General features: G+C 42.2%; 2 protein-coding genes across 4 annotated transcripts in view; one reads left to right on the top strand and one right to left on the bottom strand.

Annotated features, from left to right (window-relative positions):
- Positions 1–4,154, top strand: part of AGT (angiotensinogen) — a 12,419-nt gene extending 8,265 nt beyond the window's left edge. For both annotated transcript variants that reach the window (XM_003893781.3, XM_009197802.1), the window contains exons 3-5: positions 105–372; positions 1,987–2,131; positions 3,354–4,154. In XM_003893781.3, coding sequence (XP_003893830.1) covers positions 105–372; positions 1,987–2,131; positions 3,354–3,542 — 602 coding nt within the window. In that variant the 3' untranslated portion in view covers positions 3,543–4,154. The remainder of the gene's footprint in view (positions 1–104; positions 373–1,986; positions 2,132–3,353) is intronic.
- An 8,554-nt stretch (positions 4,155–12,708) lies between these two features.
- COG2 (component of oligomeric golgi complex 2) lies at positions 12,709–64,265 on the bottom strand. 2 transcript variants are annotated; one of them, XM_031659213.1, is made up of 19 exons: positions 64,048–64,253; positions 62,571–62,678; positions 47,239–47,400; positions 46,050–46,115; positions 43,707–43,787; positions 42,358–42,461; positions 38,233–38,341; positions 37,484–37,663; positions 35,345–35,469; positions 31,875–32,001; positions 27,901–28,040; positions 22,989–23,050; positions 21,365–21,516; positions 19,483–19,680; positions 18,477–18,549; positions 18,048–18,190; positions 16,426–16,565; positions 15,106–15,286; positions 12,709–13,404 (listed from the first exon to the last, which is right to left on the bottom strand). In XM_031659213.1, exons 3-19 carry the CDS (start codon positions 47,293–47,295, stop codon positions 13,303–13,305), a joined length of 2,040 nt encoding a protein of 679 aa, XP_031515073.1. In that variant the 5' UTR covers positions 47,296–47,400; positions 62,571–62,678; positions 64,048–64,253; the 3' UTR covers positions 12,709–13,302. The 2 variants fall into 2 exon arrangements, with proteins under 2 accessions (XP_031515073.1, XP_003893831.2); XM_003893782.3 differs by lacking the exon at positions 62,571–62,678 and having other exon boundaries at positions 64,048–64,265.
- Between the last annotated feature and the right edge of the window lie 7,824 nt (positions 64,266–72,089).

The following is a 72,089-nucleotide window of genomic DNA, read 5'->3' as shown; positions in this document are numbered from 1 at the left end:
TGGCAGGGAGAGGGGCAGGATCTGGGCCTTCGGTGTCTGCCAGCCCTCGTCCCTGCCCCTGTCCCGGCTGACTCTTCCCTCCCCGTCTCCTGTCTGGATTTCAGGGAAGATGAAGGACTTCTCCCTGCTGGCTGAGCCCCAGGAGTTCTGGGTGGACAACAGCACCTCAGTGTCTGTCCCCATGCTGTCTGGCGTGGGCACCTTCCAGCACTGGAGCGACGCCCAGGACAACTTCTCAGTGACTCAAGTGCCCTTTACTGAGAGCGCCTGCTTGCTGCTGATCCAGCCTCACTACGCCTCTGACCTGGACAAGGTGGAGGGTCTCACTTTCCAGCAAAACTCCCTCAACTGGATGAAGAAACTGTCTTCCCGGTAGGAGCCTCCTGGTCTCCCCTGGAATGTGGGAGCCGAGCTGTCCTTCTGCCCCCACTGGGGGTGGGGTGGGGAGTAGACACACATGAACTGAGCCTTGGGTGCAGAGCAGGGCAGGGCCGCAGTGGCATGGGCTGGGCAGGCGGCCTGTGTGTCTATCCACCAGCTCTCCATCCACCCAGCACCCAGCTCTCCATCCACCCAGCACCCAGCTCTCCATCCACCGTCTGTCTTTCAGGTGCAGGCAAGGTAAAGGAGGGGAGGAAGAATGCTGCTTCTGTGCTTACATTTGCTTGGTGGTTTTGGAGGGAAAGAACACATTGCAATCCGCCCTCTGAGAGAGGAACAGTTTGGCCCCACACCTGACACACAGCACATCTGTGGCATCCAAGAGCTTCTTGGAACTGACTTGCCAGGAGGGTTTGGACTCCATGTGAGCGGGGGTGGAGCCTTCTCAGGGAGCATGCCTTGACTCCAGAACGTCCTTGCTGGCGGCTGGCGGCTGGCGGCTGGGCGGGGACAGGTGTCGTTAGCACCTCTTTCCTGCTGCAATTCCCTTCCATAGAGCCTTGGATTCAACCTACACATCCCCCCAGATCATCAAGGCCTGGAAATCTGATCCCAGAGGCAGGCATTGAGTGACACGATGGCTTCTTGACATCAGCTCTGGATGCTTTTTATGTTTTAAAAATTATGGTGATAAAATATACATAACAAAATTTGCCATCGTAACCATTTTCGAGTGCACAGTTCAGTGGCACTAGGCACATTCACACTGTTGTGCAGCCATCACCGCCATCCATCTCCATTTACCTTCTCATCTTCCCAGACCGAAGCTCTGCCCTGCTGAAACACTAACTCTCCATTTTCCCTTCCCCTGGGCTCCTGGCAAGCACCACGATGTCCTCGAGGTCTACCCATGTTGTAGCACGTGTCAGAATGTCCTTCCTTTTGAAGGCTGAATAATATTCCCTTGCATGTGGTTACCACCTTTTGTCTATCCACTCGTCCATCGATGGACACGTGGGTTGCTTTCACCTTTGAGATGCTGTGACTAGTGCAGTGTACATTGTAAACATGGATGTACTGTCAGCTCTTATAAGTGCTTGATATATCACTGGAAATGTCCATGGGCTCTGAAGGATGCCAGAAGATGGAAGAGGCTCTTACAAAGATCAATTGAGTTGACATAGCAACGTGTCCAGCACGAGTTGACACTGTACCCTCCTGTCTCCCTCCTTTTCATGGGTGTCTTGTCATCAAGAACACTGCTGTTGCAGTAGTAAAACACAGTGCATTATTTAGAGAATAGCATTTTAAAATTACCCAAGTAACACACCTTCAGTGCAGCCAATCTAAAAACAGAATGCACCAAAGGACAACCATTCCTAGGTCCTCATCGGTCAATGTCATAGTATTTCAAATGACGTGAACGTTTTTTATTGTAGGTTTTGCTGAAATTTTCCCCAAGGGGGAGGATGACCTAGTTGGGTGGGAGGGGGGCAAACATCCCTGTCGTCAGGGTTGGGTACAATGAGCATATGCCCGCCTGGCCTCTGGGAGAGCCCTCTCTGTGTGGCCTGGAGCCTTCCTAACTGTGCCTCATCTCCCCAGGGCCATCCACCTGACCATGCCCCGACTGGTGCTGCGAGGATCTTATGACCTGCAGGACCTGCTTGCCCAGGCTGAGCTGCCCGCCATTCTGGGCACCGAGCTGAACCTGCAAAAATTGAGCAATGACAACCTCAGGGTGGGGAAGGTATGCGCGAGCCTGTGTCTGTGCCTGACCTGGGTTCCGAGTGTTCACAGGGTGGGGGGCATGGATGAAAGGGACACAGAGGAGGCTGTGGGTGGGGCCAGCAGGGCAAGAGGGAGAGGAGAGTAGGGCCAAAGGTGGGAGAGAAGTGGCCAGAGCATTGTGAGGCTTTCTAGGTGCACAGCAGCAAATCCCTCCCCTGCTCCGCCTCCTCCTGCTGGGGTGTGTTCATGGTCCTGCTCCGCCTCCTCCTGCTGGGGGTGTGTTCCATGGTCTTGTCTGCTCCACCTCCTCCTGCTGGGGTGTGTTCCATGGTCCTGCTCCACCTCCTGCCTGGGGCAAAGGGGCAGAGGTTCATGGTCCTGCCCGGCCTCCTCCCACATGTGTGTTCATGGTCCTGCCCCGCCTCCCTCCTGCTGGGGGTGTTCATGGTCCTGTCTGCCTCCCCTCCTCCTGCTGGGGTGTCTCCATGGTCCTGCCTCCATGGTCCTGCTCCGCCTCCTCCTGCTGGCGGTGTGTTCCATGGTCCTGCTCCGCCTCCTCCTGCTGGCGGTGTGTTCCATGGTCCTGCTCCGCCTCCTCCTGCTGGCGGTGTGTTCCATGGTCCTGCTCGGCCTTGCCTTGCCTCAGGGTCCTCCAGGGATACTACAGTGGAGTTGAAACCGGGATGAAGAGAGTGAGCACCCTTGGACCTGGTGCCCTGGGTCCAGCCCCTTCTTCAGGGAAATGCTGAGCGCAGACAGAATGTCCCCTGCCATGCGGCACCATGCACATCTGTGGCTACCAAGGATGCCCCTGGATGCTCTGGGCCCTGTGCTCCGTGCTGGGGAGAAAGTGGGAGTTCCTACAGGGGCCAGTGGGATGAGCCCTCTGTGCTAAGTTAGCTAAGTCCTGGCACTGGTGGGCCATGGCCAAGGGAGCCAGGAATTCTGACCAGAACAGCCGGGCGGAACGTGAAGATGGGAGGACTTGAGGGGCGTGGTAGGGAGGAGCCGGTACGTGAGTTTGGCCACTGTGGCCGAGTAAGGGTCATCTACACAGACACACCCTTGCCTACACTGAGGAGCAGGCATACACTGTGCATCCTCCTGGCAGACTGGACAATGTCTCCCTCCAGGACAGTGCACATCACAGAGGTCCTGAGCCCTCCCCGGCCCTCTAGCCCTCAGCACCCTGGGTCACCCAGTGCGCCCTCAGAATGACCCTGATGTCTGCCGCTTTGCAGGTGCTGAACAGCATTTTTTTTGAACTCGAAGCGGATGAGAGAGAGCCCACAGAGTCTACCCGACAGCTGAACAGGCCTGAGTTCTTGGAGGTGACCCTGGACCGCCCATTCCTGTTTGCTGTGTATGATCAAAGTGCCACTGCCCTGCACTTCCTGGGCCGTGTGGCCAACCCGCTGAGCCCAGCATGAGGTCAGGGCCCCAGAACACAGCGCCTGGCAAGGCCTCTGCCCCTGGCCTTTGAGGCGAAGGCCAGCAGCAGAGAGTAACTCTGGACAAACCAGCGATTTGTCACCCCCAGTCTCCCACCTTTTCTTCTAATGAGTCAACTTCGAGCTGGAAAGCAGTCGTTTCTCCTTGGTCTAAGTGGTGCTGCGTGGAGTGAGCAGTAAGAAACCTGTGGCAGCACAAATGCGCCTCCCAGGTTGCTGGGTTTATTTTAGAGAATGGGGGTGGGGAGGCAAGAACCAGTGTTTAGCGCGGGACCACCGTTCCAAAAAGAATTCCAACCGACCAGCTTGTTTGTGAAACAAAAAAGTGTTCCCTTTTCAAGTTGAGAACAAAAATTGGGTTTTAAAATTAAAGTATACATTTTTGCATTGCCTTCGGTTTGTATTTAGTGTCTTGAATGTAAGAACATGACCTCCGTGTAGTGTCTACAGTAGCTTAGTTTTTTCCACAGATGCTTGTGATTTTTTTGAACAACACGTGAAAGATGCAAGCATCTGAATTTCTGTTTGAATGTGGAAACCATAGCTGGTTATTTCTCCTTTGTGTTAGTAATAAACGTCTTGCAACAATAAGCCTCCCAAAATTCTTTCATTTAGCAGCCAAACAGATGTATACAATTTAGCAGATAGACTGTGCAAACCAAAGTGCTTTCCTGGACTTTGGATGGAATTTCCACTGGAAGCCTGAGCCAGTACTTAGCAGTCCTTTGAAGTTTTAGGTGATGCTTTTCTCTGGACACTTCCATTGGTAAGCAGTGGTGGCCATCTGTGTGATGGACAGGGGGTGGGAAGAGGGTGACAGGGAAGGCCCCATACCCCACATGGCACCTGGGAAAGGAACCAGGCAGACAGGACTTCTTCCATCCTGGTGACACAGGGCCAGACTGCTGTTGGTATTGTGCCCCGGGAGTGGAAGGTAGAGAAATAAATCTTCACAAATAAATATTTGCAATTTTTCCCCATCTGTTGAGTGCCTCCGCCTGCTCCTCCTCGATGGGATTAGGCCCACAGTTTGGACTCTTGGGGAGAGCCAAGGAGGCAGTAGGCACCCAGCAGGCCCGTGGCCGTCAGCTGATAGCAATGGTGATCCTGTCTTACCTATGTGTGTAAGGCACTCAATCTTCCTCCCTTCCATACATATTGCAATAAATAAGCAAGCCGTACCATGTGTTAGCTATTGATCAGAACGAAAGTGAAATCTGCCACGGGGATTACAAATCTTGGCTTCTCCCCTCACATTTCCGAGAGTCTTCCCCTGATTTTGAACACATCTCCCTAGCTCGATGTCAAGATGAGGGGATTCTGTCGGTGACAGCAGTGCCCTTAGTTGCTTCGTTGTAACTCCCCGTCACCAGTTTTATTCAGTTACCCTCCAGTCCCACTCTCAGCGCTTCCTGGCTTGTTCTGCCCTCAAAGTGGGTAGAGCTGGCACACATGGACTCTCCGAAACAGCTGCAGGACGCCAAGTTTCTCGGGAGAACTGGAAGTACAGAGAGCAGAAGTGCCTTAAGGTCTCACTATTCAAAGTGTGGCGCTTGGCCCTGCAGTGGCAGCAGCTGCCCTGGGAGCTTGTTAGAAGGCAGCTTCTCACGCCCCTCCTGGACCTACAGAGTCAGAATCTGCAATTTTACGGGAGGTCCAGGCTTGGAAGTTGCTTGTAATGACCTGAGACAGCGCAGCCAAGTGCTGGAAAAATAGAGCATTTAAGTTTGTGACTTTATTTTAAAAGGCAGCTGGCAGTCGACGAACCAAATTTCTTCTACTTAGTGGCGGCTTCGGCTTCTGGAAGTCGCTAGGAGTATGAAGTTGCCAACCAGCACTGTTCTCCTGCTGTTCTCTGTGCACTTGTAAATGGGAAGCTGGGTCAGGATAGATCTCTCAGCTATTAGAAAGATACAAAATACTAACATTTTGCAGGTTACTTAACACACACACACACAAAATTCATTCCACAGGTCAGTTTCTCTGAAACATTTTTTCACTGAATTCTAAGTGTTCCTGGAGTTGCAAGTGCCTGTCTCCTAGACTAGGCAATTACTCAGCAACTACAATCACTGTCAATGCGAGATTTCAGCTGCGCATGAGACCATGGTCAGGGGATGCTTTGAACAGTCTCTGAAGAAATTAGTTTGAAAAATGGAAAGTTTTTTTACGCACTTGGCAGTAAAACCTGATGGGGACAGACATCAGGCTCTTTAAGATCCTCAGAAGAAAAAATTGATAGTGTGAATATTCCTCAATTTGCTGCACAAAGATGTACGTGTGATTATAAGGTGTTATTCCGGAAGCCCCTGGGGGTGTTATGGGATATACACTATATGGGCCACTTTACCTTCCTAAAATCTGAAAAATTCCAACTACTGAAACATGGACTGAAGGTTTTGAATCGTGTATGGTGAATTTGAATACCATTCCACGTGATTTTTTTTTCTAGCAGACTTTAGTTTTTTAGAGCAGTTTTAAGCCCACACCAAAACGGAGAGGAAGACACAGCAATTTCCCATATACCCTCTACTCCCTTCCAGTCTCCCCACCTATTGACATCCCCCCCGCAGAGTGGTCCATTTCTTACAACCCACGAACCTACACTGACACATCATTATTACTCAATGTCCATAGTTTACATTAGGGTTGGCTCTTGGTGTTGTACATTCTCTGGGTTTAGACAATTTTCAGGAGTTTCACTGCCCTGAAAATCCTCTGTGTCCCTCCTATTCATCCCTCCTTCCCTCCTAACCACTGGTAACCACCGATCCTGTTCCCATCTTCTCCATAGCTTTGCCTTTCCCACCCAGGATGTCATACAGTGGAATCATTCAGTATGTGGCTGTTCCAGACTAGCTTCTTTCACTTTAGTAATATGCATTTAAGGTTCCTCCATGTCTTTTCATGATAGTTCATTTCTTTTTTATTGCTAAATAATATGCCACTGTCTTGATGTGTCACAGTTTATTTATTCACCTACTGAAGGACATCTCGGTTGTTTCCAAGTTTGGGCAATTGTTAATAAAGCTGCTATAGACACCCATGTGTGGGTTTTTGTGTGGACATGTTTACCCCACATAATTTTTAAAGTTGCACAATGATCAGAGATGTTCTGAGTGACTCTGATGGACCCATAAACATGTCAGTGACTGTATCACTTCAAGAGAGTAGGGGTCTCAGGGCCCACACCCCTGAACTTCAGTAGTCTCATTCTTCTGTTAAGTTAGCTGGATCCAGGCGAGGAGTTTATGACTAAGTCCTCAAAAGCCAACACAACAGAAACAAAAATTGACAACCGGTACTAAGTAAACTGAAGAGCTTCTGCAGAGCAAAAGAAACTACCAACAGAGGAAACAGATGAACTAAAGAACGGGAGAAAATATTAGTAACTATGCATCCAACAAAGGTCTAAGATCTAGAATCCACAAGGAACTTAAACAAATCAACAAAACAACCCCATTAAAAAGTGGGCAAAGGACATGAATAGACACCTCTCAAAAGAAGACACACAAGCGGCCAACAAATATGAAAAAATGTTCAACATCACTAATGATCAGAGAGATGAAAACCAAAACCACAATGAGATACCATCTCACACCAGTCAGAATGGCTACTATTAAAAAATCGAAAGAACAGAAGATGCTGGTGAGGCTGAGAAAAGGGAACACACACACATGGTTGCTGGGATTGTAAATTAGTTCAGCCCCTGTAGAAAGCAGTTTGGAGATTTCTCAAAGAACAAAAAAATAGCATTACTATTGACCCAGCAATCCCATTACTGCATATACACCCTGAGGAGAATAAACCATTGTACAAAAAAGACACATGCACTGATGTTTACCACAGCACTACTCACAATAGCAAAGACATGGAATCAATCTAGGTGTCTATCAGTGGTGGACTGGATAAAGAAAATGTACATATACACCATGGAATACTATGCAGCTATAAAAAAGAATGAAATCATGTCATTTGCAGCAACATGGATACAGCCAGAGGCCATTACCCTAAATGAATTAATGCAGGAACAGAAAACTGAACACCACGTGTTCTCACTTATAAGGGGGAGCTAAACACTAGGTACACATTGGGCCATAAATATGGGAACAGCAGATCCTGGAGACTCTAAAAAGGGGAGGAAAAGAGAAGGTCAAGGGTTGGAAAACTATCTACTCACTACTATGTTCACTATTTGGGTGACGAGTTCCACTGAAGCCCAAATCTCAGCATCACACAATATATTCATGTAACAAACCTGCACATGTACACCCTGCAGCTAAAATTAAAAACAGGAAGTTAGGTGGAGAGAGTGTCATCCTTCGAGGCTTGTATCTATGTTTTGTGAGGTGGCTTCAGGGCAGCCCTTTACATCAGGTAAATTTGGCTCCACTGCTGGGGCCAAACCCCCACCCTCCACGTCTTTCCACTCTGGACACACTTTTCTCAGGCCCGTTTTGTTCTGGGGCTTTTTTCTACCTGCTCCTTTCTGGGGATTCCTTCCTTGGCCTTGACAACCTCTTTACACAGGCAGGCTGGTCAATACCCAGCTCCAAAAGCAAAGTGACGCTCCAGAGACCTCGCTCCTCTCCATTACTCTGCAACCCCAGTTCCAGCCTCTTCAGTGTCCCCAAACTCCACACTGCCTCCTCTCAGGGAGTCGGCTGGGCTCTGAATGTTCCTGTGCATCCAGAGACCCCCCATGCGAGACCCTGGGCCATCGCAGGACCCCCTACCTGCCCCTTCTCTCTAGGACCCTGCACTGCCGGCATCCAACACTGGGCGGCGCTGTTTCACAGTGTCGATTTTCAGTTGTTTAGCATAGGAGGGTCAATCAGGTCCCAACATGCCATCAAGCTGGATTACACAAGAGTTAATTTAAAAGGTCAGAATGCCACTCTGAAGATTAATAATCCCCCCCCCTTTTTTTTTTTTTGAGATGGAATCTTGCTCTGTTGTCCAGGCTGGAGTGCAATGGTGAGATCTCTGCTCACTGCAATCTCCACCTACCGGATGCAAGCGATCCTCCTGCCTCAGCCTCCCAAGTAGCTGGGAATACAAGTGCCTGCCACCATGCCCAGCTAATTTTTGTATTTTTAGTAGAGACAGGGTTTCGCCATATTGGCCAGGCTGGTCTCGGAACTCCTGACCTGAGGTAATCTGCCCACCTTGGCCTTCCAAAGTGCTGGGATTACAGGTATGAGCCACCACACCCGGCCAATAATATATTTTAGTTCAAGATTAGTGAGAGCTAAGGAAAAATGAGAATGCTGATTGTTCTGAAATTCAGTCTCCACACGAAAACCAGCTGAGGGTTGAGTGGAAAATGGAGAAACTTTCGCAATCAAATGAAGGTAACCCTTCCTTCACTGAACAATTCACAGATGTTCACAGCCATCCAACACGAAGCTTAGTGGCTGATCAAAAGTAGCAGGATATTTTCAGGGCAAACACTGAGACTCGCAGGCAGCACCAGGACTGTTTGCACATCTCAAAAGACAAGCAGCGTTTCCCTGAGGGCGCTGAGGCTGAGGTCTTACATGGAGAGAGGACTGCCAACTGGCAAAGGCCTGCTTTTCACAAACTGCTGGAACCAACTGGATTGTCTGGCTGCTGATAGGGAGGGAAAGATCCACCAGATGTATTCAGATGCCGTGAACAGAGAAAATAACACTGCCTTCAAACGTGGACCCCTAACAGATCTTGTTTAAGAATCTAACAGTTCAGCATCTGCAGTTGATCACTGCTTTTGAGTTCTGAGACATCAAGATACTATGGAGATGTCCACGTCGTCAATGACTCAGCCATGCTGGCTCCAATTACTACACCACCAGAGCTGTTGCTGCTGTTGGAGTGACATCTAGACCCGAGTACCAGAGAGCTTCATGGTTATTTCAAAAGGGCCCCGCAAAGGAAAATCAGCCCTTACCTCCTGCACTACAGTTCCTGAGTGACCCTGCTTTTATTCCATCGCTGGGATCATTAAGCCATGGGCAGCACTGTTTGGTGACGGTGGGGTTCCCATATGGGCAACTCTATATAGCAGTTCTAGGGACCCGTGAGGATTACCTTTATTGATCCCAGATCAGAGATTGGGGAGTTTGTCTGCAGAAGTTCCAAATCCTTTTTTTCTTTCTCTCCTTTCTGGACACGCAACTAAAACTACAGTTCCTGGCCCCACATGCCTGAGCTCCACACACTGGAGTGAGGGGAAGGATTTTGTGCTCATCCAAACTGGGGCCACAGCCACACCCTGGGCGTCCCCGTCACACTCCTTTCTCTTTCTGGTAGGCTGCAGTGGAGGGAGAGTAGGCTGAACGGTGGCCTCCAAAAAGATATGTCCACCTCCCACCCCCGGAGCCTGTGAATGTGAACATATTTGGAAAAGGGTCCTTACAGATGTAATTAAGCATGGGATCTCAAGATGCGATCATCCTGGATTAACCGGGTGGGTCCTGAATCTGATGACAGTGTCCCTATCCGTCAGAACGGGAGGAGGCCACGTGAAGACAGAGGCAGAGACTGGGGTGATGCTGCCGTAACCAAGGAACCTCGAGCCACAGGACGCTGGAGGAGGCCAGGAATCTCCCCTAGAGCCTGCGGCGGGAGCACGGCCCGGCTGACACCATGAGCTTAGACTTCTGCCTCCAAAACTGAGAGAATGCGCTTCTGTTGTTTTAAGCCACCACACTTGTGGTAATTTGTTACAGCAGCCCTGGAAATGAACGCAGGAGGTTTCCCCAGGGTGAACTTGGGAGCCATAGGATGGAGATGGTTGACTTCCAGTCAGCCTGGGTCCCCGAATGGCCTACTCACGGCCTCCCCAGCAGTGTTATAGTAGAACGAAAAAACTTCTCCTGTGGCTGGCACCCTCTTTTAAGTCTATATGTTAGAAAAATTGAAACTAATTACAGGTTTATAGTATATAAGTATTATTCCATCTTTAAGCTTTATTCAATAGTAATTTCTCCAAAGCAAAGCAAATAAAACACGTATCAAAGAAAGGAGAGACGTTCTGGGGGAGCCACGGACAAAGGCTCTGAAGCCTTTTGCTTTTTTCCCAAAGATTCTTGTTTCTTTTTCTTTTTGTTTTTTGAGACGGAGTCTCACACTGTTGCCCAGGCTGGGTGCAGTGGCACGATCTTGGCTCACTGCAACCTCCGCCTCCCGGGTTCAAGTGATTCTCCTGCCTTAGCCTCCTGAGTAGCTGGGACTACAGGTACGTGCTGCCATGCCCAGCTAATTTTTTATTTTTAGTAGAGACGGGGTTTCACCATGTTGGCCAGGCTGGTCTTGAACGTCTGACCTCAGGTGATCCACCCACCTCGACCTCCCAAAGTTCTGGGATTACAGGCATGTTTCCTAGAAGCAGGAGTTATGGCATCAAGGCTGTCATTGAGAAAGGCAGTGTGCTGAGTCCAGGGCCAGCGTGGGGCTTGACAGGGTCAAAGAAATCAACAACTTACATTCCAATTCTTGACTGTCAACTTCTTTATTGTAGTGCTGATTTTAGGGATGGAGAATTACCTAACAATTAGTAAACCAGGCTCTGGAATTATCTTGCTTGGGTTTCAACCCTACTTATTAGTTATCCTGATGACCTAAGCTCCGTTTCCTCATCTGTAAAATGCGAATAATAATGCTGGAGTTGGAGGGGATGTTAAGTCATAACCCTCTCCTTCTATGTTCTAAAACAAATGGGAAGGGCAGAGCACTCAGGGAGATGGGGACAAACATTTGGGGTCTATCAATGAAGGCTGGGGTGGAGGAAGTAGCTTACCTCCATGTGGTTACTGAGGTAGCTTTGCACTGGATCGGCTTAGCTAGGCTGGACCTGTGTTCCCCATGACTCCCCTCCTGGATGGTTTGAGGTTGGCCTTGGTCACAGGAAACAGCTGCAGGTGGTGGGGTGGGGTGGCTGCATGCTCACACGCAGCAGGCTGCTGCAGCCTGGGCTCCACTGCAGCTCCCACACGGTGACCCAGAGCTGCAGGCTCTCCTGCTGGCTTGGGGCAGAAGGCAGGCATGCAACTCCTCCAGCTCCTGTTGAGTCTCTTCCTTCAGCTTCCCCGAATCCTGGGCCAAGTGCATGTGCAGCTTCCTCTGCATGTCACCCCATCACTGAACTGGGGAGACCAGGAGGCAGCAAGAGCCAGATGCGGGCTCCATTTATCCTCACAGGTTCCAGTTCATTCTCACTCCCCCACTGCAAGCCCGTCTTTCCTTCCGATGGCGCCCTGCTGATGGTACCCCACCATACCACAGCCCTGCCAGGTGAGCCGGCTCCCACACCAGGGAGGTCAAGCCCTGAGAAGAAATCCCTTCTTTGTCTCTGTCCCATGGTTCTGTCACTGACCAAATTTCCCAACACTGAACTCTAGAACTGGACACATCCCCCTCCAGGGGCAGGGCCTCCAGCGCTAAGCCCAAAGCAGATGCTCTCTACACAGGGGGCCACTGTCCAAGGTCTGTTACCTGCAAACAGAAAGGGGAAGCCACTCTTTGTGGTGGGCTGGGGGCCGCGTGGAAGCCCCTGGGGCTCCACACACACCTGGCTCTTGGTGCTTTCATCACTGGAATTTCCTCTGACTTCTCTAGCCCTCCTCATCCCGGTCTGTGCTAAAAAAGTCAAGCCTGCTAACTACAGGACCTGCTCTCATTCCCTACCATTTACTTCCTCTCCCTACGGCGAACCTTTGAACAAAGAAGGGACTGAGATGCACGGGAATGCAAGACTAAGGACTTAACATAGCTGCTTCCAGCTCCTCATCAGGCTGGGAGGGCTGAAGCCACAGCTCGGCAGGGGCTACACAGTGCTCCATGCTGCCTATGTGAGTTCGAACCAACAAACCAGTCTTGGAGTGCCTCTCCCCGGTGCTTCCAGCTCTTCTCAGGGCAGTCTTCCTTCCTTCTATCCACATCAGCTTGCCAGGAAGGGCGGGGCCTGCTGACTCCGAAGGAAGGTGTGTTACCCCTCCAAGGAAAGGAACTCCCACACATTGAAAGAAAGGGCTGGTGCTGGCCAGGACCCTTCCCACTGGTGCTAAGACGGGCATCTGCCTGGAAGGGAACACATGTCATTACAGGCACGAGTGATGAGGAGTGCTTTCCTGGTGCGGAATTCCCAAAGAAAAGGCGCACACACTCCCGGGAGACACGTCTTTTATTTAGGAAGGAGGTCTTTCCTACTGGTGCCGGCCCCTGCCAGAGGCTGCGGTGACAGCAGGATCAGAAGCACTGCTCCCACACACAGTGCGAGTGGAGGACGGCCTCCGGCAGCCTCTTTAGAAAGCCCAGGAGTTCTCTTTATTTCAGAGAAGGGCGTTTCTATACAGGACATCACTCCACTACAGTCGTCACTTCCAACTGCAGGCTCAGGGAGACAACTCCTGACATTCATAGGTATATATTTACTTTAATCATATTTTAGAAATCAGCTCTTCCACACTAAGATTTACAATAAAAATAAAATAATTTGTTCTGTAAACTATAGTAGAAAGTTTCAAATGTCTTAAAAACTATCTTCCATACAATGGAAAAAGGCTTTTGTGTTCTTTTTGGGCAAAGGAAGACCCAAATACGCTGAGAGAAGACGCATGGGCGTGTCGCTGGAGCGATGCTGGAAGCACTTCTTCGCTATGGACGGTAGCTAAGAGAACAGAGTCACTTTCTCCCCTTCAGCCTGGAAGTCCAACTCTTCTCTTGCTTAAGAATCTAACCTCGAGATCTTCCAAGATGCTTAAGGCTGCTCTGCTGTTGCCTGGTCCTTGGCAGCAGCAACAAGCTCTGCGAGAGCTGGGAAGCTTTTTATGTCACTTGCTTGCAGTCCCAGCTTTTGTATCTGCAAAGGCCATGAGAATGAATTATGTTACTGCAATTCAAGCTGAATGTGGAGGGGGGGGAGAAAGAAAATCTTCATCCTCTACTAAACCAGACGACAGTTCCCTGAAGACTTGTAGGATATTTTTTCCTCTAGAGCAAAGGGTTTACTTCTTGTAAAATGTGAGGTTTTTGGGGTCAAACACTTACCATTCTAAGAAGCCAGTAGGTTAATTTATCTTAGTCCAATAAATCAGACAGAATAAGAGCCCCTTTTGTGGGCCTAAAAAACACTAGAAAAGAAAATCCACACTAGGGAAATAAAAAAGTGAACTATTTTTTAAGTAGAGAATTTTCAAAAAAGTACTGGCCTGTGCTCTTAGTTTCTTAACATATTGCCAAAAACCTTTTAGAATCAGATGAGTTGAAAACACTTTGCTTGGCACAGCAACTACCGTGGATTATTTTGGTCACTGAGACATGGCACACTATGTTCCCACTTTTGTTTAAAAACGACAATAACAACACACATACACGTATACATCCATACACATACACACACGCAGAGAAAGATCCGGAAAGATACACACCAAGTGTCTGTCAGCATTCTGTGGTTTGTTCTGGGGACCAGGACTGCGGAGGCACCTTTTCTTTCCCTTCTCTTTCCTTTTAGTTCCCTATCCCACTCTCCTTCCTTCCTTCCCTTTCTTTTGCTCATTGGCTCTTCACGTTTCTATAATATACTTTCTTGCTTGTAAAAAGTCTTTAGGTTTTTTTTCCAAATAAAGCAACATGGCAGTTGACTTTTACCAGGATGTATCTCTAAATTCATCTCAAAGCAGAAAACAGTTGAATTTTCAGTGATGATCATGACGTGTAAAAGAAATTCCTTAGTAAGCTAGAAAATCAAGGGTCTTGTTTTGACTGCTTTTATTTTTTGCTTTTTCTATTAACATTGTCTCAGTTCTCCAAATCAAGACCAAGTGTCCTCTTATGGAAACTTTATAATTTCAATTTTTTTCCCTCTGGAAAGGCCTCCTTTGAGGACCTACTACTGTGTGGGATGACACTTCAACAGTTTAGAAGGCCAGTTTCTGAACATCTAGAGGTTTTATGAACTATCCTCACAGTATCACAACATTTCATTTTATGATGAAATTTCATTTTCACCTCATTCATTACATGTTATCCATATCTTAAGTGATAATATCCACATTACCATTCAGCCACATGCCATGATTCTAAAATTTGTGTTTTATAGGAAACCTACAAAAGCCAACCAGGGAAGCAGAGGAGTTGTGCTCAGAGGATTTCCTACGCACCATAGAGGGGTAAATGCTTTCAGTTATTTTAAGCTAAACCAGCAAGGATTTCAAAAGCCTGGGGTTAGCACCAATTAAGTATCAGGCACTCGACCAAAAAGTCCCACTGTAGTGAGCTCTGTGAGCCTGGGCACTGGGGAAACCAGCAGATGGCAACAGCACCAGAGAGCACGCCACTGGACTTCAAAACGGGAATTCTCCATTTTCTTCTACCTTTTCCTTCTCATACTGCCTAGAGGCAAAATAATTTGGGAGCCCCGACTCCTAGTCGTTAACACTTGGGAAGCAATTCCCTAGCCACTGCAACAGCATCTCTGGGATCACGTGAGCCACCAAGTAACTGCCCGGCTCTCAGAATTTGGTTTCAGGCTCACTGGAGCTGCTGGCGGCTGATGGGTTACCTGCTCTCCTAAGTACTCAACATCCAGGGCCAACTGCAGCCTGATTTTGTCGTCATCACTCATGCCACCACTGGGACCGACGGGGTTGGTGGGAGTGGTTTTTCTGGCTTGTTTCAGCCTTTTCAGGCTCTCTTCCATTTTCTTCACAGAGTTCAATACATCTGACACGGTTTCGTAGTACCTTGAGCAGAAGACACGTTTATTGGTGAAAAGAGGCATTTGTGTGTAACACCAAATACAGTGACTGGCTTTGTGGACCAAAAAAAGAGATTTTTAAGATACGAATTCGTTTCCAACGAAAATTCAGCCATGGTATGTAATTTTCTTAAAATCATTTTTTAATATATATACACACACATATATGCAGATACATATGTGTATATATAGTCTTAAGTGTCTAACACAGCATTCCCTCAGAATTTAAGAAGTATGTATTTGCATGGATTTTGTTTAAAATTTAATCGAGGGTGGACATCTGTAGCTCATGCCCCAGATCAAGTAACAAGTTCATTTCCAATCAGTTCTAGGAACAGTTCATCTTTTAGAGTATAAAAGCATTTCAGAATTTTCAATAAAGTTCATTGTCTTTAAAATACTCTCAATATAATTTTGAAATTATAAATAAGTTATATTTCAAAGCTTTGTCTACAAGCTGGTTACTTGGCATTTGAAACACATTTGCCCACAAAAACTGTATTAGACATTATTTTTATGTTCTAAATTAACCCATAAATGGCCACTTAAATCTTAATAAAATACTACTGCAAAATTAATATTTATTAAACAAAATCAGTAACAAAATTGAATAGCATACTTGTTGATTTAGGAAAATAATATTTCATTAGAAAAAGACATTCATGTGTTTTAGAGGTTTTAGGAATCGAGTCCTTGTCAGCTGTAATTACTTTTAAATGTATGTTTTCTCTTCCTTGATTACCAACCTAAGTTCTTTGATTATCTGTTATGATTAGAGCCACTCTGGACTGACAGGGCTGAGCAAAGAAAGGGCCTCCAAGAAGAATGTGGCTGGACCTCGGAGAATGGCACCTGCAGGGAACGTAGGCAGGGCCAGGAGATGCAGGGGCACTGTGCACATGGCCAGTGAGGCTGCGGCCCAGTCAGAGGAAGCCGGCCCACGGGCCGTCCACGGGGGTGTGGGGAGGGAGGTAGCAAACTGCGGGACCACACTCTGACTAATCCAGTGAAGAAGCGCTAGGCAGTCTCACTGCTTTATTCATACGCAGTGCTTGATGGCCTCGGGGGTTTCTGCCGCAGACTCTTCTAAGCAAGGCCCACAAGGTCTACTTTTAATTTACTTACTTATGAGTGCTTTCACTGAGAGCGCCTTCTAGCCACTGCTGAATTATTGCTTGTTTGAGCTTATCCTTGTGTCCGTTCTGAAGCTGGAATAAGGGCTTCAGAGCACTGTCCACATAGGAGGAAGCTGTGGTTGGGACCTCCTGGAATGATGTTGGTAGGAGATAAAGATGCACAGGAAAGAAACAGAAAAGAAACAGAGTAAGTTACCCAGACCTCAAGTCCAAAAGGATACTATTAATGTTCTAGTTTTGAGACATGAACAACTTCCATCCCTCCCAAAGGTAACACTGGGGTCCACAGAGAGCTGCCTGGAGAACACGAGGGAATAAGAAGAGCCAGCACAAGAAGGTGACGTCTGGAGCCAGGCTGGGTTCAGGTGCTGGCTGGCACAGCCACCCACGGCTCAGGGCATCGAAACTAGGGCACTGCTTCCCGTAGCTTCATGTCCACATCAATCACCTGGCAATCTCGTAAAACTCAGGTTCTAATTCTGTTGGGGGCAGAAAACTCAGGTTCTAATTCTGTTGGTGGAAGGGTTGAGTTCTGGGACTGTGCTTTTCTAGTGAGCTCCCACCCGCCAGAGGATGTGAATGCTGCTGATCATCAGACCACCGTTTGAGAAACAAGGATCCAGGCTCAGGAATGTAACTTTTCTTAGCTCTGGTTTCTTCATCTGCAAATGACAATACTAGCACCCACTTCGTAGGAGGATAGTAAGACTATGTAAAGTGTCTAGCACAGGGTCTGACCCTAACACAGACACTCAGGAAATATATTACTGTAGCAACCTATTGACTAGAAAGGGAGAGTTGGTAGATTACTGAAGAAAAACAACATATTTGGCAACATAAAATAGGTCTCTCTCTCTCCCACTTCCGAGAGGCAGCTTCAAATCAGACAATAAGGAGCAAATATAAAATGGCATCATATTTGCATAAAACCTATGCACACCCTTCAGTATAGTCTAAATCATCTTTAGAGTACTAACATTTGTATTTTTTTTTTAATAAAAACTTTTTTTATGTGTGGAGACTGGATGTCACTACTTTGCCCAGGCTGGTCTCACACTCCTAGGTTTAAGCAATTCTCCTGCCTCGGCTTCCCAAAGTGCTGGGATTTTGGTGTGAGCCACTACATCTGGCCTATATTATTTTTTATTGTTGTAGTTTTTCTTTTCCCTGAATATTTTCGATCCACAGTTGGCTCTGTGGATGCAGAACCTGGGGACACAGGGGCCAACTATATTTCCAGTAACAACAAAGAGGGAACAAGATATAAAGTGTGGAATACCAGATATGGAGACAAAAATGTATAGGACTTTAAAATGTTATTAAAATGCTTTTTCTGAAAAACATACTTTTCCGCAAGACCAAAAGGAAACTGAGTACATCCTTAAATACTTTTAGGATAGGATGGGAAAGGTCTAACTATTTCAGTTTGTGGCCCAGAGCCCCTGCTCACCCCTGCCGAACCTCCCTCTCTTCATCAATACCATTCTCAGAATGGGATGAGCTCAGTCTGTCTCAGGCTACCCTGGGAATCCGCTGCTTCCTTCCTTCCTCTTTGGCTTTCCTAATACACACTTCCCCACCTCAGAATTCTCTCCCATGAATGGCGCTGACCTTATTGGTTCTTCGGTAAAGCCTGGGAACCTCCAGTGCGCTTTTTAGGAAACTGAAGCAAGAGTCACTTAAATCCTGGATGATCTTGCTACTCAAGGAGGGCACACAGGCTGACAAAGAGCTCTGGGAGTCCTCCAGGGCTGCTGTTGAGATTAAAGACTGGATTTAATCATCATGCTCAGGCCCAGATGTGAACTTCATTTGAAATACTGTCACAGCATTTACAGTGTGTACTATAATAAATCAGATCAAATGAATTAAACAAAACATCTTATTTAGGGAAGTTATAATACAGAACAGAATAGAGAAACAACCAAGGATTTACAACTACAGAAGAAAATGTTAAATTAAATAGACCCTACAGTCTCTGAAATTTTATTTTAAATCATTTCTTATTCAAAGATTTGCTTAGTCAAGATTCATTTTTACCTGTGATAGAAGAAAAATTCTTAAAGCCAATCATTTCAAGTTTTGGCTTGATTATTTCCAAGAGTTCTGGAAGCTGAAATAAATATGCACTTTATATATTCAGTTACTTTTTATAAATCAAAGGAAGAGGCGATTCTATTTGCATCTACAAACGCTAGGATTTGCTAATGAATGGTGAATCTAAAATCAGGAATTTCGGTAATTTTCATCAAAAGAAAGAAACAGTTTTAATGCTTTTACTATAAAAAGATTCCAACAACATGAGAAGTCACGTGGTTTAATGGCTACTAACAGGCGCAGAAAATAAGCAAAAACATTTTCTACTCTACGGCTCTCCATAATACGAAAATAGACACAGTAAAGACCATATTCTTACTGAAAACATACACATTTTAAAATTCAAAACGGTATTTATTCAAGCACCACAAAATATCTAACGTTGAGGAAAGCAGAACTGTGTATCAGAGGACTTAACCACTACATTCACCCCAGAGTTAACGTTACAAGCAAAAACATATGGATCTATGCAGAGAAAACAGAGGAAGAAGTTTTAATATTTTAGCACTTTCAAGGTATAGCTGAAGATTAAACATCAACAGAAAATACTGGGGTAAATTAATGTAAAGTAACTGAAATCCAGCCCACTAAAGATCATGCCTGAGCAGAATAAGGTGAGCTAATGGAAAAAAAAAAAGGCGGGGGGGAAGCATGGCTGCTCCAGCTTGTCCCATCACTACTGAGAAGGAAGCAGGGTGGAGGTGAATACAATACAGAATGCACTCCACGCAGAAGAAGTGCACACCCTTAGAAACCCTATATGGACATAATCTGTCAGCGGAAGCTGGAGAGACACCTAGAAAGGGAGGTGAGAGGTTCTCTCTTGGGGTACCCATGGGCCCCACAATTTAAGCCCCATAAGGCCCAATGGTGTTTGCCTTTTACACATGCTACCTTCTGTGAAAACATTAAACCAAGCACCTGGAATTCTTCTGGGACACAGGCTTACCTGCTCCTGAAGCTTGTCCAGGTCTGCAACCACATACACGAGCTGAGTACGGGAAATGGAAACCACAGGCTTTGTTTCTGAAGGACCACTTCCTTGGTCTTCAGTGTTTCCTTGGGTGATGGAAGGTTCTTTGCTACCAGTTACCAAAGGTTTCTTGATCTCCTTGGGACTTTCATTAGAAATGGGCCTGAGTGAAAGCTGAAAAAGGATTTCACTGATTAACTACCTTTACACTAGCAAGATACATGAGCATTTATATATATGTGTGCGTCAATAACTCACCATTAAATGCTAGCTGTCTACAGAGCATTTAGTAAAAACTTACTAATAAAAGTACACCATATTGTATTTACAGGAAAGAGTGAAGCACTAAGAGAAACAAGGACCAACTACGCCCCCATGTACATTTACCTTCTGGAACTTATCTACTTTCTGGTGATAAAAATACCATGTGAAAAATAAAGCACCCAAACCACAATAAAATTAATTTTGGGGACATCACAGGTTTTAAAAAAAATCAATTATGTTAGGCAAATATACCATATTTGTAATTATAATTAATAAGGATAAAATATCAAAATCCAAACCTTCAAATACAAAAAAACAGTGTTCTTTGCGTAACACTGTTTATAGGGGAAAAAAATTAAAAAGAAGTATGCTAGCATCAAGCAAAGAATGGGATAGAATGGGATAATGAACATTCAGGGCAAAGTGATCTATTACAGATAAACAGAGAATTCCTGGCTAGCAAGAACGCATGATGAATAATCGTCCTAACCCAACTCTGTCAGGTGAATCATACAGCGGTCTTCAGAAACAGCTGATGGCCCAGGGTGGTCCACTAAGACCCTTCTGAGCAGAGGGAAGGCAAAAGGGAAAGACAAACTAGATTTCACTAGACTCCCATTACCTGACAGAAGCTTTAGTCCAAATAAATCCTCACAACAACCACATATAGAAGCTGTTTTCCCATTCTCCAGATGAAGACTCAGCTTAATTCCTCTAGGTACACAGAATTAAAAAGTTGAAGAGCCAAAGTTTGACACTGGCTCCAAAGTTGACACTTTTTCCATTAAAATACACTGCAAGAGGAGGACTGGGATCCTTTCCTACTCCAAATAACAAAGATTTTATTCAAAGTGTGCTGTTTTCTCCATGTTGTCTTTTTTATTTTTTAGAACACATCTCCTTTGCATACTCCTCACACTGCCATGACTGGTTTACCTGAGAGTCTGTTACTCACGCTTCCCCCAGAGAAAGGGCAGCACTGCTATCCGAGGTCCTAGCAAGAACCCACGGGGCTGGTGCTGAGCACTGGACTGTACCAACGCTCTTGTGGATCAAGAATTTCTGGCTTTTTGTAGAGTATTAATAAGTCACCAAGGGCATGTGGATATTTAATATATTTGATTATTTGAAAAGGGAAAAGGATATTCAAAAAAGAAAAGATAATTTTAATACCTTTTTATGTTGATGACAATATTGTTTTGTAACCTTCCAAATATTAAGTATTAAAATGCACATATTTTTATTTCTAATCATTTTCATAATCACCTTGAAATTAAAATGAACATCTTTTTTTTTTTTTTAAATTTGGAGGCAGTTCAAAGAATCTGGTTTTGAGAAGGGAAAACATGGACTTGCCACAGTGGTGCTTTTCAACAAAACAAGTTTGTGGTAATAGACACCCCTAAATGCAATGCTTGCAGGAGTAAAAGTGAAACACAGAAGCAGAGCTGCAGATCATCCTGGGAAGTCAGACTACTGTGGTCCTCTGAATTCACCTCTCATGGCATTTACAAAAATCTTAAGGAGTTAGCCTAACATCTTTAATTCTTATCAGTATTGACTATGGATGAGCTCCACGGCCAGCCCTTATTACCTCACTGACAAACACAGAGTATCGTGCCAAAATCTGCAGAGTGAATCTCCACAGGCGATGCACCAGCAATGGCAAGAACATCTCATCTGACCAACACCTCCTGAGGCTGTTCCAAGTTCTATGAGAAGCCAGAAGGCAATATGGACTTTCAGCTAGAGAAAAAACAACAACAACACACATTTAAGGAATTTCAGACAATTTTAGGCTATAATCTAATGTGAGACTTTTGATGTATGATTCAAAGGTAAAGAAAGTGGCCTTCTGAAGAAAACCATGTGGTCAGCAAAGCTGTTGGAGGCACAGGGATGAGGAGTGGCCACAATCCATGTTCCCTACCACATCCTTCATGCCACGCACAGTTTTACATGACACTATCTCCCAGGTGTCTGGATAAACATCAAACATATATAGCATTCAGAAATAATGTTTAATAGGTACTTTATACCAAATCAACAAACACGGGCTGGAGTGGCAATCACTTGCAGAGGTTTAAACTTCAGTTTCAAATTTGTCCTGTTTCACAAGAGTCTTCCTCTATCTCAACATACTTCTTATTCTTTTAGAAGAAGTTAACTACATATGACCATTTTTGGCAAAGACCGATGAAAACAAATTCTGAAGCTAAAACTGATTCAAAATGATAGGAGACTTAGCTGCATAAAAGAGAGTGGAAATTTAAGTCGAGGAACCTAGATATAAGCACACAGTATTTCAGTGGTCACTAGGAATAAATATATGATACAAAAATTAATGAGGCTGTCAGAGTATGCAAACATGTACTGGTAAGTCCACATATCTACAGCTGTTACCTGCCCAGCAGCCCAGCATAGGCAGCCAGGGCCCAGGAGGCCCAGGATGCATGCTTCAGCTGTGAGTCATTGTCAGTGAGAGGCAGGAGCACCCTGACCCTCTACCATGCAGACCAGTCCTCAGCCTGGGAGGAAGGCAGATCACAGCCCCTTTGCTAAAAAAACCAGCTGATGACATAAGCACACCAAGGGGCCATATCCCCTGGACAAGTTATATTCAGGAATGAAAATGAGGTCTGTTTCCTATATTCTTATTCCTTTTTCATCTTTATAAAGCAAGAACTCTATGTACCAAAACTATTTGGTTTATTTTTACCTTATTAAAAAAAGAAGGGCTGGGCATGGTGGCTCATGCCTGTAATCCCAGCACTTTGGGAGGCCATGGTGGATGAATCACTTGAGGTCAGAGTTCAAGACCAGCCTGGCCAACATGGTGAAACCCTGCCACTACTGAAAATAAAAAAGTTAGCCAGGCGTGGTGGTGTATGCCTGTAATCCCAGCTACTTGGGAGGCTAAGCCAGGAGAATCGCTTGAACCTGGGAGGCGGGGGCTGCAGTGAGCCAAGATCATGCCATTGCACTCCAGCCTGCAAAACAGAGAGAGACTCCATCTCAAAAAAAAAAAAAAACAAAAAAAAACAGTCAAACTAAGTGATTTTAAGGTCCAACTTAAGGCATGATAAAACAAACAAACAAACAACAAAAACAAAAACAAACCAGTGAAAGTAGGCTCAGAGTATTATGATCTAGCTGACGTGGTGAACTGAATGAACTCATTTAGGATACCATGCCACTTATCACTTTGGGGGAGTTACCTGGGGCATCTTCCAGGACATCTGTAAGTGTTGCTTCTAAGGATCCTGCTATTTCTCTAAATCTGAGATGAAAACAAGAACACAAATTAGTGTTTATGACTCTGACAGATGCCTTTCCCTAGCCATCCTCTGTTTTTCCTAAGTAACAGGAACTTTCTCTGTCACTCGCTGGTAAGTCCAGCCTCGAAATGCCTATTCTCCCAGCCTTTTTTTTTTTTTTTTAACTGAACAAGAAATCGTGACTAAGCCACTGTTATATAAGGGTTCTCTGTTATTTGCAGCTGGTCTGAATCATAACCTTCCCCATGTTTCTCAAATTAAACAAACTGCCAGTTAAGTCTCCATCAAGAAGTTGTCAGGTGAGTAGCACCTGCTTATGATCCTCTATTCACTTCAAGGCCATAAAACTTTGGTTCCTCCAACCCATCTATCTTAACACCATCACAGGTAGGTAAACGTCCCCAGGGTAAGAAAGCTGCATTCTGTACCTGTGTTGGCAGCTTGAGAAAAATCACGGGAAGCAGCCAGTTAAAACTAGAACTCGCTGCTTGGTGCTCTTCTAATCTGCTGACCCTCTCCCACGTCCATGGTACTTGCCCTTTGGGTACTAATGCTCAGTGTCTATACCAGTGCTTCCTAGATGTGCGTTCTTTTTTTCCTGATGACAGCTGGCTCACCTGGCACCTCAGCTCATCCTGTCACAGACCTCTGTTCTAATAATGGATATGGACATGTTTTTATGACTTTGTGAAAGGCTAACGTGTTATATAGTTTTTTTAAGCTAGCTGCTTCGGCAGGCATTGTTTTCTAACTGTATAACTCTTCCAATTTCATACCTGTCTTTACTAGCATGCTCTTTTGTCACCTGCTAATTGCCTTACTAGTAATGAATTCTGATGCATGCTCAGTATCAATTTATCCAACTGATATGAAATTATTTTTTATAGTACATAATGTGCTTTTAAAAAGCGGTTCAGAGACTGAGCTAAAGGCAACTGTCTAAAGAGTAAAAAGAACAGCTTGACACAAAAAGCTGCAGCCCTACCCAACACAGCTGAGCACTGAAGACACCAAGGCTATCCTGGACCATTTTAGCTGGCTGGTTTCCCATAGCTGTCCTGTCTGCCCCATGGAAAGAAAGGAACTCTCTAATTGTCCAGTGAAGCTCACAAAAGGCTAGTCTTTTCCTGCTGCAGTTGAGAGGTACAGAAGGAACAAGTGACAGATGGAAAAGTGGGATAAGAGAGCACTGGAGGCCGGGCGCGGTGGCTCATGCCTGTAATCCCAGCACTTTGGGAGGCCAAGACGGATGGATCACGAGGTCAGGAGATCAAGACCATCCTGGCTAACACGGTGAAACCCCGTCTCTACTAAAAAAAAATACAAGAAAGAATTAGCCGGCCGTGGTGGCGGGCGCCTGCAGTCCCAGCTACTCGGGAGGCTGAGGCAGGAGAATGGCGTGAACCTAGGAGGCGGAGCTTGCAGTGAGCCTAGATCGCGCCACTACACTCCAGCCTGGGCGACAGAGCGAGACTCCGTCTCAAAAAAAAAAAAAAAATAATAATAATAGAGCACTGGAAACTAGCCCAGGAACAGCAGTAAGAGGAGGCAGTGACACTGAACACGAGAACAAGGGAGATGGGACTGCTCTGCACCTGGGAGAGCAAACCAGCTCCTAGAGCTCAACCTCAGACTCCCAGTCCTGCCTTTCTTCAAAATCTAAACAAAACACAGGAAGTTAGCCCTGATACAGAAAAGGCCTGATAGCTGACACAGCACTGTTTATATCAGGGAAAAACTGAAGCAACCTAAATGGCCAAAAGAAAGAATATGGTTACAGAATCTGTGGTATATTCAATGGACCAGTATGCAGTATTAATGTGGAAGCTTGATGCTATAAACCAATAAGAAAAAATAGGTATAATTTAGTACTATGCAAAGACATGGGCTACAGAGTTTTATGTATATTTACGATAATTCTGAAAAGCATACAAATGAAAAAGGACCAAAAAAATGCAGCAGAGCCTTGATCCCTGCACTTCACAGAGAGGTTCTGCCTATCTTTGAGCAGGGACAGTGATGTATGATTACAACTGCCCAAGTCACTTGGCCTAGGTGTGCTCCCCAGCCAGGGGACCAGCCCCTCACACAGCTCTGCTGTGCGGTAACTGCCAGGAATGAAGCAACAGAACATATTTCTTCTTGGAAAATGGCCAAAAGAGAGAGGGAACCTCTGTTGAAATCTGAAAAGCTATGGTGTGGTTTTCATGTGCACATCGAATGTCATTCTACTCTCAACAGGATCCATGTAAGAAGGGCAACCCCAAATACAAACATTTCTAAATTCTTAAATATAGGCCCGGGGAAGGTCTCTAGACATATTCCTCCACGAACATCACAGGGCTACAATAATACTTAAATAAAAATTACAATGGCGATAACAATAGTGATGCCTACTGTTTTTTTTCTCTGAAGTATCAGGAACATCATAAGTGCACCCGTCTCTCGTGGATACACATGTCTGAGAGGAGTGCAGGGACAGGAAAGAAAGGGCTACCCGCACCTTAATATTACTACGTAGATTCCACATCATAAGACTGTGTTCAGCATATACTATGTAATACAGTATATACATGTGAATGTACTAGAAATATTTCAATTTTAAAAAGAATAGCAAACTGAAATTTAGCCTTTGGCATTTAAAGGGCTAACACCTGCAGTTTCCAGGCAGTCACTGACTCATTATAATTTGAGGCTGTTTTGATCACATCTGCATTTAATTTCTTCCCATGAGAAACTAAGTCCTCATCTACTTTCCAATATGCCCATAGGAGCAAATGAAATGTAGACACAGCGGGGTCTCAGGGACAGTGAGAGGATACAAAATGTGTTCACAAGAATTGTGGTGATAGCTGGGCTGGGGAGGTGGCTTTTTTCCCGAAGATGATTTGGATATGGGTAGTCAGATCCAGGAGCAGAAAACTTCTACTGAGAGTGCAATATTAATATTTCTTCTTAGGAAATGTCCAACCATCACCACCCCACTGTCTTTAGGTTTACTTCAAATGACCTTGAAATGAATCTGATGACAATGCAACTCTGACCCTAACCATGTTTGCGGAACTTTTTGTCATCCTTCAGAGCAAACAACCCAACACCTGATAAAAATCAATAGAAAAGTTCTACAAATTCTTAATGGAATTTACTTTTTAGATGGAAAAACAAATGTACTAAAAACAAGTTCTACACTTCATAACTCAAACTATTTTTTTTAATTTCACGAATTTTAAATAAAAGAGGTTTTTTCAAAAAGGCTAATCAACTCCTTTGAAGGCTTAAGGCTGAAATCTGGTGAAGGTAAAAAAGACTTTCAGGGAATTGGCTGAGTTTCAATGGAGTTTAAGCCCCAATTACCAGCTTTGAGAGAAACTGAAACGAAAGGAGATGCAGCTGAAGCCAAGCTGTGCCATTACCAAGGGGCCCAGCCTGGCAGAGCCAAGAGCACGGGCTGAAATAGCCCATGGGGGCTGCAGGAGGTGCAGTGGTGGGATGGAAGAGTGAGGTAACGGTGCATGGGTCCCAGGGTCTGAGGAAAAGGACCAGGAAAGAGTTTGGAGGCAGAAAGCAGAGGAGTATGTTTGTGAGGTGATAGCATTAGATAACCAAAGTAATCTAACTCCAAACCTGGACGACAGAGAGATGGGGAAATGTAAACCTTATTTCTCCATAGCAGTATCATTTTATAAAACGATGCTTTGCTATTTTAAATCCTGCTCACAAATCAAAAAGGCTTCTTGCCCTGGCTTGATGTTGATTATCATATAACAACTATTTCCAGTGCATCCCATTAACATCTTAGATGAACAAATCCATAATTTCCTGCTGAGAGACAAACTACATGATGACGCAACCTTGGAAAATTTAGCATAAAACACAGTATTGTAAGTGAAAGGGCACCTTACTACTTCATTCTGAGAACTGTGATTTCATTATAAAAAGATGATTACATACATTCTCAATCATCCCAAGCAATTATCATCAGGGGACCTAATTCTTGATCTCCTTCTCTGTAATTATTCCTCAGAACTCTAGGGGAAAGGACTGCATCATAATTAATGAAAGCATCCAGCAATGTAAATAAAAAAGCCTATGATTCTTCAAAGAGCATTTCAGGTAAAATGCCATTCTATGGAAGAACATATCATGACCTCATTCAAGAGAATCTGCAAAAATGGCTATTATCATCTGTTTCTCCAATGCACTGTATGATGTTAAGGGTTCATCCTATATTTCCCCAAGTATTTTATAGAATGGCTTATTGACAAAGGTGATATCATCATGAAACCTGGAAGAAAAATGTCACCATTTTCCAGAATAGAGGGCACAAATGTCACAAAGATGATAAGCGAAGCCGAAATAATGACGAGGCTTCTCATACACTAATAGATGGAACCAGCTGCAAAGAACACTTAAGGCTCTGCTTTTCCCCATTCCCACAAGTATCTCAGATGAGCAAAAACAGATGTAAGACAGGTTCATTATTTGAGGCAGATGATGACACAGGGAAAATGGAAAAAAAGAGCTGCTGTATAACTCCTACTTTCTCTTTTCACAACGAATGAAGACATGGTGGGTGGGAATGAGGCGGGGCTCGGAGTCAGCTCCTTCCAACTCTTGTGTTCTGAGCTCTCCAATTACCAAAAAATAAAACTTACGTTTTTGTCATGCAAGTCAGACTTTGGCAACCATAATACTTCTTATGTATCTTTCTCCACTTTCAATTTTGTCTCCCAAAGCCTATTATGATGATCAGAGAAAAGGAGCCACTAATTGGCACAACAACCTTAACTGGCATTCAAATTCTGTTTTAGAAGGGTGTGGGGGTGGGGGCGGCGGTGAATAAATGACCAACCTTATTTGAAAATAAACAGGCAAGTTCCACTTATTATTGAAGCTATGATAGGCAGGATGTGCTCTTAATCTTTTTACACTAGCCTGTGATCCACATTGCCGTTCAAATCTTCTGACAAAATCCATAGTTATGGTATATTTCTAAAATAAAAACAAATGGAAAATTTTCATTATCAGAAAACTAACCAGAACAGGGAGCATGTACTGAAAACTGTAATCAAGATAAAGAAGCTCAACACATAAGAATCACAGTTTCTAGAGTTAACAGGGACCTTGCGAGATCTTCCTTCCAATGTCCCATTGAAAGATGCGTAAATGCCCAAAGTGGTTCTGTGATATGTCTTCCGTGTCTTCCATGGCAAAGCCCATCTGAGACCCAGGCACTCCAAGTCTGGTGCTCTTTAAATGGTAGTGCTCATGTTCTAGGGCCCCCTACCCCAGCCCACTGGAATTTGAATTGACAGCAGATTAAATGACATAATTCATCATTGCCTCACATAGGAGAAAGAACAGAAGGAGAAAATTCTGAAGAAGAAAGGGAGAGAAGAGAAATAATCGAACCATGTGAGTATTCGTATCATTTTTATAAATAAGATAGCATGAAAACTGACAGGGAGATGTACCAAAACCATTAAGAGTGGCAGCTAACTCGTAGCATTTATCATCAACACACTGTGCTTAGAATTGTATTATTTAATTTAACCCACAAAACTACCCCACAAGGCAACTGCTATCATCCTCATTATCATCCCCCATTTTACAAGTGATGCTTCTTCTTCTGTTGAGGCTCGCAGAGAACCTGCTCAAAAGACAAGCTAGGAGGTAGAGGAAGCAGAATGCTAGTCAGTCAGTTGAGCAAAACTGCGACTGCACTGCACGTTGCTTTTGTGGGTACTTTATTCCCGAAGCCCCCAGGCTCTAAGAACACTGTTGGCTTTTTTATGTTCTTCTCAATTAAAAGGGGCTCAATCCAGGGTCACCAAACCATTCATCTAAATATGCTAAAGTCTGTGCTTAGATAGGATTTTGTAGTAGTAAAAACTACAGGCTTTAAATTTCTTTCAAAAGGTTTTGGGCAAACTTCTGTTATCCCAGAGGGTGGTCTAGGTGTGCAGAGTTGAGATAAAAATCGGGATTATTCTTCCCTTTTGGGACAAAACTATACCTCTGCATATAATGGATGCTAAAAAATATATATAAAGATACTTCCCTCTTACAAGAAACATGTTACATTAAGGCTTAAAGCTGAAAGTATTTCTGGAAATAAATGGATACTATCTGCTGGAAACTATACTCACAAACGTTAAGTATGTATTAGCCTAAAATTCTAAAGTCAAGTTCTATCGGAAAGGTTCATTTCTGAGCTGAAACATTTCCTGAGCCAAACATGGTCAATATGAGTCTCTAAAGCATAGAGCAAATTGTAAAGCGTCTTTACATTTGCCAGTGCTTAAAGCTTACAATTGCTACTGCTTAAAGCCATTATTTCATTCTCCTTATGCTACCTTAAAAGCCTACTTTTTAAAATCACAAATGTTGTTGCTACAAAATTTATTGAAAACAGCACAATCCTGTTATTCAATGCACTGTAATATGGGACAATCCGCCAAGAGATAAGGTAAGTTGCATTTCTGGGATGGTAAACCTCCCAATGTATTGTCTTATCTGTGGGAAATCTGCTGGGCCCCAGGCTGTTTACGCTTATCTTGTGCCTCTCTACACTTAAAAAATCAATAAACAAATTCACCAGGGAGGCTAGACAAAGAACAAGTACAACTTCCAGAAATAAAAAAAATGACAATTAACTGGAAACTCAATATGCAGGTGGAAAAGAGTTTAGATACAACTAAGAATGGAATTAGTGACCTATAAGACAGACTGTGAAATTATCGAGAATGCAGCAAATACAGAGGATAGGGTGAGCCGGTCTAAACAAGAGATCTAGATGGAGATGATGGAGGAAGGAAAGAAAAGCACAATTGAAGAAATAATAAATAAAAATCTTCCAGAATGGATGAAAGACACCAATTCTCAGATTCAGAAAAACCTATCAAATCCTAAGGATAATAATTTAAAAAAAGAAGTTCTACTGGACATATCACAGCAGAACTTATTTAGCACACCAAAGTCACACAGAAGATCTTAAAAGCAGCCAGAGAAAAAAGGCATTAACTACAAAGGAATAACAATTAAATTAACAGTGAACTTAATAATGCAACTCAAAAGACAATACTCAAAGTGCTGAGAATTCTATTAATATATCCAGCAAACTGACCTTACAAACAGAAGCAATACAGTTATTTTCAGACAAACGCAAACTGAGAAATTATTTTAAAAAATAAATTATTATCAACAGAGCCTTACTAAAAAGTCTTCTAACATGAATTTCAGAAGAATGATTCAAGAAGGATGAGCTGACATTCAAAAAGGAACAGTAAGCAATGACAAACATGTAGGGTAATTCCCAGAGGATGATGACTATTTAAAACAATAAAAATGCCCAGTTTTTAAGATTAAAAAAAAAAATAGAAGTACGAGCAAGGAAACAAAAATATATACTATGAGAAGGGATGGCTGGCATTAATGTGCTCTAAGTTCGCGTATTGTCCAGGAGAAGGCTCAAGAACATCAATCAACTTTAGATTCTGTTAAGTAACCACTAAGGTTACTGAATATATACAGAAATAAAGGGTACAACTTCCAAATTAGTAGAGGGGACAAAATGGAATAAAGACAGAAAACAGATCCCCAGAAGTCTAAAATACAAAGAAGGTGAAAAAAGAAGGGAGGAAAAAAAGATGGGAGGAAGGAAATAAGGGAAGAAAACTGGAACAAAGAGAAAGTACAAAATAAGAGTCAAATGTATTGACAATTAGAATCACTGCAAATTTAATAAAGTACCTAATTAAATGACAAAGATTATCTCATTGCATAAGAAACCAAAAACCAAAATCCAGGGAAGGAGAAGGAAGAAAAGTACCAAGAGGCTGAGCCTTTAAAATGATACAAAGGAAAACAAACTTATACATTAACTTTTTGAATCCTAACCATGAAATCTTTAAAATAATGATTTCTTTTTTAAGGGGGAAAAAAGCCGGGGGTGGAACAGGGCTGGACATGGGGGCTCACCTGAAATCCTAGCACTTTGGGAGGTTGAGGGGGAAGGACTGCATGAGGCCAGGAGTTCAAAACCAGCCTGGGCAACAGTGAGACCTATCTCCACAGAAAAGGAAAAAGAAAAAGAAAAGGAAAAGTAAAAGAAAAGAAAAAGAAAAAGAAAAAGAAAAAGGAAAGAAAAGAAAAATTGACCAGGCATGGTGGTGTGCACTGAAATCCCAGCTACTCAGGAAGCAGCAGAGAGGACTGCTTGAGTTCAGGAGTCAAAGACTGCAGTGAGCTATAATTGTGCCACTGCACTTCACCCTGGGTGACAGACTAAGACCCTGTTTCAAAAATAGTAATAGTAATAATAAAATAAAATATAAATTAAAAAAGGAAATAAATATTGGGGCTTTCTAACTTTTTAAATTATAGAGGACATTTATATAGTCTATTTTAAAATCCAATCAATTCCTTTGTACTTGCTGCTTGAAAAAATCCAATGAGTACTCTTTGTTTTCATTCAAAATTATATGGCAGAGATGTACAAACTTAATTTTTCACAGAAAACTGCAAAAACACTGGCTTTTAACGGTCCTCAGGATGTTTTTAAGAAAATAATGTACATTTCTACTCACACTTGTATCTAGACTTAATTATGCTTTATATTATAAAATGAAAATGTTCTTATTCCTAAAAGTATCATAGCTCATATCTTGGATAAAGTGATGTGTGTGTTTTAAGGTAAATGTTCACTTAGCAACTCAAATTTTTATTTTTAATAAACCACAGAACCAAGACTAAGCAAAAGAGAACATGATATTTCTCCAGTCTCCGGTTAACATCTTCAAGAATCAAGACGATGGGCAGAGATACCTCATGAAATGCATCCGGATTCCCAGGATTAAAAAGCGAGGGTAACTTTTCTTCTAATCCTTGTACTATTTCTGGCCAGACAGAATTCACCAAAAAGTCATATCCAGGAACAGTATTGCCTTTTTCACTGTAAAATAAAGAGCACATTTCAGTAAAATACACCATAATCTATTTACAAAGAGCAAATTTCCACTGTGTTGCTTCTGCCAAAAGATCTGCAGTCTAAAACTTATTTCAACTTAAAAAAAAAAAAAATTTGTAATTTAGTTTGTGTCTAGCCTCAAATTTCTATTCCACTCCTTAATCTCAGTTTCACCTCACACCCGGCAAATCTCCTGGATCCTGACTCCTCCACCTGGTGTCAAGGCTAATCACCTTGGTACACTTTTCCCTCTAAAATACTTCCCACCACCTTTATACTCCTATCTTGGGGAGAAAAAGTACAGTAGTCTAATACTACAGGAAAAATAACCTTCACGTTACTGAACACCAATAAACCATACAGCATTGTAAATTATGCTAATTTATAAATTAATAACAGCTTTTATTTACTAAGCTATCTCTAAGATTACTTTCAGTTCTAAAATTCTATGACTATCAAATGTGAAATCTTATCACAAATCTTGACACAAAAATCTGATAATAGATTAATTTTGTGTGTGTGTGTGTGCTTGTCTTATTTTGTCTTTGTTTAGCACCAGACTTTAAATTCCAAATTCCCAAATGTAGATGACAGGCAGCACTGAGACAAAAGCATGCGCTTCGGAGCCAGTGTGCCTGATTCAAATACTGGAGCGTGGGCAAATCATTTAACTTCTCTGTGCTTTGGTTTCTTCATCTTTCAAATGGTGATGATAATAGTACCAACTTCACAAAGTCATAGTAAGAATTAATATTTGTAAAGTACTTAGGATAGTGCCTAACACATAGTAAAAGCCCTATGTTAGTAACGGTTAAATAAGAGAGATTCCTTAAGTCTTTCACGAACTCAAAGACCTGTAAACATCCATTCTAGGCAAACACCATTTCACTAATCTGCCCACTTTGTTTCATACTGTGTATTCTGCTCTATTTTAAGGTAATTTTTAAAAATGGCAAACAATTTAATAAATGTTCTTATTTTAGCAAAACTGGGAGTTTTGTAGCTAAGTTGCCATATCAAAATGGGACTTAACATTCTGGTAAGTATTAAAATAAATTTTTTAAAAGTTTTTGTAATTTTCCTGCTTAACGAAAATTATCAAGACAGATAAGTTATCAAGGAAGCTTTGTTTCACTGTCCAGGAAGAGCTAGCAAATACTGTTAGTATAGTTTCACCTAAGTATTGTTAAGAAATTACTGGTGGGGGTGGAGGGCCAGGAAGGGGAAAGAAGATGGCTGCCTCCCATATATCCAATTCCACACAACATATTATACACTGTCAAATAATAGTAAGAGCAGGCTCTGTTAAGGTATCTGGAGAAAGAAAGCACAAAATTGAGGACTCCAAACTACAGATATACATAATATAATCACTACTAAATGACAACATTTCCTCGTTCCCAAAGTTAATGTCTAATGAAAGCCCCAAAGACAGAAAGTAAAACCTGCAAAACTAACAGTAGACGGATTAGAAAAGCTCATCTGTATTCTCTGGAGGAGAAATCATGAATGTTTTGGTGTTGCCAGTTATAAAGCCCATGAAGGGTGGCACATGATAAAAGAAAAGAGTGACAGGGAAAGCACCAAGCTGGAAATCTGAAGCCAGGAGCCGAGCACGGGAAGGAAAGGGATACACAGAACCTGCAACACAGTGACGGGCTAGCAGCAGATGAAGATGATCTCGCAAGGTACAGTTCAGATTCCTCAAATCTCTAAGCCTTCTACGTGAATTCCCCCACACTAAAAACTGTGGAAAAGATCCCCTAAAGCTTTGAAGCTTGACATCTCTGCACCCAGACTGGCTCTGTTAAATCTAATGACTGATTGTTTCATATCTATGGCTCATTTTACATCATGATTTCTACTATATTCTTATCCCCAAATCCAACTAAATCCTTATGATTACTAAACAAAAGTAGCAAAACTAGGCTTCATCTTAGGTGGTACAGAGGAAAGAGAGAGGGTACTGCAAATGCCAAGCAGCATATTAATTACCCCACATTTCTGCAAAGAACAAAAACTCAAGGCCAAATATATTGCTTGCTCCATGAAAACAGAGACCTTATTTGCCTTTTGAGCATTAAACTTAGTTAATTCTTTCATTTTGCAAACACTAACTGGGCAGCTGCTAGCTCTAAGACACTGCGTCAAGAGGCAAGGGAAGGTGTGAGCAGCGGAGAGGTGATCACAACGCAACATGGAAATCAGTACTCAGAAGACACAAAAGCAACACGTCCTGCAATCCACAGGACATGATGAATGCCGAACATTAGGACAAAGACTGTTTTTTTGTTTTTTTTTTTTAAAGACAGGGTTTTGTCATGTTGCCCAGGCTGGTCTTGAACTCCTGGCCTCAAGCGAATCGCCTGCCTTGGCCTCCCAAAGTGCTGGGATCACAGGTGTGAGCCACTGCGCCCAGCCAAGGATGGTCTCTTGAAGGAGGTGGTATCTGAGCTGGAGATTCATGTGGAGAGGCGGTTTGACAGGAAAACGAAGGGCACAGGAAGGGCAAGGCAAGCAGAGGAAAAACGCAGAAGCACGTGAGTACAAGGGAGCTGGGGAAAGGCAGCTAGCACTGTGTGGCTAGAGCGTCCAGGGATATGGAGGGAAAGTTCCATGGCAGAGAGTTCTCCAGCAGAGAGCTACCAGGCAAGAACAAAAAGGGCCTCACGCCCTGCTTCAAGAAGCCTGGATCTTCCTCCATGTGCACTGAGAAGCCACTAAAGATTTATGAAGAAATCTATGAATCGCAGATTTCTGGGTAAATGTGACAGTCAGAAGCTTAGAGAAGGAGAGACTGGAAGTAGGAAGACAGGGTGGGGAGATTCTATTATTGTGGACAGCAGATGACAAGGCCTGGACTGGCACAATGGCAATGGTGAAAGTAATGGGGTATTTATGAAAGAGAATCAGGAAGTCTTGGAAACTGAACCAAGGGAGGAAAAATTGAAGATGAGTTCATACTTAGCATAAAACTTGTTGAATTAAACTGAACTGATATCTATAGACAGATTATGACATATTAGAATCATGGAAGGAAAGCAATTCTGACTTCAAACTAAATTTAGGAAAAAGTACAGAGAAGAAGAAAGGCTAGACTTTGGATTTGGAAATGTGGTCGTTAGTCTCAGCTTCATCTCAGTGTCCACATCTTTGAAATGAGGCTAATGCAACCTGCCTCACAATATCATGGGTAGAAACAATGAAATAACAAGATTCATAATGGATTCACTTCATACAAGACAGTCATCGTCTGTCGTGCGCCTGCGCTTAGCAGGTGCGGTCACTGAAAGGGAGGTGGGGGTCCACACAGGGTCGTTTAAATTACCTGGAGATGGCACCTCCCGTGACTTCTCGAAGAAGGCGGCAATGGTGAGGAACAAACTCCAGGAGTTTATTATACATGACCTGAAGGCCATTGGGATGAGATTCAACAAACTGCTCTATAATCACCTATTAAAAGGAATATCATTTTTTAAAAAAAGCATTTTAAAGGGAAGTACAAACTATATATTTCAGAGAAAACAATAAAGAAAACTTTACAAATCTGCTTCCTCATGCTCACCCTCCTCCCTGTGACATATCTTCTAAACAATAAAGTAAATAACAGGCCACATTCAAAACTAGTTCCTCGGATTTGGCTGCACAATTATGACTGTTGGGGAGACATGGGCTGATAAACCATGCACTCTCTTCTGCTTCCCTGTGAGTTTGAAAATAAAGTAACACCTTTAAAAAAAACAATTTAAAGCAGAGCACACGATTCTCCACTGCAACTCCTCACTGTCTTTATCCTGGCCTTTTCTTCTACCATCATGCAGATTAGGGAAGGGTTTGAGGCAGAGAAAGATAGAAAATATATTAGTTTATTATTTTATTTTTTGTGATAAAATTGGGAGTCAAGAATGATATGACAAGATAAGCTGAGTTTAAATAAAACATAATGTGGCTACTGAATTTAATATGCCACTGAAAGTTCAAATATTTCTTGAATTTAGCATACTATATTCAGTTCAGTGAAAAAGGAATAGATGAGTGACTAAAATATTTTCATTGGTTGGGCACGGTGGCTCATGCCTGTAATTCCAGCACTTTGGGTGACCAAGGCAGGCAGATCACTTGAGCTTAGGAGTTCAAGATCAGTTTGGACAACATGGCAAAATCTCGTCTCTACAAAAAATACAAAAAAAAACCATTAGCCAGGCATGGTGGTGTGTACCTGTAGTTCCAGCTACTTGGGAGGCTGAGGTGGGAGGACTGCTTGAGCCCAGGAGGTTGAGGCTACAGTGAGCCATGATCATGCCACTGCACTCCAGCCTGGGCGACAGAGTGAGACCCTGCCCCCCAAACCACACACACACAAATTTTTCACTTATTGACAAAGAAATAATGTACGTAATTTTTTCACTCCCATAGAGACAGCTATGGAATATAACAGGATATAAACAGAACTGAAAGATTATTTATTTTTAGTAATCTTAACAAGGCCAAAATAATTATTAAAATTAGTCCCTAAATTTAACTTTTATCATTGGAGTCTCAACTTTCCATTTTAAAAAATAAAAGACTTTCACCCTGAAATCATGTGAGTATAATCTTTGTATTTACTAACAACAGTCAGAACATTCACACTGACAGGTCACTGGAGGCAAGTCCCCAAACGCTGAGGATGGGCTCAGTGACTTCTCTCAGTCTGAAGCAGATGAAGCTGCTGTTTTTGCATGTCAGAAACTGCTGAGTATCAGCAACTTTATATGGCACAATCTATACTCTGGCTGCTCAGAAGCGGGATACACTTACTTCCTGTATTTTAGCTATATCCTAATAGGTGAAGGATACTGCATAGCCGAGTTCTAGATTTAAGGTATTACCCAGCTAATTTGTTATAAAAGCCCTTGATCTTTGAATATTCCTCCTGTCGCCTTCCCCGTCCAGCAAACTCCTCCGTATTTTTCAAGACTTGGGCCAAATGTCATTTATTCCCTGAAGACTTGAGGGTGCCACTGTCTACCCCACTCACACACCTTTCCACGCTCACAGCACTCTCTGCACCTTCCTCGTACACTGCAGTGTTGTCACTGCTTAATTGTCCACCCTGCTTAGTCCACCCATAAGACCAGTGGTTTGAAAACATTCTTTTAACAACTACTGAGGAACAATTGCCTGCCAAGAAATTGACCTAAAAACACGTGGATGCACACCTTCTCCCTAGGTGAGAATGTCGCCCTTGAAGCCTGAGCCACAGCACTGCCAGGACACCTGAGAGGGCATGCCCAATTCCTGGCATTGTAACATTACTTCCCAACTGTAACCCATGGGGACCAAGCCTTCCTTACAGCTGGTACTGTAGGAACTGAGAATCTTTCCAGAAAGATCTCTGTTCTCTCTTCTTATCTTCCTCACACCCAGTAAAGAGTCAAAGACAGAGCAGAAGCTCATGAATGTTTGTTGAAGGAGGTGCACAGACCTCGTCTATGTATGGTTTCACTAGTACTTGGCCAACTAAGGCCTCCGCGTCCCGTGTCTTGTCAATCGTGGCGTAAGTCCGCAAGCAGTGCCGTATTATGTCGACATCAGACGTCTGAAGGCCTTCTAATAGGAGGCCTTCCAGTGACTGCTGTAACATGGCTGTAATGCCAGCTATACGCTGCAAGAAAAGGTGGGTAAGTAAAAAAAGCTCTAGTTGGAGCAATTTCTGAAACTGCGAATAGACACATAACGAGCCTCTTACACCAATAGATGACGACATATATAAAATCAAAATAATAACTTTCCTGGAGATAACAATGAACCCCCCCACCCCAATCTCTTTATAAGTAAATTTCTGCTTCATCAAAGAAGAATTTAGACAGAATTACAGAATGAGAAAAAAATTATCTTCCTCTTAAGCTACAGAGTCAATCTTTAGGAAACATCATGGATTTAAAATCCAATTAAGAGCTTTGGATAAATTAATTGTCTACATCATATAATATGTCCAATTCCATGAAATTCAGAATTAATTTTACTCTTATCATCTGGAAAATGTGACTGAGTCTTTACACAAAATCTATAATGTGTGACACTTAGGAAGCTGGGGCCCTGAAAATTAAAAATTGAAAAAAAAAATGCAAGGCTAGGTTCAAAACCCTTAGATCAACAATATTACTAATTTAAACCAGAATTATTTAGCAAGTTCCTAAACACTAAACTGTGGAAATCCAAAACAACACTTACCGGTCTTACTTTGTCCAAAAGAGGCATGCCTTTGCTTTGAACAGCATGAAACTGTAACTGATTAAATTCTGTGGCAATTCTCTCCAAAATTTGTCCGGTCAAAAGGGGGCTAGTAGAGAAAACAATTATAGAAGTGTAATCCCTAAGGTCTCTATTTCCACGAGAATACATCACACACCTGGCAGTGAGAGGCTTTCACACCCACTATATTTTGACTTTTGTCAAAGTGTTTTACATGGCCACCTTGTCACGAGGTGAAAGCTAAAGCGTCTTTTGTGCCATCAGTCAATGTTCCCCAGGAGCCATATGCACAGCATGTTCTAAGTGCACTGGGGAATCTGTTGAGTACAAGCTGCTGCTGCTGCCTGGCCTTGACCCACAGGGACCAGACAGCAGCAGGGCTGGCCAGGCCTGTGTGCATGCAATTACATGTTTCTGCCACTGACTCCAAGCCCTCCCATTCATAACCTTCTTCTTCAGCTTCAACCTCCCTTCTTCTTCCCTCTTCCCCCCCCCACCAACCTTTCCCCTCTCCCTCCTTATCGTTTCTTTCTCTTTCCATCCCATTTCTTATAGCTGGATCCTTTCTACTTCTCTGCTTGCCTCACTCCCCTTGCTAAAATACCTCTAAATATTTTAAAATACCAAATACATTTGTCTCCTCAATAAATGACACTGACCCTCCAACAGAAATAAATATCTCAAAATATCTTATTTTAAATTTAAATAGTAATGACTTACTTTAAAATTACATTTACCAAACAGCAACAGCTGTCAACCTGTATGTTCTGGGTCCTAGTGACAGGGCATTCTTTACATATCTGGCACAAAATATAATAAATGTACTTTTCCCCCCCATACATATTATCAAGTGTCAATATCACTCAAAAAGAAGTAAAATAGCAGAGGAGAAGTATAAAGGTATAATCACCCGCTGTGTATACTGAGGCATCCTGTGTACACTGATGGCTCATCAGTGAGTGAGGAAAAATGCCCACATCATAAGGACACAGAAAATGCTGCACTGAGAGTGTCAGTGGTCTACCCAGTTCTGTATTTGTAGCATCCAAACTAGTTTAGAGGAACAGGAGCTACCCAGCGTGACCAACCAAAAAGGTTAACTCTTTCTTGAATATCCCTAACTCTTTCCTGAATAATCTCGTGTGAATTGATTATTTATAAATTATCTGAATGTTTCTTGGCTTAACAAGCATGGTATATCTACTATTCAGTAATATTGCCCTGGTTTTACCTTCTCTACAGCTCAGATTTGCATTTAAGAAAAGCTCCTCAAAGATGATTCAGAGCAAGGAAGAGTGCAGTGTCTATTATACTGAATATAACATACTGAATATAATACAATAATATAAGAGTACGTCTAGAAACAGACATCACTGAGGTAATCAGAAGCCTATTCTCCACTAGTCGGGGACATTTGGTATCTTTTCTTAGGTACCTACTAGTTCCAGACACTGTGGGTGTAAAGATGTCAGGGACCTTACAGACTGATGGAGAAGGCATGCAAGTCAATCAACAGTTCCAGTCTGAACCGTAAGTTGTCTGGTGGATGACCCGGAGGCCTGATGAATGCATGGAGATGGAGCATCTAAATCTGAAAGGTCAGGGACGACTTCCTAAAAGAGGTGGTCTTGTAAGTGAACTTTATGGAAGGGAACTCTTGCAGTGTCTTGTTTATACTTTCTCTCACAGAACTGAGAGAGACAGGTTTAAAGAAAGCAGAAGGGATCAACAGTATCCCATACAAGAGACAAGAATAAATTTTACATAACAAATCTGTATCGTTTTATAACCTGCTTTTTTTCCACTTAGCATAGTATTTTGAACTTTTCCATACTTTAAGCATGTTTTGGGCTAGATTTGGATGGAATAAAGAGAAATCAGGCACGTGAAAGGGAGGTGGAAGTTAAAGGAAGGGCTTTTAGTACAATAAATGGCCATACATAGTAAAATTAAGGAAGCATAAGTCAGCAATGTTCAGGGCAGTCAGGGAACCACAAGTAGTTCCGAATAGCTTTAGTGAAGAATACAGAAGTGGCAAGGAGCAGCTTAGGAGTTTAAGATTTACCCTAAAAACACTAGGAAACCATTGTTTCCCAATCACATAGTAAGATGTGATTAGACAAATCTGAAAGATCCATTTGACAGCTACAGAGTTAGTTGTCCTAGAGAAAATGAGAGGTCAGTCAGGAGGCCACTGCCTGAAACGAGGCAATGGGAGAACCGAGAGGGAGAGGCAGACATCTCTCAATCTCAGAGATGCTAGAGCAGCAGACTCTCCAGGGCTTGCCTAGTGAATGAAAGAAGGAGATGAAGGGAAAAAAAGGAGACACTGACTCCCCCAAGATGTCTTGCCTGGTTAGTGAAGGAAATAAAGGCGCTGTTTCCTAAGACAAGGAATCAAAGGGAGGAGTAAAATGTTTTTGCTGGCGGAGGCAGGGAAAGAAGATGAGAGCTCAGTTTTCAACATGATGAATGTGAAGTGCCTGTAGAACGTCCACTAGACTCCCCGCAGTCATCAGACTGATGAGTCTGAAGACTACAGAAGTTCGTCTGCAGATAAAGAGATCAGCATCCAGGAGGCCACTAAAACTATGGGGTTGGATGAGGTTACCCAGAAAGTGCTGATCAAGAGCACAGGGCCAAGAACAGTGCCCTGGAGAAAGCTGGCATGAAAAAGGGCAGTGGAGTCCATCAAAGGAACAGAATAGGAATAAGGAAGGAGGAAAAGAAAACGGGGAGACAGGTATCACAGATGCCGGGTGAGGACACAGTTGGGAGTGGCTGTCAACGCTGTTGAGTGGAAGACAGAAGCAGAGCAGTTAGTCGAACAGGGCTCCACTGGTTCTCTCAGAACTGACACTGACAGGGACTCTGATGAGTGCAGATGAAGGGAAACAGAAGGGACAGAAGCACAAGTACTACAGGCTGAAGAAAAAAGATGGCAGCGATTGACCACTTATTTACACATCTCGATCAGGAAAGAAAGTAGAGACCTAGGACATGAGAATAATTTCCTTTTCAGATGCCTCATCTTCCTATCTATAAAATGAGAGATACAGAGCATACTGTTTCTACAGTCTCTCCAAATCTAAAATTCTGAAATCCTAAATTTAAGAATTTAAGGATCCTAAATCCTAAAATTAAGAAATCCAACTTGTCTTGATAGTATGATCAGGACTTTGAACTGCAGGTATATTCCATTTGGTCCTGGTTGGTTTTCCTGTAGCTTATCCCATATTAGTCAAGGAAAAATACGATGGCTATCAACATGGCTTTCAGAGATGCTTGCGTTAGGCCCGAACTAGACATATATGAGGGTCTACTCTATGGCTACCAATCCTGCAAGTGAAGTTCCTATTAGCCTTATATGAGAGATGACAATACCAAGACACAGAGTGAAGTAACCTGACTCAAGCTACCCAGCTGGTACAAGCAACATAAGCCCATGCTCTTTCCACTGCACCATGGGGCTTCCCATTTGTGTTCATAATGATCCATTCAATTCATTTTCTGAGTCACTCAGCGACCTGACTGATTTTAAATTCAGTGTGGGAAGATAATAAGACACTACAGTATAACAAAGGAAACCGTCATCTTTTGTTTATTTCATCAGCTTTTTCTTTGCTGTTTATAAATTTCAGTGAAATGTGTCCTGTACTATCTCTTAATGATATAACACTCGTGCATTTTGAACCTCAAGATACATCAACTGGAATACTCTGGGCCTGTCTAAATAATTTAAGATGACTGCTATTCCACACCTTACAAGTCAATAGGGATTTTACTAGTCCATGGGTAAGGCAATTTCAATAATAAAAACCTTCCACAGAAAGTACACGCTCTCTGACTCCCTGAAAGGTGCCGTGTTGGAACCTTTCAAGGCTATATAATACGACCATCAAGGCTATATACGACCATCAAGGCTATATAATAACATGTATAAGCTTTACCATTTCATGCACTCTGCTTTGCTTGAGCTACATTTAAAAACACTAAGCCACAGTCTGGGATTTTCTTCTTTATCAAAAATGAGTTCTAACTAAAAAAATTTTTACGCTGGATGTAAAGTATTAATTTATGAGTTATTTAGTGAAAAATACTTACCTGCTTGCTTCTAGTGCAGATGTTTCTTTAGAACTTTGAGAGTTTAAGATTTTTTCAATTTTCTCAACTGATCGAATAACTTGTATAAGCCTCAATACACACATCTATAAATAAAAATTAAGAATAAAGCTATTGTCATGTTTAATCTTAATTATCTTATTTTGTCATCCTAAGTGCAGGAAAATACAAAGTCAAAAGTCAGTGTAAAATTACCTATAGCATTCTACATTTTTAGCATTTCTACATAACACTAAATTCCCAAGAATGCAAATCTTTTGGCTTTCTAGAACAAACATATTTCAACATTGTATCACAATTTCAGAATTTAAAAAAACTTATTTTTTTTGTTTCTTATAGTATATCCTTATTCCCTCTTTCTTTTCTCCATCTTTTTAAGGACAGGGTCTCGCTCTATCACCCAGGCTGGAGTGCAGTGCTGTGATCTTGACTCACTGCAGCCTCAACTTCCCAGGCTCAAGTGATCCTCCCACCTCAGCCTCCCAAGTAGCTGGGACTACAGGCACACACCACCACATCTGGCTGTTTTGTATTATTTGTAAAGACAGGGTTTTGCTATGTTGCCCAGGCTGTTCTCAAAGTCCTGAGCTCAAGCGATCTGCCTGCCTCAGTCTCTCAAACTGCTGAGATTACAGGTGTGAGCCATTACACCTGGCCTCTTTTCCCCATCTTAAATAAACCTTTATTTTGGTACTACATTTATGTTCTTAAGATCCTTTTTTCATGTTTTTAGTTTCCAATCATATTTGTCCTCTTCCTTTACATGTGCATGATATACCGATAAACCTAAGTGCCAATTTATTAAAGACATTTATTACACAAGGGAGATATTATTATCAGGGAACATTATAAAAACTCATTGTTAAAATAACAAAAATAAAGTCATTCATTAAATACATAGTTACAAAGCATCTATCATGAACCAAGACATTCTTCTATACATTGGGAATATAAGTGGATAAAACAGGAAAAAATCCCCTCTCTCATGAAGTGGACAATCTTTTCCAGCAATGCACTACATTCTTGAATCTTTGGACAAAAGCTGAGAAGGGATCTAAAGAAGAGTTACACAGAAGATCTCTAAAATAGGCTTTTCTCCCTTGAGATTTTAAAAAGTGTGCTTGGGTACTAAAGTTATCAAAAAAAAAAAAAAATACACAAATACATCTAATAAATACATGTAGAAAACACTTTAATATAAACAGAGAGACATCACGCTCCTCTCTGCAAAGGTATCAAGAAGAGTAAATCACACCGTATGCCTGAAAGTGCTTGTTACTACAAGGTGCTACAGTGAATCAATGCTTTAATATTATAATATTTGAGTATACCTTTTTTTTCCGAATGTCCTCTTGTTTAGACACTCGTTCATCAACTGCCCGAATTCCTTCACTGACAGATGATCTAAGGCTCTTTAAAAGAAAAAAAAAAAAGTACTGCAGAGATTGTTTCATAACATTATGAAATTTACACATTTAATTCAATTCCACAGGACTTAACACCTATAGGCCAGTATTACACAGATATTGACAAATTACAAAATATTAGACACAATTGCTGTTTGTGTCTCAAGATTTAGGGGGAAAATGACATATAAAGCCAAGGTCATGCAGGATCGGCTGCCGAAAGAAAATTAATATATATACAACGAGCATCACAGGTGGTCAGGGTAAAGAAAGGATAACCTGAGTCAAAGTATAAGGGTGTCTGGTGGAGGAGGTGAGACTTGAGGTAGATTCTAAAAATTTGTGGATGCTCACAAGCATAGAGAGAAGATTATCAGAAGACAAGGCAGGAAGATAGAAGAGTTATGACATATTTCAGAACCAGTGAGGAATACATCCAGGGGTAACTGCAGGCTTCAATTTGGGCAAAAGTAGGAATAAAACAGGAAGGGTTAATTCAAGAGGGCTATGACCAGATAATACCTTTAGACTAGATTCTACACATTTTAAGTACTAATATATCACGAAAAAGTTGTTTTGGGAAAATTCAGAATCAAGAAGTCAAGAACAGGAGGCAAGGAAAAGGGAGAGGTAATAGGTGGAGAAGCATGTCCAGAAGTTAATGAATTAATCAGAAATTAGGGCCAAAATGAAAGTAATGGAAAAACTAGAATAAACTAGAGAAATCACAAAAATTCTATAGAAAAGTGAATTCATTCATCCCACAAATGTTATGAAATACCTATTAAATGCCAGCTATTGTGCAAGCCAATGAGGATGCAACGGTGAAAAAGAAATAGTCTCATTTCTCAATGACTGCAGAATCTCACAGAGTAGCTTCATGAGTTGGAGGTCAAAAAGGAAGAACAGGTCTATTGGTAAACCAATCAGGAAAAAGATGGCTATAGAGACAGCTGTGGAAAGAGGGAGAGCATATGGTGCTGGCAGGAGGCAAGGTAAAGACTAGAGCCTGCAGGTGAGAGAGCAGTCAACAATGACAGAGCAGAATTCAGGAAAGTGAATCCACCTCCATGGGAGGCAATTTGGAGAGGACAGGACAGGAGAGGAGAGGAGAGGAGAAGGCTGAGGACTGAGGCTGGGGGTAGGAAGAGGCACACTGAAAAGAAGGCAGGAGAGACACCCAAGAGCCATGTAAAAGCCACCCAGAGTGTGGAATCCAACAGTGGATCACAAAAACAATTTTCCTTCCACGCCAAGAAGTACTTTAAAAGCTTTTTGAAAAAATCAAACAAGACACAAACATCTGAAAATATTTGCTAGTTCAAGGCACAACTCGAGACCTCTCTTTTAAGAATTATTTCTTGCCTGCCATTCCTATGGATTTCTAAACACTGACATTGCTATTATTCTGCCTTTTTTTTTCAGCACTACACATGCACTGTTTACGTATGTCACCTACTGTGAGCCTACTATGTGCCAGGGACTGTCTTAGGGGCTAAGTGCATAAGGCTACACAAGCTGCGCATGATCTAGTGGTGACATACACGGGTAATAATGGTGCAATGAACCAAGTTTATGACAGCTCCTCAAGGCTAAGACAGCATGGAAGTCACGGTGCCTGACACAGACTGTGGGGTGGACCAGCAGGGACAGGACAGGGTAGCACACTTTTCTGTTGAAAATGATGCTAAAACTTCCTTCTCTACTGTTCATCCGGATGGAGTCCCTGTCTCCAATGGCTTAGACATGGGAGTCCCAACTCACAGCAGACATTATCTCATAGGAACATTAAAATAAATACAATTAGTTATTATATTAATTGTATATTATCCTTCAGTTACATTAGGGTTTAAAGAGCTTCTGTGGATAGTCTAGGAACCTAACAATATATAAAATATTATTTGAGAAAATATTTGTAAAACTATAAATTTTAAAAATAGAAGCTATTCTTAAATTAGTGACTACCTACATATGAGTGAGCTGACGGTAACAAGTTGAGTTTTCAAACAGCCTTCTCCTCCCCCAACATTTTAAAGCTATCTACTCCAAGAATCTGTCATCTTCAAATCAAACATAAATTTTTTTGGTTATAGTATCACATGCAAAAAATAGAGAATGATTTACAACTTTTCCGAGGGTATTATAATTACTAAACATTCAAAAAACAAAAAACAACAATCTAACAGATTAAAGGAATTCTTTTTTGGAGGGGCAAACAAGCATATCATGCTTTATGGTAAACTGTTTAATGTTATTTGGGAAACTTACCAGAACCTCTTCTCGTAATTGTCCCAAAGGCACAGAAAGCTGGTTGAGGGCTTTGTCCATGCCAACCTAAAGGCAGAGATCATGTTGGCACACACACTTCACAATCAAGAGTAATCGCTAAGTATCTATTTAATGATTAATGCAGTGCTAGACTTATGTTATTCTTTCCGTACAACAAAACGAACAACCATATATTGCTAAGTAACTAAATAACATGTTATTTTACAATAAATATTGTTGATAGAATGTGAAAAAACCTTTGATGTACATGAAAACTATAAAAATAAAAGAAGTCATAATAAATAAAAGCTTTCTTAGGCACAATTTGCCTCTGAATAAAATATTTTAATGAATTTGAGAAATTTTAACTGGAGATAAAGAGCTATCCGTCTGTAATTTACAATATTCAACCAGCTGATGTGAAAGTCTCAAGGACTCTATCTGTCCTAACCATTATAACTCTTGAGAAAAATCCAAATGAAATAGAATGGAAATAAAAATTTCTAGGTTTCTAATCCCACTACAACATTTATCTTAGATGTACATTTCCCAAATGCAAATATGGCTCATTAATTTTAATGCTTCTTAAAGTTTCCATGGAGATGGTTACTTTCTGTACTTCTTTGGAGAGAGTTTTAAAAGTAAAATAAAATAGGAACAGGATGACCAAAAGGCAAACTTTGGGAGTATTAAAACATAAGCACTTCTAACCTACTTTTATAAACAGCTGATAGCTCATGGCAAACTATTCTTACATTTTATAAAACCAAGCCTCCTAATGATCAATATTGGCCAATGTTCTCTGAATCTAGCTCTGGCTCGCATATGTATCTGAAAGTAAATTAAACATTTCCTTAAGAACAGCCGATATTTGCTCTTGCAAATTGGTCTAAACCAGAGAGATTTCACAGTAATCAGCAGCTAACAAAAACAACCACTCTGCTATTACTAGCCTTTGCTTTTTAATAATATCAAATTCAAAAAATATTCAATAGTCTTAAATAAGTAAAAAAGCAAAATTGTATATCAAGAAAGTTTGGTTATTTTATTGATGAGATTAGTGATCTCTTCAAATTTCTGTGAGGACATCAACTAAAAGGTTTCTAAAAACACACAACACTTCTAAGAATAAGTATGAGTGAGAAAGAAATTGTATGTGTGTAAATGGGACTGTGGATTTAAAGTTTACCAGGTTTGTTGAAAGATTGACAAAATCTGCATAATCCTTGTTGATGAGTTCGACCATGGCTGTTTTAAGAAGTTTATAGTAGAGCTCCAGGTCATCTCTCAGTTCTTCCAGCTGGACCCGCTTCCTACAGTCAGACACAAAATGATCAACATCGAAATCTTCCTGAAAAATAAAACCAGAGAAGAAAAAATTATGGCAATGACATCACAGTGACATATACAAATGAAATGGAAGAAAGAGTAAGAAAGCCCATTCCCTTCATTTACAAGGCCATGCTGCTGCAGGAAGAAAGTGTCTTCATACATGAAAGTATGAAGGTGTTTGTCCGCTTTATAAAGGTGCCAAGAAGGGTGGCCCCTGACGGACAACATCCTCTCCTGTTGCCTAAAATTCTAAAAGTGAACTTCTTTTTCAAAACAACACAATTCAATCAGGTTCTTCTCAAAATAGAAATGTTTCCCCTTAATTTTCAAGTAACAAATGTTCAATGTAAAACTTTCAAACAACAAAGAATTACATTAAAAATCTCCATCAGAGTAAAAAAAAAAAATCACCCAAATTCTCATGCTGTAGAGATAAGCACTATTTTTTTCTCTACCTAACACTGTGATTCACATCCTTCCAGATGTTTCTCTATGTGTCACATGCACACACAGAATCTAAATATTCATGCTGTATGTAAACTGCTTTTCCCCATATAACAATACAACTTGGATATCTTTTCATAATCCATATAAATTTGCATTTATGTTTTATATGGATGTTGAGTATTCCACCAAACAAGATGTTCAGGAGCCTGAAAAGCACACTGCAGCTCAGTAAGGCTGCGATGGCCAGACTGCCAGATTTCTCCTCTTTGGGCAGGCCATCTCTGAAAGAAAGGCAGCAGCCCCAGTCAGGGACTTACAGATAAAACCCCCATCTCCCTGGGACAGAGCATCTGGGGGAAGGGGTGGCTGTGGGCACAGCTTCAGCAGACTTAAACGTTCCCGCCTGATGGCTCTGAAGAGAGCAGTGGACCTCCCAGCACAGCGTATGAGCTCTGGTAAGGGTCAGACTGCCTCCTCAAGTGGGTCCCTGACCTCCGTGCATCCTGATTGGGAGACACCTCCCAGTATGGGCCGACAGACACTTCATACAGGAGAGCTCTGGCTGGCATCTGGCAGGTGCCCCTCTGGGATGAAACTTCCAGAGGAAAGAACAGGCAGCAATCTTTGCTGTTCTGCAGCCTCCACTGATGAAATCCAGGCAAACAGGGTCTGGAGTGGACCTCCAACAAATTCCAGCAGACCTACAGCAGAGGGGCCTGACTGTCAGAAGGAAAACTAACAAACAGAAAGGAATAGCACGTCCACTCAAAGACTCCATCCAAAGGTCACCAACATCAAAGTCCAAAGGTAGATGAATCCACAAAGATGGGGAGAAACCAGTACAAAAACGCTGAAAATTCCAAAAACCAGAACACCACTTCTCCTCCAAAGGATCACAACTCCTCGCCAGCAAGGGAACAAAATTGGATGGAGAATGAGTTTGACGAACTGACAGAAGAAGGCTTTGGAAGGTGGGTAATAACTAACTCCTCCAAGCTAAAGGAGCATGTTCTACCCCAATGCAAGGAAGCTAAGAACTTTGCAAAAAGGTTAGACGAATTGCTAATTAGAATAACCAGTTTGGAGAAGACTATAAATGACCTGACGGAGCTGAAAAACACACCATGAGAACTTTGTGAAGCACACACAAGTATCAACAGCCGAATCAATCAAGCAGAAGAAAGGATATCAGAGACTGAAGACCAACTTAATGAAATGAAGTGAGAAGACAAGATTAGAGAAAGAAGAAAAAAAAGGAAAGAATAAAGCCTCCAAGAAATACGGAGTAGATGAAAAGACCAAATCTGCATTCGACTGGTGTACCTGAAAGTGACAGGGAAAATGGAACCAAGTTGGAAAACATTCTGCAGGATATTACCCAGGAGAACTTCCCCAACCTAGCAAGACAGGCCAACATTCAAATTCAGGAAATATAGAAAACACCACAAAGATACTCTTCAAGAAGAGTAACCCCAAGACACATTATCATCAGATTCACCAAGGCCAAAATGAAGGAAAAAATGTTAAAGGCAGACAGAGAGAAAAGTTGAGTTACCCACAAAGGGAAGCCCATCAGAATAACAGCAGATCTCTCTGCAGAAACCCTATAAGCCAGAAGAGACTAGGGGTCAATATTCAACATTCTTAAAGAAAACAATTTTCAACCCAGAATTTCATATCCAACCATACTAAGCTTCATAAGCAAAGGAGAAATAAAGTCCTTTACAGACAAGCAAATGCTGAGAGATTTTGTCACCACCAGGTCCTGCCTTACAAGAGCTCTAGAAGGAAGCACTAAACATAGAAAGGAAAAACTGGTGCCAGCCACTGCAAAAACATACCAAATTGTAAAGACCATCGACACTATGAAGAAACTGCGTTAACTAATGGGCAAAATAATGACAGGGTCAAATTCACACATAACAATATTAACCTTAAATGTAAACGTACTAAATGTCCCAATTAAAAGACACAGACTGGCAAATTGGATAAAGAGTCAAGACCCATCGGTGTGCTGTATTTAGGAGACCCATCTCACGTGCAAAGACACACATAGGCTCAAAATACAGGGATGGAGGAATATTTACCAAGCAAATGGAAAGCAAAAAGAAGCAGGAGTTGCAATCCTAATCCAAAACATACTTTAACAAAGATCAAAAGAGACAAAGAAGGGCGTTACATAATGGTAAAGGAATCAATGCAACAAGAGCTAATTATCCTAAATATAGATGCACCCAATACAGGAGCACCCGGACTCATAAAGCAAGTTCTCAGAGACCTACAAAGAGACTTAGACTCCCACACAATAACAGTGGGAGATTTTAACACGCCACTGTCAATATTAGACAGATCAACAAAACAGAAAATTAACAAGGATATTCAGGACTTGAACTCAGTTCTGGATCAAGAGGACCTAATAGATATCTACAGAACTCTCCACCCCAAATCAAAAGAATATACATTCTTCTCAGCAGTGCACTGCACTTATTATAAAATTGGCCACGTAACTGGAAGTGAAACACTCCTCAGCAAATGCAAAAGAATAAAAATCGTAACAGACTCTCAGACCACAGTGCAATCAAATTAGAACTCAGGATTAAGAAACTCACTCAAAACTGCACAACTACATGGAAACTGAACAACCTGCTCCAGAATGACTACTGGGTAAATAATGAAATGAAGGCAGAAATAAAGATGTTCTTTGAAACCAACGAGAATGAAGACACAACATACCAGAATCTCTGGGACACATTTAAAGCAGTGTGTAGAGGGAGCTTTATAGCACTAAATGCCCACAAGAGAAAGCAGGAAAGATCTAAAATTGACACCCTAACATCAAAATTAAAAGAACTGGAGAAGCAACAGCAAACAAATTCAAAAGCTAACAGAAGACAAGAAATAACTAAGATCAGAGCAGAACTGAAGGAGATAGAGACACGAAAAATTCTTCAAAAAAAATCAATGAACCAATGAAACCAGGAGCTGGTTTTTTGAAAAGATCAACAAAATAGATAGACCTCTAGCCAGACCAATAAATAAGAAAAGAGAGAAGATTCAAATAGATGCAATAAGAAATGATAAAGGGGATATTACCCCCAATCCCACAGAAATACAGACTACCATCAGAGAACACTATAAACACCTCTAGGCGAATAAACTAGAAAATCTAGAAGAAATGAATAAATTCCCGGACACATACAACCTCCCAAGGCTAAACCAGGAAGAAGTCGAATCCCTGAATAGACCAATAACAAGTTCTGAAATTGAGGCAGCAATTAATAGCATACCAACCAAAAAAAGTCCAGGACCAGATGGATTAACAGCTGAATTCCACCAGAGGTACAAAGAGGAGCTGGTACCATTCCTTCTGAAACTATTCCAAACAACAGAAAAAGAGGGAATCCTCCCTAACTCATTTTATGAGGCCAGCATCATACTGATACCAAAACCTGGCAGAAACACAACAAAAAAAGAAAATTTCAGGCCAATATTTTTGATGAACATCAATGCAAAAATCCTCAATAAAATGCTGGCAAACCAAATCCAGCAGCACATCAAAAAGCTTATCCACCACAATCAAGTTGGCTTCATCCCTGGGATGCAAGGCTGGTTCAACATACGCAAATCAATAAACGTAAACCATCACATAAACAGAACTAATGACAAAAACCAAAACATTATCTCAATAGATGCAGAAAGGCCTTTGTCAAAATTCAACACCCCGTCGTGCTAAAAGCTCTCAATAAACTAGGTACTGATGGAACGTATCTCAAAATAACGAGAGCTATTTATGACAAACCCACCACCAATATCATACTGAGTGGGCAAAAACTGGAAGCACTCCCTTTGAAAACTGGCACAAGACAAGGATGTCCTCTCTCACCACTTCTATTCAACATAGTATTGGATGTTCTGGCCAGGGTAATCAGGCAAGAGAAAGAAATAAAGGGTATTCAAATAGGAAGAGAGGAAGTCAAATTGTCTCTGTTTGCAGATGACATCATTACATATTTAGAAAACCCCATCGTCTCAGCCTAAAATCTCCTTAAGCTGATAAGCAACTTCAGCAAAGTCTCAGGATACAAAATCAATGTGCAAAAACCACAAGCATTCCAATACACCAATAACAGACAGAGAGCCAAATCCTGAGTGAACTCCCATTCACAACTGCTACTAAGATAATAAAATACCTAGGAATACAACCTACAAGGGATGTGAAAGACTTCTTCAAGAACTACAAACTGCTGCTGAAAGAAATAAGAGAGGACACAAACAAATGGAAAAACATTCCATGTTCATGGATAGGAAGAATCAGTATCGTGAAAATGGCCATACTGCCCAAAGTAATTTACAGATTCAATGCTATCCCCATCAAGCTACCATTGACTTTTTTCACAGAATTGGAAAAAACTCATCTCAAAGAAGAGCCCACATAGCCAAGACAACCCTAAGCAAAAAGAACAAAGCTGGAGGCATCACACTACCTGACTTCAAACTATACTACAAGGCTACAGTAACCAAAATAGTATGGTATTGGTACCAAAACATATATATATACACCACTGGAACAGAACAGAGGCCTCAGAAATAACACCACACATCTACAATCATCTGATCTTTGACAAACCTGACACAAGCAATGGAGAAAAGATTCCCTATTTAATAAATGCTGTTGGGAAAACTGGCTAGCCACATGCAGAAAACTGAAACTGGACTCCTTCCTTACACCTTATACAAAAATCAACTTAAGATGGATTAAAGACTTAAACATAAGACCTAAAACCATAAAAATCCTAGAAGAAAACCTAGGCAATACCATTCAGGACATAGTCATGGGCAGACTTCATGTTCAAAACACCAAAAGCAATGGCAGCAAAAGCCAAAACTGACAAATGGAATCTAATTAAACTAAAGAGCTTCTGCACAGCAAAAGAAACTATCATCAGAGTGAACAGGCAACCTACAGAATGGGAGAAAATTTTTGCTATCTATCCATCTGACAAAGGGCTAATATCCAGAGTCTACAAAGAACTTAAACATACAAGAAAACTGAATCTCCAATACAAGAGTTCATGAGAGGAGACCTTTAAGAAGTGGTCATGAGGGCTTTGTCCTCATGAATGTATTCAAGCTGTTACCATGCAAGTGGATTCATTTTTGAGAGAGGGTTATAAAAGTGAGTTCAGCCCTCTCTTGCTCTTGCATGCTCCTCCTATCCAATCTCTGCCACATGATGCTCTACACCCCATTTTGACACAGCAAGAAAGCCTTCACCAGATTTGGCCTCTTGACTTGAACTTCCCAACCTCCAAAAATATGAGCCACATAAACTTCTATAGTTTATAAATTATCCAGTCCCAAGTATTCTGTTTTAGCAACACAAAATTAGACACTCACTAATATGGAGTGTCTTCATAGAATCTAAAGTCAAACTCTGGCTGGGCACAGTGGCTCACGCCTGTAATGCCAGCGCTTTGAGAGGCTGAAGTGGGTGGTTCACTTGAGGTTGGGAGTTCAAGACCAGCCTGGCCAACATGGCAAAACTCCGTCTCTACTAAAAATACAAAAATTAGCCCGGCGTGGTGGCATGTGCCTGTAATCCCAGCTACTTGGGAGGCTGAGGCATGAGAATCACTTGAGCCTGGGAGGCGGAGGTTGCAGTGAGCCAAGATGATGCCACTGCACTCTTCCCTGGGCAACAGAGCGAGACTCTGTCTCCAAAAAAACAAAAACAAAAACAAAAATCAAAAAATAAAGAAGTCAAACTCATTGAAACAAAAAGTAGAATTGTGGTTACTAGGTGCTGGAGAATGGAGACTGGGGTTGGGAGTAATGTCAAATGATACAAACTTCCAGCTATAAGATAAATAAATTCTGGAGTTCTAATATATAGCATGATGACTATAGTTAATAATATACTGTATTCTTGAAACGTGCTAAGAGAGTAGATCTTAAGAGGGGGTTAATTATGTGAGATGATGAATACACTACCTTGATTATGGTAATTATTTCACAATGTATACACATTATCAAATCATCACACTGTATATAATTTTTATTTGTCATACAATTTTTATTTGACAATCATACCTAAATAAAGCTGGGGTGGGCAAGCAGTATGAAATCAAACCTAATTTTAAAATGAGCAAAAGATCTGAAAAAATGCTCAACATGAGTTATTATTAGGGAACTGCAAATTAAAACAAGACACTAATGAACAGAATGACTAAAATCCAAAACATTGACAATACCAAATGCTTCTGAGGTTATGGAGCAGTAGGAACTCTGGGAAGAATGCAAAATGGAAGTCACTCTGGAAGACAGCTTGGCAGCTTCTTACAAAACTAAACAGAGTCTTACCAATTGTGCTCCTTATTTAGCCAAATGAGTTGAAAATGTATGTCCATACAAAAACCTGAATGTGAATGTTTATAGCAGCCTTATTCTAACTGCCAAAACTTGGAAGCAAATATGATTTCTTTTAATAGGTAAACAGATGAACAAACTGTGGCATATCCATACATGGAATGTTACTCAGGAATAAAAAGAGATGAGCTATATGAAGCCACAAAGACACGGAGGAATCTTAAATGTATATTTCTAAGTGAAAGAAGCCAATCTGAAAAGGCTATATATACTGTATGATTCCAACTACATACATGATATTCAGGAAACAGCAAAACTATGGAGACTAAAGAGATCAGTAGTTGCCTGGGGTTAGGGATGAGAGGGTGCTGGGGGTGCGGAGGGTGCCGAGAGACGGGAAAGAATGGACAGGCAGAGCACAAGGGATTTGTAAAGCAGTGAAACTGTTCTGCATGATACTGTAATAGTGGATACATGACACTATGCACTTATTAAAATCCATCGAATGTAGAACACAAAGAATTAATTCTTAATAAAAACTATGGCACTTCAGTTAAAAATAATGCCTCAATATTGGTTCATCAATTGTAACAAAGGTAAGATACTAAAGCAAGATGTTACTAGGAGAAACTGTGAAGGGGGAGGCGGGACGGGATAGATGGGACCTCTGTGCTTTCTGCTCAATTTTTCTATAAAACTAAAACTGCTCCAAAAAATAGTCTATTAATTAAAAAATACTAAGGTAGATAAACTTTTTTTACTTGAATAGAATAGTATCCACTTTTTGAAAATAAGCTATTTTAGTTAAAAAGCAATATTTTTTAAAGTAGACTTTTTTCTTATTAAAATATATATGCCTATGTCTGAAAAAGCTGGAAAAAGTCAAGAATTATGGTCTGTAAGCCCAGAAATTAAAAGAAAAATCATTTCTCTTTATACTCAGAGATAATTCTGACTTAAACCCAGGTAAAGTACAAATGCCCCAAACAGCTAGAAGTTGACTAACAAATCATATACAGGATAATAAGATAGCAAAACAAACCAGCTGTGGAAAACTTAAGAACCATTAACTAGAATAGTGACAATCAAATTTAAAACCAAATAAAGTTTAAAAGTTTAGCTGTTTTAATAACTACTTGCACACAAGGATGGCAAACAACGACTAACACAAGAGAACTGGGGAAGTAATCATTTAAAGCTTGCCTGAGACCCAAATATCAATATCCTTAACACTGAGAAAACTTCATAGAACTTTTAACAGAAGACCAAAATTCTCCAAGCTGCCTCATGCTGAATGCCAAAAAGTAAAATGTTCCCCAAATATAGAAAACTATCAAATCATCAGCTACCGCAGCTGTGACAGAACCCAAATCCCCCAGACATCATTCTGTATTCATAATGATGGGAGGTACTACGCTAAGAGGGAACACCAAGCTGAAGACACGATCTCTGCCCTCAAAACATGTTCAGTCTCATTGAGATACATACCAATACAAAATATTATGTGCTAAACTGTGGATTAAATAAACTATAGGTGGAAAGTCATAAAAGATTAGTATGAGCTCCTATATGTCTGTGTGTTTCAAACCATTCTTTAAGACAAAGGATCAACAGATAAGAATAAATGCCCCTGCATATTTGATAAACATTAAATATTCACTACGTGCAGAAAAATGAAACCGGACCCATATTTCTCACCATATATAAAAATTAAGTCAAGATGGATTAAAAACTTAAATGTAAGACCTGAAACTATAAAAATTCTAGAAGAAAACCTAGGAAAAATTCTTCTGGACATTGGCCTAGGCAAAGGATTTATGACTAAGACCTCAAAGCAGATGCAACAAAAACAAAAATAGACACGTGAGACTTCATTAAACTAAAAAGCTCTGCAGAGCAAAAGAACAGCAGAGTAAACAGTCAATCTACAGAATGGAAGAAAACATATGGAAATTATACATGCAACAAAAGACTAATATCCAGAGTCTATGTGGGACTTTAACAAATCAACAAGAAAAACACAAGTAACTCCACTAAAAAGTGGGCAAAGGACATGAACAGACATTTCTTAAAAGAAGACATACAAGCAGCCAACAAACATATGAAAAAATGTCCAATGTAACTAATCATCAGAGAAATGCAAATTTAAATCACAATGAGATACCATCTAACACCAATCAGAACAGCTTTTATGAAAAAGTCAAAAAACAACACTGGATGTGAGAAAGAGGAATGCTTATACACTGTTGGTGAGAATGTAAAAAGAAAATGTGGTACATATATACCATAGAATACTATGCAGCCATAAAAAGATGAAATCGTGTCTTTTGCAGCAACATGGAAAGAGCTGGAGGTCACTATCCTAAATGAACTAACTCAGAAAGTCAAATACCACATCATCTCCCTTCTAAGTGGGACATAAATGATGGGTACATGTGGACATAAAGACGGAATTAATAGACACTGGGGATTCAAAAGGGGAAGGGTTGGAGGAAGATAAGGGCTGAAAAATTACCTATTGGGTACAACATTCACTATCTGGGTGATGAGTACACTAGAAGCACAAACCTCACCATTACACACCATAACCACGTAACAAACCTGCACATGCACTTCCTGAATCTAAAATAAAATAAAATAAATAAGTAACAAAAATAAAACCACAATGAAATAAGCCCAATAAATCCAATAAATAAATAGATTCACAGCGTGACTCAGGCACTACTGTAATTACAGGGGGCACAGCAATGAAAAGCAAAGACAACATTCCTGTTCTCAAGGAGCATATATTCTAATGGAGAAATGAGAAAATCAACATGTAAACAAATAAACATTATGAATAGTGGTAACTGCTACAAAGAAAATAAAATGGAACTCTATGAAAGTGAGTGGTGAAAAGGGGATAGAAGACCCTTACAGAGCAGTATCTGAGCCGAGATCTGAATGCCATGAAGGCACTAGCCACGGGAGACTGTGGGAAGGGAACCCTTCCTCACAACAGCAAGCTGTGGGCAAAAACGTCCCTGGAGCTCTTCCCTCCAGCCCCTGCCCTCAACCTAGGGCTGTCCCCAGTGCAGGGTGGCCCCACGGACACACGACCCAGTTAGTCTGGAACTCGTGTCTCCCAAGGCTCATTCTAAACCTTTATTTGGTTACCAAATTACTGAAGCTTGAGAAATTCAAAATGGATGCTAAAGTGCTTTCCAGCATCTATGGACAGAGGATCTTAGAAGTTGTATGAAATAGTAGCACTTAAGTGCTAAATAACTTATTATGTTTCAATGGATTCATCAATTTTATGTCTAAATCCTCTGTTCAATACTGTACCTGGGTTTGACGTATTTATGAGAAGGCAAAGAAAACCTACAACCTGTCCCTTCCCTTTAACAAATATTTGTGCTCTGTCCCAGCTGATTTCTTCTCTTTCTTTCTCCTTTTTACCTCAATTTAACACTAATGATAATCTATGTGGCCTTTCAGCTTACTTTCTCAACTTAATTTCTTGAGCGCTTAAGCAGAATGATCTCACTCTGAAGTGCTCATTGCTGTGGGTGTTTTAGGGACACCTGAGGAAGCCCAAGCCTCCGTTTGTGATTAATTTGTTTAGTTAAATCTTCACAGAAATTTAATGTTAAATGCTATATGACTAGTTAAACAACAAAGATCTATTTACATCATGCTTATCTAACTTTGAACAACTATCCCAAGTAATAAAAACTCAAGGGACCGTGAGTTCAACATTTTATTCAAGAAATACATTGTATAATATTGCAAAAAGTGACTTACAAAATCGAAAGCCACAACTGCTCAGAAAGCTTTTTCTTTTTCTTTTTTTTTTTTTTTTTTGCATACCAAAGAACTTCTTTTTACCAAAGGCCAACTGAATAAACTGTGTATGTCCAATGGTACTGATCTCATACCATCAAGAAAAGTATTTCACATTAGGAAATTGCTCCACATGTGGGTAATTAGAAAATTTTGTGAAAATCAGTCTCAAATATATTCTTTATTTCTGTTGCAAACTGGAGCCAAAGATAATTCAAGCTTTTCATGAAGACTGAAAATGAAACCATTAAACTGTAAGGTCAGCATTTTAGTTGCTGTGAAATGATGGCACACGCTGTGCCGGGCACTCAGCAACACTGGGCTGCGCGGCTTTCACACCCACATCCGCTCTCCTGTATCTCATCTACAGGCCAAGAGTCCAGATCACTAGATGGGTTACAATTTGTTTTAAATAAGTGATGACCCTCAATCTTGTCCCTACTGATAAAATGCGTGTGCTTTAGCATAGGGACTATGCAATATTTTGGGGCTGTTCTTAGTATTCAAAATCACACATTCCAAAGTGCCTACCATCTAGAAAGGAAAGCATGACACGATTATTTTTCCAGTACTGAAGCCTGGGAGTCAGGAGGTAGGGGCCCTGAGTTGCCCCAGTTAGTTGTGTGACTTTGGGGGAAGTCACAACAACTCTGGACCTCAGTTTCTTTATCTGCAAATGGGAAGAATCTACTACAACTGTACCTCTGTATCCAGGCATTCCACACCGTCTAATTCAACCAGCCATGAATTGAAGAGACTCTTTAAAAAAATAATGTAAAAAATAAAAAGTAACGCAAATAAAAATACAGTATAACAACGATTTACACTGTATTAGGTAGTGTACGTGATCTAGAGGTGATTTAAAGTATTCCAGAGCATGTAAGTAGGTTATATGCAAATACTACACCATTTACAAGAGGGTCTTGAGCATTTGCGGATTTTGCTATCTGTGAAGGGGTGGGAGATGTCCTGGAATCAATCCTCTGCGGCTACTGAGGGGCAACTGTAAGTTTCTTTATTCGCAGAAACATAAAATGACAAGAGCCAGAAACACTGCAAAGAGTACTGAGATAAGCATCACCCCATGACACAAATGAGGACACAAGCCCACAGAGGCCAGTGATTTGCACAAAATCACACGTGAGTGGTCAGCAGAGCTGAAACTGGGGCCCACATCTCCAGGTCACTGCTATTCAATCAGCCAGGCATTATTCTCCTGGATACACCTCCTGTTTCAATATTCCCTATTCACACACTTAGAATACAGAGCAGCCTCAGAACTACAGTAAGGGGTCCCCTTAATCTGAGGGAGATACATTCCAAGACCCCTGGTCAATGCCTGAAACCAGATAGTACTCAAGTCTACATACACTATGTTTTTTCAATCTGATAACCAAGATAGCTACTAATCAATAGAAACTGTCCATCAATGCAACAAGCTGCTCTGGAATACTTCCAAATGTTCTGGAAAATGCTTTCTCATGTCCTCATGGTGTACATAGGTGGCAGTCTGATTACATACAAGCACCTGTTACATAAAAGCACTGAGATGCGTTTTGAAAAGGGCACCCTGCCTGTGATGTAGAACATGGACTAGAAAAAGGCAAGAACGGATGCCAGGGGACTATAGTAAGAAGCCACTAGATTATAATGGCCAAAGATAACGATGAGTCAGAAAGTGGGAAAACAGGAGATGGAGAGAAGTAGACAAATTTCAGGGATATTTGGGAAGTGAAATCCTAAGGCTCAGTAACAGATTGGATTTGAAGAATGTGAAGGAGAGAGGTGTTATCAAGGACGACTCCTGGTTTTCTGACTCACAACCAGATGGATGGATTACCTCAGGTCTAGTATACCTGAGATAGGTAATACCAGAAGAGGGCTAGGTTTGAGAGGAGGTTGTGTTTTTTCATCTTCCCCCCACAAATTCAGTTTTAAATACGCCGAGTTTGAGGTGCCACAGAGATAGCCAAGAAGAGATGTCAAGGTGCTGTGCACATGAGGCTGCAGATCGAAGACATTTGGGCCAGAAGTATGAACCTTTCACCTGTCTACACGTGGTCACTGAAGCTGCATGAAGTGGGTCACCTGGGGAAAAGTGCACAGCATGTGAAAAGGAACAGACATGTGGCTGAGTCCATAACCCACCAGTTAATGGTTAGGAGGAGGAGAATGATTATGCAAAAGAGACAAGACCAGAGAAGCCAAAAGAAAACCAGAAAGCACCAAGTTTCAGAAAGCAAATGAAGGAAGCATTTGGTCTACTGAGGTCAGGGAAGGAGGCAGAAAAGGGCTGGTGTATCAACTTCCATCTAGTTAACTTTGGTGAGAAGTCTTTAGTGGAATGATGGGACCAGAAGCCAGAATGGAGTGAATTTAAGAGTGAAGGGAGAGAAAGTAAAGACAACCCTTAAGCATTTGGCTGTGAGATGGAACAGAGTGAGGGGCTTTAACTGGAGGTTAGAGGGTCCAGTAGAAGAAACCAAAACAGGAGTGTGTATGAAAGCCAATGGAAAGGAGTGTGGAGAGGGTGGGAATAACAGGGTCCTGAGAAGGGAGAGGGCACCGGATCCAAGCATGGGAGGCAGACCTCCAGAGGAAGGAAAGACCCCTACTGGGGTCCCCAACTACCTGTCAGGAACCGGACGGCACAGCAGGAGGAACGCAGCGTGTATTTACAGCCACTCTGTATCAGAGCTCCGCCTCCTGTCAGATCAGTGGCGGCACTAGATTCTCATAGGAGCGTGGACCCTACTGTGAACTGCACACGCAATGGGTCTAGGTTAGGCACTCCTTATGAGAACCTAATGCCGAATGATCTGTCACTATCTCCCACCACCCCCAGATGGGACTGTCTAGTTGCAAGAAAACAAGCTCAGGGCTCCCACTGATTCTACATTACGGTGAGTTGTATAATTATTTCATTATGTATTACAATGTAATAATTATAGAAATAAAGTGCACAATAAATGTAATGTGCTTGAATCATCCCAAAACCATTCCCTGCACCCCTGGTCCATGGAAAAATTGTCTTCCAAAAGTGTCAAAAAGCTTGGGGACCACTGCCCTACACAACAGGTTAACGATGGGAGTGAGAACAGGTACAAACGCAAGAATGAGGTTGCTGTCAGCAAGATGAAGGAGCTGCCGCTTGATGGCCTCTATTTTTTCTGTAAAACAGATGAAGTCATATGTGAGACAGGATGTGATTTCCACAGCACACCTAGGTAAGTGGGTTTAAGTTATCCCTGTTAGCCTACAACCTCTCTCCTACTACCAGTAACTTACATCCTAATTCATCTACCGATTGTCAACCCTCTCTAAGAGTGTTAGTACTTTTTCTTTTCTTTTTTTTTTTTGATGGGGTCTCGCTCTGTTGCCCAGGCTGAAGTGCAGTGCTGCAATCCTGGCTCACTGCAGCCTTGACCTCCACAGGCTCAGGTAATCCTCCCACCTCAGCCTCCCAAGTAGCTGGGACTACAGGTATGTGCCACCACACCTTGCTAATTTTTTAATATTTTGTAGAAATGCATTCTATATTGCTCAGCGTGTATACTTTTATTAAACTGACAAAGTCAACAGCATCATGCCACCACCACCTTTGACCCCTCAAGTGATTTGTTCATCTGCCACTCCTGCTTTTTCATCATTTACGTAATATTTTTGACAAACTATCCCCTCCTGTATTTCTCAGATCTCATAAAAACCACTGAAATAACTTTTTAAGTAGCCTCCTGCTACCAGTCAGTTCCAATTGCAACATATATGATCATGCCATTTCCTGCTTTTAACCTGACTATAACTCCACAACGAATACTGCACCAAGTGCAAATTCATCAGTGTAGTATACAAGGCCCAATGCAACTTGCAATCAATCCCATCTCATCTAACTTTCTACTTTCCCAGTCTCTTTCCTGGCCATCCTTCCACATGCTAGCCACTGTGGACTAAGTGCTGTTTCTTGGCACACATGTCCTTCCTATCTACCATGCTAGAGAGCTAAAAAACTATCTCACTTATCCCTATACCTTCATGTCTAGACTGCTGCCTGGCACATAGCAGGTGGTCATGGAATGCCCACTGATTAAACAACTGCTACGATCTATGGCAACCTAAACGCAGTTTCCCATCAACTGACTGGATTTTCAAGCAGTCTCAAATCTCCCAACACAAATGTCATATCCCAACCTTCTCACACGCACAAAACCTATCCAATTACAAAATGTGTTGAATGAGACACAAACACAGAAATATATCCTGGATAAATGTTCCAACCATCCTTTCTGCCATGGAAGTGTAACTTATATATAGTTACATATGTTTAAGGAAACAAAAATTGCAAGTAACCTTTATCTTCAAGCTCCACCTAAAAAATCAACAACATTTTACACAGAACAGCTGTTCTATGTATTTTCTTCTATGTATGTTGTCACTTTTATAAGCACTATAAAATGTACAGCATATTCATAGAGCCACGAAATATGCAATTGCTGGCATTCCAGCCACCCTCCCCCACCCCGTTTGCACTCTAAGTTCTATTTTAGAACTTACATTTCTGTGATTTCACTTACTGAAGCTGCATATACCAAAGGCATTCTGTCAACTCAGAGTGGGAAAGGTGGTGGGGTTAGTGAGTCAGAGAAGATGCTGGTGTTGAGCCTTAAGAAATCAAGAGATGGACAAGCTGAGATTATTCTGTACTCCGAGATTCTTGACGTCAACAACGCCCCCGATCTCTGTGTGTGGCCTTTCCTCTTCCAGGGCACCTCTCCCCAGCATGTACCCTTAGCTGTTTCTTTCCACCCTCATTTCAGGGTAGCTCTTACCCAGCGGGCGAAACAAAGGGTTTCTAGATCAATGAGTTGATTCTGTACATTCTTTCAGACATCCTAATGAAGTTACACCTTTTAGTACAGTGGTCTAATAGGAGTATCACTTACAAGAATAACGTACATTATTCCTGGGTATAGATAAGTCCTACATATTAAAAATGGTATGGTCAACTGGAGAAGATACAGATATACTTAAAAAACAACAACAGAGCTTTGGAGATGTAATCTGAATGCAAATATTATCAAAAAGAGATAGGCTATTCTAGAAAAATAGAAAACATTTTAAGTCACCAAGAGAGGCAGAGTAAGAGATTTCAACTCACTTGCTCAAAATTGTAGGTGTCTACTAACAAGTTAAAACTTTGCGCTTTTTAACACTGAAAGCAGCTACTAAGTGGTGTCAAAACTCCTAGTCCTCAGGAAATTAAATATAAACATTTTTTTGAATGGTTTAAGTGCAGACCCAGAGGGTTACACCAAATAGATAGGCAAAGCTCCTCCTAGCTCTCACTCAAAGCCTGGCCATTTTCAAGGTTGTGCCTGATGAACTTTATAATCAGTGAAGTGTTTTCAGTTTATATTTCTTTTCTCTAAGTTTACGACCTACAACTACCAACTTCTTCAAATGCATCATGTAAAAAGAAGTAGAGCAACTTCTTTAAAGAGTAATGGTTTGCTTTGTCGTATTGCAAGTCAGTAAGAATGTTCTAAGCTTCTAAAGATCCCATTCCGGAAGCTTTAGCTGAATGTTAAGCAAAACTTCAGGTTAAGTTCTTTTTCTTTCCAACCCGAGTCCCTAGGAAAGTACGTGGGCTCAGGGATTTATTCAACACACACTTAATGAGCTCCAAGACCCCGGTCAACAAGCTTCTTTCCGACAAGGGGACTGGCAATCTGACTGCGCTGCACGGTAACAGGAACGGGTAACAGAGGCTTTGACATTCAGCTCAAAACCACTTGCCCAGAACTTTCAGGCCTTTTCATGTAACATGCACGATTTTACAGAAGTGCTTTCTCCAGGCTGCACCTGCCAAACCTGAGGCCAAAAGACTCATTGCGAAGTGCAGCGAGGTCTCGGAGGAGGACCAGATACGGAGCGTGCGCGGTAGAAGCAGCAGCCCGAAGAGAGGGCCCCAGAGGGCACAGGGCAGAGGCACCCCCATGGCCCGGCTTCGGAGAGCGGAGGCCGCGCGCACCTTCATGAACTCGTCCTTGTCGAAGCAGAGCGTGTCCGGCCCCTTGGGCAGGTTCATCCTACTTTTCTCCATCCCGCCGGCCACCGCCTCTCAGTGCCAAGATCCAAGGGAGAAAACGCAGGAGGCTGCGCAGACGGACTCGGCGGCCGCGGCCACCGCCAGTTTCCACGGCACAGGGGGGTCTGCTTCCGCCAACATGGCAGCGCCCGCGCCGCGGCCAATGAACGACGGCACCGCAAGCCGGCCTGCGCCTGGCTCTGGCCAAGAGGGCCACGGGGGCCGCCACTGCTGCGCCGGCTAGGCCGTGCTGCCCTCATGCGGCGGAGGGCGGCACTGCAGCCTCGCGCGGGCTCCTGCGAGGCTGCCCACCTCCCTAGGAGGCGTGGCTGAGCTGCAGGGGTGGGTCAAAAGGGGTGAGCGGGTCTCCCTCCCAGCCTACCGTTTCTACTGGGAAAAATTGACCTGCAACGCTTTTCCAGTGCCTTCTCCTCTGAGATTGCTCCGCTTCGTTATGCATGGCCAGAAGTTGGCCCTTTGGTTCTGAGGCCCGTTTTCCAGGTTGGACGTATCACTGGTCGCATTCTTCACCTCCCTGTGCGCGGTCACTGCTGCTGGTGGGCGCTGACGCCTCTATGGAGACCCCCGCCCTTAGCCTCTACACCCACAGAGAAGTGTAGCGTCTCCTCCACTGGGCTCCGTTACTGGGAACTCATAGAGAAGAATGTGGTCAGCTAGGCAGCTTTGGGTCCTCTGAGCCGCTCCCTGTTCAACCTCGGGCTCCGTTCCAGGTGGGCAATCTCTGAGCGCAACTTTGGGTCTTCAAGGGGCTTAAAGGAGTGCCTCGCTATCTGATTAAACACAGCAGACAAATACACGTGCATGCATATTTATTTTTAATTTCAACCAGGAATGGACACATTTTTGTGTTGTGGCCAGTAGCGGTGCAACCAAACCAATTTCTCAGACTGTCTTCCTCCTCCTCCCCCCACCCACCCCAATTTTATTCTGAGATGTTCTTCCTTTTTCTCCTCCCTTGCTTTTTTCTCCTCTTGTCCCTTCCGCTAGCTGTAAATACCGTGGTCAAATGATGATGATTCATTTTTCTTCTTTTCTCCTTGACATTCTGATGACTCAAACCACAAACCTCACTTCACACTTCATTCTGCAAACTTTTCCTTCCTGCTTCTATTGGGGAATCTAGGCCTCTCCTCCCAATTTTTCTCCTTAGAGATAAGATTGACGCCATGATGGCTCATAAAAAGGAATGGGACAGCAGAGGACAAGACCTCACTATGAGACTTTGTATTTCAAGTATCTCAACTGGAAAACTGGTCAAATAAAAAAAAAAAAAAATGTGGGCATAGAATCCAAAACGCTCTACTCCCTAGCACTGGACCTGGCAGACCCTGTTGAAGAGCCTATTTCCTGCCAGTGTCTAGAGAACAGATGAACAGGATGAGAGCTGGAAGCTAGCTGGAGGATCAAACTATTCTGCCAGAGGAGCGATTGGGAAAAGTGCATCCTAAGTCCTGTTATGTTTGTTTGGCTGGAGGAAATGACAACCTCATTTTCTGTTTAATTTTTTGTTTTCTCTTGTTATGAAAATTTTCAAACACACGGAAGTTTAGAGAGTGCAAGAACCTCACCCTAGGTACTTAGCACCTCTCTTCAACCGTCATCAACCTGTCTCCTCTGCCCCTCCCCACCCACTGCATCAAGACCTTCTTTTTTTTGTTTATATATATATATATTTAGATGCAAGTTTTACTCTTGTTGCCCAGGCTGGAGTGCAATGGCATGATCTCTGCTCACTGCAACCTCCACCTCCCAGGTTCAAGCGATTCTCCTGCCTCAGCCTCCCGAGTAGCTGAGATTACAGGCAGGCACCACCACACCTGGCTAATTTTTGTATTGTTTTAGTAGAGATGGGGTTTCACCATGTTGGCCAGGCTGGTCTCGAACTCCTGACCTCAGGTGATCCACCCACCTCAGTCTCCCAAACTGCTGGGGTTACAGGCATGAACCAATGTGTCTGGCCTTTTGTTGGAATATGTTTTAAAGCAAATTCCAAACACCACATCATTTCCTATCTCCTAATACCTCAGTTTACACATTAAAAGAAGAAGAAAAAAAAAAAACCCTGACATTTTATAACACCTAACAAAACCAACAATTCTAATAACCAATCTATACTGGCTCTGAAAGGTGGGCCTTTATCCCAAGGTCACACGGTTAATAAGTGGAAAGTTGCAAACCCAGGCAGCCTGCCTTCACAGCCCAGTACCAAGACACAGGAGAGGATGCGAGATAGATGAAACAAAGATGTCTGCAACCCTGCCTTCTCTTTTGAGGCTCTGCAGGAAGTCTAGGTAAGCTGGAACTCGAACTCTTTCTTTCTTCACTGTAATTCCCTTCTGACATTGTTCAGAAATAAAATGAACCTAAATTTGTACAGACCGGTGGACTTATCTTGAGGATGCTAAAGGGATTAAGTGGCAAAGGCGATTGAGGGTCCCTGCTGCCTGCTCTCCTCCAAAGATTGAGAAGGGAGCCATCAGGACCCCATGGAGTGGGATTCCGCTTGGAGACACAGAGAGTAGTGCAGACCACCACAGCCAAGAGCAGCAAGAAAGACTTCAATGCTGGCATCATACTCTACACAGGTCAAAGGCAAGAGAGAAAGCCTACAACTGCCCAGAGGACATGGCCCTGGGTTTCCACTCAGAGCTGATGTTCAACTGGCACACACTATTTAGCTGTGCTACTTGGTAAATATTGCAACACCTCCAAGGTTGGTGAACGGCCTCTGTACAGAATCTGCTGCTGCCCTGACCCCTACCTTGGCCTCATGATCCAGCCAAGGAATCACTAGAGGGTTAGTGCCTGGCTTAGCAGGGCTCCTCTAGCCAGCTTCTGATTGGCTAATGTCTGTGCTGTTAAATATTTGTCTGCTATTAAATATTTGAATGTTGTCTCTGGTAGTGATACTTATTTCATAGTATTTGCAGGAAGAGTAAATTTAGGAGTGCATATAAAGCACCTACCTAATCAGTGCAAGACATAATATGGAATCTCTGTACCTGAGTTTTTTTCCCCCTTTGTTGATCTGTAACTTTCTTCAAAATGAGACTTTAGCTGACACATTTTTCCATCTTTTTAAGTCTCTCTTTTATATCCCCTAATTTCATCCTTTCTTGGCATTTCTTTATAAAGCATGCACCTGCTACTTCATTTCTAAGTAAATATTAATCCCCCTTTGACTTTGCATCTCTGGAAAATTTTTAGTTCCCTATTTTCAGTGGCATTGTGACAGGTCCCATTTTTTTCTTCCCACTCTCCCCTATTTATAGGCTCCACATTTTTGGCAGGTTTGCTATAGAACGCTCAAAAATTGCAAGGGAAATATTATGCTCAGGAAATCATAGGAGCATTTTCTCTAGTAATCATCACCAAGTTCTTATGCTGATCCTCTCCTGAACTGTTGGACTAAAGCAGCTGAATTTTCCAACAGCAACCAGAGTCGCCCTTGTTCACTACTGAAGGATAGGAGGGTTTCCATTTTTAAATGGATCATGTGCTTGACCTGAAGGCTGAGGATACAGTCGGACGGTCCTGCATTCCTAGAGGAGAGCAGACATGGGGGTAGGGGTGGAGCAGGAGGGGACAAGGGAGACAGTCACCACCTTCAGGACCTGCACTCTGACTTGGAAAGCTCAATGAACCCAGCTGGGCTATTTCAACATCTCCTATATTTTGTTTATAACTCTGCCTCATTCCAGAGTGAGTTTGAGGTGGTTTGGTTTGATTCCTGAACAATTCCCATGCCAATTAGAAGAGATTATGTTGGGGGGGTCCCCAATTCGGCCTCGTCTCCCTAATCAACTAGTAAATGTTATGGGAATAACCAAATATACTTTCATCTATGTTTTGTAATAGACCCCGCTCATAGAAATGGTAGGGATAATATCTTTTTCTTTTTAGCATTCTAGGGGAAATTGTGATTTTGAAATGAACCAAGAGGGTTACAGTTGTCTTCAAAGGAAAAAGAGTCAGCCTAGCATGCCATCCCAGATGTGACTCTATGGTGTATCCTGTGCCTTTCTTGACTTTAAGCTATTTTACAACTCCGTAAGTTGTGGTGGATAACTGATAGCAATGCAAATAATAGTAACATTTGCCTATAAACATGCAAATGAATTTTATCCTGTGAAAGTACAGTTGACCCTTTTTGCCTCAATTTCCTTTGGAAAAAGTCAGTTTTGCATATCTTAGGGAATTTCATTTGCACATCCTTGGCTGTATATTTGTCTGGTCTTTAGATTGTCTCTTGAAGCGGTGGTAACATTTTATTAGTTCTCTTGTTAAGTACTGAGTTCAAATCTTTACAAGTATTCTTTTTATATTTGTATGAAAGTTATGATTTTAAAAAAGTATCCCTTAGCAGCATTTCAAATCATAAACTGTGATAGGATCCTCATAAATGAAAGTGCAGAGAAATAAAATCAGTGAATTTTAGAATTGTCTTCTGTGTGGCCAGCACTATGACAGGGGCTAAGAATGAATGAAGCTCAAGACTCAACCTTTGACCCTGAAGAGCTCAGAATCTGCTTAGAGAGACACGACCTTCAAGCATGATAAATGTATGTGACTCTTTCACATTACTGCTCCTCAGGGTTCTGCTAACCTTTCTCTTCCATGCTACCCTCTCCCACAGTCATCTCAGCTGTGCCCTTAGGGTTTCAGCCCTGGTCCACATACTCACAATTCTCCCATCACATCTTCACCATGTGCTGCTCTCCCCCCTCCACTAGACCCATGTATAATACTACTTCACTTTGGTGTCCCACTGATGCCTCAAACTCAGCATGTTTGAAATTGATTCATTATCTTTCCTGAAAGGCCCACTTATCCTCCTTCATTTTGTTTCTTGATAAATGGCTCCACCAAATGCCAGCTGCATAAGCCAAACACCCCAGAAATCAATCACAGAACTGAGCCAACCGGTTGCACTTTAAAATATTCAGCCACAAACCTCAAATGGGTGTAGAGGCAGAAAAGGGGTGATCCCTTTCCTCCCCATCATAAAGGGTCAAGGCTGACACTCCTATGACAAAAGACAGGTTAACAGAGAAAAGCATCAGAAATTTATTATGTGCACACATGTGCACTGGAATCATACAAAACATGAAAACCCCAAAGACAGCCAGCTGGTTGATGCTTCAGTATGCTCTTCATTGAGGGGAGATGGGGGTGTAGGAGTGAAATAATTTACAGGGGAAATGAATGGACTCAGAAGACAGAAATTAACCTGAAAATGATTCTCTTTGGAATTTAGATGAGCCCTAGAGGCAGACAGTGTCTTGTGGAAAAGTCCATCCCAATGTGGTTGCACTCCTCAGTCTTCTTTCGTGTGATAGAAAATGAGATTTCAGGGAATGAGTGGAGGGCAATTGTGTTCCTCTTTGGAAGTCTGGTTTCCAGGTAAATAAGGAACTTCAGAGAAGAACCTCATCCTGTGCTTTGGGAAAGACAAAGAACTGGAGCCAGAGAAGAGGATGGGGTGGTAGAGATCTTGAGGCTGCTTCTCCAGTTCATTGTGTCAAAGTGCCATATGTCAGGGCACCAGTTTCTGAGCCCTGGCAGGATACTTAGCAGTGACCGTGAACTCCCTTGTCTCTCCAGCAGGCTTGCTTTCCCTCTAATGAAAATGACTAGCTCATGCCTTCAAGACTTGCCTCAACTTTCTCCCCTACTTCTTCCCCACAACGCCCCCTTCCTCTTAGCTCGTGCCCTTATGTCACCTTTTGTTGGGGAAACAGAAGCAAATTGCACAGGAATTCTCACATGTTCTTAGCATCAGATCAAATCTATAGTACATCTGTTTCCAGGTATTTTCATTTTTTATCATTTATTCCACACACATTTATTAAACACCTGCTCTATGGTAGGCAATACGCTGAACATTGGTAATTCAGTAATGAACAGCCCAGAAAAGTCCCTCTCATCATGGAATTTCCATTGTAATTGAACAGACGCACAATAAACTAATAAAAACTAAAAGTTCACTAAAGATAAAGCCGAGTTAGTGAGAAGAGCGGTGAGAGACTGTCATAGGGGAGCAAGTGTCCCCGCTGTCATGCAGCCAGGTCCCTCCACGGGGCCTTGGGACTCATTCTCTCCAGCCCTTTCCAGGACTCCATTCTGGGAGGTAACTCAATGCCTCCTTTCTTTTTTTTTCCTTTTCCTTTTTTTTTTTTTTTTTTTTTTGAGATGGAGTCTCACTCTGTAGCCCAGGCTGGAGTGCGGTGGCACAATCTCTGCTCATGCAACCTTCACCTCCCAGGTCCCCTTTCAAGCAATTCTCCTGCCTCAGCTTCCCGAGTAGCTGAAATTACAGGCATATGCCACCATGCCCAACTAATTTTTGTATTTTTAGTAGAGATGGGGTTTCACCATGTTGACCAGGCTGGTCTTGAACTCCTGGCCTCAAGTGATCCACCTCTCTTGGCCTCCCAAAGTGCTGGGATTACAGGCATGAGCCACTGCGCCTGGCCTCAATGCCTCCTTTCTAATGGATCACTCCTGTCAGCAACTTCTGAGTTTCCTGCACTGCCATCATTCACAGTATAGCTTGTAAAATACTTCTTTATAACCTGGTTGCCCAACTTGGTTACCATTCCCCTGGGGATACCTGAAAACTCTGTATACAATCGTGTGCACAGATCATCTTAAGAGAGTCCCTTTCCAGATCCTCTCCTTCCATACACACTCTTTAGTAAAACTGATATGCCTAACAATGCATCGGATATCATTAGTGATAGATCTAATTTCCTTTTATTTGGGATTCATGGATCAGGGCAGCCACCGTCCTACAAAACAGAATAAGAGGACTGGACACGGCAGCGCATGCCTGTAATCCCAGCACTTTGGAAGGCTGAGGTGGGCGGATCACCTGAGGTTGGGGGTTCATGACCAGCCTGGCCAACATGGTGACACCCTGTCTCTACTAAAAAATACAAAAATTAGCTAGGTGTGGTTGCTTCTGATTGGCTAATGACTCTGCCTTTGTTTTCCGCCAGTCTTTGCTGGCTTATCCTGACCTCAAATTTTTAGCACCAATGTGCTCCTGAACTCAGACCTGTTTCTGCTTAACTCAGAGTCTCCCTCAAGGCAAAGATGAAGGCATTGACTGGGCTATGTTCTCATCTGCAGGTTCGACTGGGGAAGAATCTGTTTCCAAACTCATTTAGGTTTTTGGCAGAATTCATTTTCTTGCACCCATATGTCTGAGGGCCCTAGCCTCTTTTTGGCTATCTGTTGGAGTCTTTCTTCTGCTTCTAGAGGCCTCCTGCAGTTCCCTGCCACAAGACCTCTCCACAGTGGTTGACAAGAAGCCCTTTACTTCTTCAAAGTCAGCAGGAGAGCCTCTGACTCCAGTCAGCAAAAAAACAGGCTTATGTAACATGGTGTATTTGTAGTAGGGACAACCCCTTATCTCACCATATTCTGCTAGTTAGAAGCAAGTCTAGGTCCTGTCTACTTTCAAAGGACATAACAGAGGTCAGATATCAGAGGGCCACCTTAAAATGTTGGCTAGCACACCTTCCCTATCTCTACTCCCTGCACCAACAAGCTCTCCCAGCCTCAGGGCTTTAAGTAACACCCCTATTTTAATGACCGTCACATTTCTGTCTCTAGCCTGGACCTCATTCCTGAACTCCTGTCTTGTATATCCAACTGCCTACTTGTCATCTCCATGTGGATTTAACAGGCATCTCCGATTCAACACATCCCAAACCAGACTCCTGATTTCCTCTCAGACTTGCTCCTCCTATAGTCTTTCCCATCCTGGTAAACAGCAGCTTTATTGTTCCAGTGCCTCAGGCCAAAAATCTTAAAATCTTGCCAATCCTTATCTTTTTCACAGAATCCACGCATAAAATTCTGTGTGTTTTGCCTTCAAAGCACATACAGAATCTCACCACTTCTCCCCACCTGCCCATCTACTGCCTTGGTCCATGCCAGTGTCATTGGTCATCTAG

The sequence above is a fragment of the Papio anubis genome, chromosome 1, assembly GCF_008728515.1.
Source record: "Papio anubis isolate 15944 chromosome 1, Panubis1.0, whole genome shotgun sequence".
Taxonomy (NCBI): domain Eukaryota; kingdom Metazoa; phylum Chordata; class Mammalia; order Primates; family Cercopithecidae; genus Papio; species Papio anubis.
The sequence above is the reverse complement of the archived record's forward strand: the minus strand, read 5'-3'. Positions and strand labels throughout refer to the sequence as shown.

Excerpts from the sequence above, each read along its gene's own strand:
- COG2 (XM_003893782.3), bottom strand. The coding sequence starts at position 64,119 with ATGGAGAAAAGTAGGATGAACCTGCCCAAGGGGCCGGACACGCTCTGC. Across the intron at positions 37,664-38,232 it reads TTTTGGACAAAGTAAGACCG|CGTATAGCTGGCATTACAGC; the intron begins GTAAGTGTTGTT and ends CTTTTCTTGCAG. Across the intron at positions 32,002-35,344 it reads ACGGGAGGTGCCATCTCCAG|TGAAAAAGGCAATACTGTTC; the intron begins GTAATTTAAACG and ends TTTATTTTACAG.